The 72,089-nt window shown below is 36.7% G+C and overlaps 5 protein-coding genes across 5 annotated transcripts; 1 reads left to right on the top strand and 4 right to left on the bottom strand.

Moving 5' to 3' along the window:
* Window positions 1-28,085: 28,085 nt before the first annotated feature.
* Window positions 28,086-29,033, top strand: LOC310650061 (olfactory receptor 13H1-like; the record flags this gene model as incomplete). Its single annotated transcript, XM_083378898.1, has 1 exon — window positions 28,086-29,033. One exon carries the CDS (start codon window positions 28,086-28,088, stop codon window positions 29,031-29,033), a length of 948 nt encoding a protein of 315 aa, XP_083235024.1.
* Window positions 29,034-40,663: 11,630 nt separating this feature from the next.
* Window positions 40,664-41,488, bottom strand: LOC310650060 (olfactory receptor 6B1-like; the record flags this gene model as incomplete). The annotated part of the gene is made up of 1 exon (XM_083378897.1): window positions 40,664-41,488. The coding sequence occupies one exon, from the start codon at window positions 41,486-41,488 to the stop codon at window positions 40,664-40,666; it is 825 nt and encodes a 274-aa protein (XP_083235023.1).
* Window positions 41,489-48,630: 7,142 nt separating this feature from the next.
* LOC310650059 (olfactory receptor 6C74-like) lies at window positions 48,631-49,569 on the bottom strand (the record flags this gene model as incomplete). Its single annotated transcript, XM_083378896.1, has 1 exon — window positions 48,631-49,569. One exon carries the CDS (start codon window positions 49,567-49,569, stop codon window positions 48,631-48,633), a length of 939 nt encoding a protein of 312 aa, XP_083235022.1.
* A 3,010-nt stretch (window positions 49,570-52,579) lies between these two features.
* On the bottom strand, window positions 52,580-56,930 carry LOC310650058 (olfactory receptor 6C75-like; the record flags this gene model as incomplete). The annotated part of the gene is made up of 2 exons (XM_083378895.1): window positions 52,580-53,545; window positions 56,577-56,930. 2 exons carry the CDS (start codon window positions 56,928-56,930, stop codon window positions 52,580-52,582), a joined length of 1,320 nt encoding a protein of 439 aa, XP_083235021.1.
* A 4,248-nt stretch (window positions 56,931-61,178) lies between these two features.
* On the bottom strand, window positions 61,179-62,117 carry LOC310650057 (olfactory receptor 2AP1-like; the record flags this gene model as incomplete). The annotated part of the gene is made up of 1 exon (XM_083378894.1): window positions 61,179-62,117. One exon carries the CDS (start codon window positions 62,115-62,117, stop codon window positions 61,179-61,181), a length of 939 nt encoding a protein of 312 aa, XP_083235020.1.
* Between the last annotated feature and the right edge of the window lie 9,972 nt (window positions 62,118-72,089).

The raw sequence follows: 72,089 nt of genomic DNA, 5'->3' as shown, positions 1-72,089 counted from the left end.
CCACTGTAAAACAGTGCCACCCACTCCCAACCCCATGAGGTGCTGCAGTAAGATACCATGGTCGATGGTAGCAAAAGCTGCTGAGAGGTCTAATAGGACTAGGACAGAGGAGAAACCCCTGTCCTGAGCCCACCAGAGATCATTCACCAGCATGACCAATGCCATCTCTGTGCTGTACTCGGGCCTAAAACCCGATTGGTACAGGTCCAGATAGTCAGCTTCCTCCAGGAACAGAGGGAGCTGAGGCACCACCACGCTCTCAACAACCTTCGCAAGGAAGTGAAGGTTGGAGACCGGATGATAGTTGTTCAAAATAGCCAGGTCCAGGGCAGGCTTCTTGAGGAGGGGCCTCACCACTGCCTCCTTCAAGGCGGCAGGGAAGCTACCCTCTCTCAACGAAGCAGTTATTACTGGAGCCAGCCTCGTGTCCCCTCCTGAGCTGCATACACCAGCCAGGAGGGGCACGGGACCAATAGACACGTGGTGGAACTCAGCCTCGCCATGATCCTGTCCACCTCTTCAGGAGTCACAGGGTTGAATTCTTCCCAGATAACATTCCCAAGAACGCTCGTCTTCCCCCCATCAGACTCCGCCCAGTCGGAGTCCAAACAGGCCCAAATCTGAGCAATTTTGTCCGCCAGATGCTGACTAATCTCCTTGGCACAACCCTGCAAGGGCTCCTCCCTCACCTCCTGATTAAGGAGGAAGTGAGTCACCCTAAACAGGGCAGCCGGGCGATTATTTATAATTCAAAATATTCTTCTATCATCATGTCTCCCCTTTAGAGGGGAGTTGATAAAATATTTGTTCCCCTTTGTGCAATGTCTAAGCTTTTTGAGAGAGAGAGAGAGAGAGAGAGAGAGAGAGAGAGAGAGAGAGAGAGAGAGAGATTAAAAAATGAATACACACACATATACAGATTAAATTATTTACCTGCCATGGTTGAACATTCATATGCTTGCCTTGGAATTTGCTATAAATGGTTCTTTGTTTCAGTAGGTATACTGCATGTAAAGCATATGCTATAGCATAAACAGTGTTGTAGACAGTGTAGCTCTCACTAGACATATCCATCTCAAATAAATATGCAGGGAGCTGCTCCAGTTTCTCTTCTCTTCCACATATTTCACATGCATAGGATGCAGCTTCCCAGAAAGTGCAGAAGAACTCACGAAGTGCTTCATTTGGATTCATATTCTCAAGGAACTCCTTAAATCCTGGCACTGGACTTGTTTGAACTGAGAAAGAAAAGGAACCATGGAAAATATTTCTGCCAAGCAGTTCCTTTTCAGGTGTTACACTGAAATACCATTGGACTGGCATGATCCAAACTTTTCCTAAATGTTCTTTGAACATTATTCCAATGTCTTCTAAATAGCATGTTAAAATATCAATTAATTCAGAGCCCATGCTGAGAATAACTATACTGGCATCTGATGAGTAAAGTGTTCTCATTGATTTTATAGTATTTTCGCTATATGTGTAACTGGCAGCAAGATATTTGTTTGTTGTTTGTCTTTTCAGGAAGGCAATGCATATGTTATTTTGGGCCAGTATGGGTGTCAGTTTCTGCACAAAGTTTTCTCCATCTTCATCATCAGAAACAATAAGGCTAATCCATTTCCAGTGGAAGTTCAAGAGTAAATGGGTTATCCCTCTATATAAAATAGATTCTCTGGGCACCATCCAATGTAAAGATGGAAAATCAATTTTACTGATTGATTCAGGCTGATATTCACCATAAGTCAGCTATTGGAGGGAAATAAAATATATTTTGAAGTGGGTGAAATGTTTTCAAATAATATGGTGTTTTGTTTTTGTTTTGTTTTTTGAATATACAGTGCAGAATATAACACCATGTATATTTCTAAGTAAGGTAAAAAAATACTTCCTACAAATGTTGTATTTATTGTCAATCAAACAGAAAAAGCAAACTATTCCTTTAGGCTTCTCTTCTTTTTTAAGTAATGTCAATGTGTTCAGTAAAAATTATAATTGCTATAGTAAAATAAATGCAAACTAAAAAAGAGATAAAAATAGAAAAAGTAAAATTACATTTTATAGAAATAAATGCCAGAATTCATTTAAGTATATTTTAGACTTACTATTAAACAACTGGATAGGGTTGTAGATTCCATTATTTAAGCATTACAACCAGGAAACATACAAAAACAGTTAAAGCCAAAACTACCAAAGCAGGCATTGGCCAAACCTAAATCTCTTAGTGTTTCCATTTATTCATTTAAACAAATGAGAAGTGGATGTATAAAACTTTCCCCATGCAAAATATATTCCAGAAAAAGGAAATCCTATATTTACATTGTGTCTGACTTCTTCACATTGATAAGTGAAAATGATTATAATAACATTACAGTTACCTCTGCATTAAGAGAATTTAGAATAAAATATAGTTGAACAGAATATAGTTAGGAACAAGAGAATCTGTCATAAAAGAGAACAAATGTTAAGATTCCATGTTGTTACTGCAGACACAAACACACACCTGTGGAATCTTGTAGATACTTAATATGGTGGCCATTTGGATGCTGTTTTCAACTATAAAACATCCAATAACAGATAATACATGTTTCCTATCACATTTATAATTGGATGTTGTCCTTTTTGTTGGGAACAATAGGTCCAGAATGGTCTCATATGTTGTCTTTGACAAAAATAGATTGTCATATATATGAAAACCCAAAGTGATATTGGACAGGAGTTCTGAATTCTTATTAATTTCATCAGTTGCAAAAATCAGGGCAAGGACATGTTGATAATGTTTCATCTTCATGCTGTAAAAACATCATCACAGAATCAGAAACTGACATCAGAAAGAATATTTCATTGTTTCTAACTCACAAAAAAGGCTGCATTTTCCCCCAAGGAAAGAGAGATGTTCACAGTTCTGCTTGCTTGAATTAATAAACTTTGTAATAATTTATATGGCACCAACCCAACATCTTTAACCTCAAAATGCAGAATTCTTAGCCACATCACAGTGTTGTTTATAAATTTCAGAAGCTGCAATCTTCATAAACTGGAAAATAATCAGAGAGTAGTTCTACTGACTAGGAGAGATAAACATTGTTTAATTTCAAATAATATTTATGCTGAGTTTATGCTTGATTTTACTTGGAGATTTGAAATTACATATCATTGCTTTATACTGTTTTCACTGTGGGTGTTTTTATCCATTTGCTGAAAGATATGTTTACAGGATGTTGAAAAATAATGACATAATTAAGAAAATAATAGATGTGAAACATTCGAGGATGATTTATTTTATAAGAATTATTATAAATATAAACACTTCTTTTAGCTAAGGAGTCTACTGTATCTGTTTTCCAGATGTGGATAAATTAATATTGTAGGATAATTCAGAGATATATAGCATATGCACCATATGAAAAACTAGAGCCCTTTTTTGAATTAACATTATAGGAAGGCTCCAGAAACTAAGCTACATATTCTTGAATTCTGACATGCTATGCTACGCGAGCAATGATATTGTAGCAGTTGCTATGTTATATAAATACACACATAGACAAATGCACAAAATAGGGCTTACAGCTTTCCAGAAGAAAAATATATAAGCCCTGGAAAAATGCCAACTCAGTTTCTATAGTGGCTCTTTTAGAGAATTTATAGGAGAATAAAAGGAAAGAGATAAAACTGATGGGCTGCTTCACAGTGGTCATTTTTTTACTTAAAAAAATAACTCAATTAAAAAGAGAAAGTTCTTTTGTACAGAAATTGAAAAACAAAAGTCCTTTAGCACAACAACATACACTGGCACTGAAAAAAAATGAGAATGAGTTATTCATTGATGCATCACTAATAAAGCTATTTGGAAGTCCTCAGATTTTTAAACGAGTGGGGTAGTTGCTGTGTAACCTTAATTCAAGTGTCTTTACTTAAGGTGTTGCTATAGAAGAAACTGTTCCAAATTTAGTAGTTTAATCTATGATTCAGAAATATGTATGTATGTATGTATGTCATGATAATTTGGGTCATACATAGTCAATGTATTATGTATTATATCAGGTTATTACATCTGGTGGTACCCAGAAGAAGAGCTTTCTCTCTGGTGACTCCTTCTCCTTGAAACATCATACTTGTGGAGAGTAGACTGGCCTCCATTTTAACACTCTTTCTGAAGGCTCTGAATATATATTTTGCCAATGGGTCTGGGGAAACTAGAGTTTAATGAAACCTATCAAATAGTGTATCTAATGGATTGCTGACATTGGGTTGGGGAGTGGAAGCTTTTATTGTTTGTATATTGACTTTTTATTTTTGTAAGCCATCCAAAGTCACTGAGAGTGAGTGGACAGCCACATATATATTTTTCTTAAATAAATAAAAAGAAACAAATAAATTAGTTTAAATTTATTATAATAGTTTTAATGCAAAGAGTAGTTGAAGCGAAAACTTACTTTGAAATGCGATATATTCTGTTTGGAATGTCAGTAAAATTATGGAAATAAAGTGCAGGATAGACTAGAGAAAAGATACCTCCGATTATTGCTTTTCCTGGTCTATACAGGTTGTCCTGGATACTTGTAGAAAGACTACATTTTTTCCTTACTTCTTCACTTGTAGGAGGAGGGAGCAGCTGAAATAGCAGTAATAGACATTGGAAGCGCTTAAAGGTGTCACAGTTACACAAGCTCATCTTTAGTCACATAAAATGCTATAATCTTCTTCATGCACGGCCACCAAGTTACTCAGAAACCTCCATTGTCCATAACTCTGAATGTCAAATTATAGTTTCAGCACAAGGGGAAACAGAATTCATCTCTTATTATTTTTAGCCAAAATTGTTTTTTTCCTGCAAATAATTGAATACCAGTGATTTCATTGATTACAGAGTAGATAAACACCTCTCAGATGGCAAAAACAAAACAAAACAAAACAAAAAAACCTTCCATATGGGTACTTGGGGAAGAAAAGAAAACACATTTTATACCTCAAGTTCATTAGCCATTTCCTTCTCAGTGGAATACTCCCTGAGAAGCTGATTCAAATAAATGATTGTCAAACAGGTTTTTGTTGTTGTTGTTTTTTAAAAATACTCTTAACTCACTTTTATTATTCATTTTTTAATAAATAACTCAAGGTGCAAACATAGTTAATACTGCTTCCTCTTCTATTTTCTTCACAACAACACAGTAAAATGGGTTGAGCTAAGAGTGTTACTGGCTCAGGGTCCCCTGCATTTTGTTTAAAATAGTTACTATAATTGTTGAGAGTTCACTCAGTGGCAGAGAGGTAACAACATTCAAAGCATGCTCACCAAAGCATAGTCTTTGACGTACAATTGCCTAGAAGTTTGCCTTTTACTTGATTAATTGAAACTATTAGCTTTTTAAAACTCAACATGACAAGAAATATGAACCGTTCAAAATTTTTATTCCAATTCCATAGGACACTTTTGCATTAACTCACAGTTTCTTTTTCTCTCTTACACCACACAATGATACCTTAGGTAAGCTATAGGTTATGCAGAGTCTTCAATTCCTTAAACTCCACACACACAAAATCTTTTCTGAGGAAAGCTATAGCTGCTACAGATTCTTAAGATTAAACATTTGGAAAATGAGCACCCATCAATAATTAGTTATTGATGGGTTATGAGTTATGAGCACCATTTTGTGTTCAGAGATGAACGGCTATATAGACTAACTAAGTCACAAAGTGGGCAGACTGAAACCAACAAGAAAAACATATTGTTGAGTGGCTGGCTGTGACAATGCTCTGTTTCCCGTGCCCGAATTCTACCTGCTGGGTTAGAAGCGACGGGCCAAAGGGTGAATCCTTGTATATTGCAGGTCGGCGATAGTGACCTGCTTGATCTAAGGAAGCCCCTTGGACTGGAAGGAAGAAAGGCTGACCAAACTCATGCTGCCAGCCAGAAGCTGCTGTCCAGTGAGAGAAATGACTACAACCAAGCAACAGCAAAACAGCTGATCTGGGTGAGATTATCTTCCTTATCTTTCTACAATTGAAAAACCTGTCCTGGAAAAAGTTCCTGAAAGCAAGAAAGCCCCAAAGCTAAAGGGAGGGGGAGATTTTTTTTTACTCCTCCCTCCTGAATAAAAGCAGCAGTTTAAGCCTCTGCAGGAAAATAAAGTAACTTACAATACTATTGTGGAGATAATTGAGTGGGACAGAAGAAGAATATTTTGGGGAGTTTTAATATTCATAAACTTTTCTTTTTACTTTTTTATTGGAAAGCATTGGACTATAAGTTTGTAAACTTTGTAAAGCTTGGTTGGAAAAATACAAAATGGACATTTAATGAGATCTAGTGGCAAAACTAAGAACTACACTTAGCCTTGCTTCCTAACCTTATCTAGATATTGTGACTGGAGTGTCAGAACTTGACTAGACACCCAGACACAGCTTACAGACTAAACTCTTTGATGTCCCTGAAATCTACAGTCCTGGAGATTGTGGCTGAAAAAAGAGAAAAATCTCTTTGGGTTGCTTTTCTCTGTAGGATGGATTACAATTAAAAGTACAAATTGTTTTGAACTCATCTGACTTCCTTGGATTATAAATACAACTTGTCTTGGAATTTTACAAGCTGTTTTGAGACAGAGTGAATGGCAAGAAATTACTACTAGCAAGATATTTTGGATTATAATTTTGGCAGATTGATAACACACTTCTACACTTTTTCTTTCCTTCTTCTTCTTCTTCTTTCTCCCCTCCCCCTTTTTTTACCTCTCCTATTTGTTTGGAGCTCATTGGATTACAATTTTTAAATTTCAAATTGGAAAGGGACTATCAACTTTAAACTACTTGGTGGATGGTGATTAAAAGATTTGAGGGGAAGGAACAAAATGAGTGTCCCAAATTTAACTAAAGTTGGCAAAAAAGTACCCTCTTCCCCTTCCTCTGCTTCTGCAAGTCCAATCTATCGGAGATCAACTGATACTATGAACCGATCAGAAATTAACTTTGGAGTGAGGCTCAATACATATCATACTTCAAGGACTAATACATTGTTTCCTTGTGTTTGTTCCATACAATATGAGAATGCAAAAGAAACTGAATGATTGAATTAAAAAAAACACATCACATCTTCATATTTATTTCTTATTTCTATTATCAAGTTTCTTCCATTTTCTTCTATAACATGGATTGATATTTCATAAATTTCCTATAACAGGAAGAACTTTTTGTCCAAGATTAAATTCTAGGAACTGGTAAAATTGTATAATCATTTTTTAATAAATTGTGTCTATCAAATTCATTTACTAGCTAACATGAATTTACAGATCCTAAGTTAAATAAAAGAACATATGAAAAAGAAAGAAATGTACTGAAGTTTTCCATTGTGGTTTAACTGATCCTTTCTTCAGTGAACTTTTTTGGTATTGAGATCAGGCCTGAAAATAATGATGTAACATTTGGGGAAGAAGATGCAGGTCAAAAGACCAGTATTGGAAGCCAAGATAGCAAAAATCTCCACAATCACAATCTTCTTCCCTGTGATGCTCAGATAAACTGGAATAAAGGAGATCCAAACACTGCAAAAGACCAGCATGCTAAAGGTGATAAACTTGGCTTCATTGAAAGTGTCTGGTAAATTGCGGGCTAGGAAAGCTACAATAAAGCTGATGATGGCCAAAAAGGCTAAATAGCCCAGAACATAATAGAACATGTTGATGGAACCTTCACTGCATTCTATTTCCATTTGCCCAGTTGGTGAATCCAAGTTAAGATGTGGAAATGGAGGGGAGATCAGCCACCTAGCAGTACAAATTGCTACTTCAATGAAGGAGCAAGAAATGACAATGGCATTTGCCACTTTTTGTCCTAGCCATTTTGCTATCCTGTTTCCTGGTTTTGTAGCCATGAAAGCCAGAATAACAATGATTGTTTTTGCCAACACACAAGAAACTGCAATAGAAAAAATTATGCCAAAAGCTGTTATCTGAAGGAGGCAGGACACTTTAGTAGGTTTGCCAATAAAAAGCAAGGAACAAAGGTAAGATAGAAGTAAGCAGACAAGAAGAACCCAACTGAGATTCCGATTGTTAGCTCGAACAATGGGTGTGTTCCAATTCTTTATAAAAACTAATATCACAAAGCATGTGATAAAGGCAAAAGATATGGCAAAAGAAATCAAAATAGTCCCAATTGGTTCATGATAAGAAAGGAAAGTTAAAATTTTTGGGATACACCGATCTTGATTGCTGTTTGGATACTGATCCTGGGGGCATGGAATACAATGAGCAGCATCTAAAAAGAAGGGAAAAATATATCTGAGTCAGAAATGTCAATGCCTTTTTAAAAAGTAATGATTAATTTTATGAACTAATTATCAAAAGAAAATGGTCAAAACAAAATTGATGGGGGAAAAAATAAAACAGGAAAAATTATTTTCCACTTATTTTCACCCACTTACCCCTGTCCCCTACCACTGATGACATTAAAATTAAAGAATAATTTCTATCATCATCACCATCAGCCATTCAGTCATGTCCAATCCTTGGCCATTCTATGGGTCAGCACTCTCCATGCTCCTCTATTTCATATTACCTCCTTCACATCCGTCATGGTCATCCCCATATCCAGCTTATGGGATCTTGGATCTCACCTTCTCCTTTTTCCACACATCACTCCTAGCATGACAGACTTTTTGAGTGAATTAGGATAGTAGTAGAACCTAATTCTCAGGCATGGCTAACATTTTATCTACCATTTTAGTTCTTGTAAAAGGCCCGGGTTTATATTCAGTAGTCCTAGTTCCTGAAAGTTGCTTGACCACTCCTGCTATCTCAATTATTATTGTTGTTTGTGGGCAAGGGGAGTGTGGGCAGGATTCTCCTGAAACTGCTTTATTGGCATTCCTTCCATCAGCTTGAGGATATGGTTGGTAGATACAGGGCTGACTTGCATCTCCATACAGTGAAATGTCACCTCTCTCTCCTTTAGATTCAAGTGTTGCATTTTAAGTATATAATTATATATAATGTGAAATAAAACTTAAAAATTGCATAGCTTGGCTCAAAGGGAAACAGAGAGAAGTTGGCTGGGAGGACAGGAGGGAGAATCAACAACAGATTATGAATAACAAAAGAATAAAAAATAAATAGTACCTCTGAAAAGTTAAGTTGAGGATGTACATAAATATAGTAGGCATCTATACTCTTTTCTGACATATTAAATGCATTGTACAGCCCAGCAATTTATATCGGTTCGCAGAACAGACCCATTATCTTTTATTTATCACTTCAGATTTATTACATGTTAATCATCTTGATTTAGATGGTATATATTTTACTCTTGCACAGGTAATTAATACATTATAGCAGTGTATATTAATCTTTATTATGGAAAGATTTTACTTATATAATGAATATTTTGAAATGTTGCTGGTCAATGTTTGAATAAGCAGTATTTTATTTGTCTGAAATAGTATAGGATCTCATGCTTGAGCAGGGATTTAATTAGAAGGCATCCAAGGCCTCTTCCAACTCTTTTTTTTTCCTCATTGCTTTTTATTGTTATGATGTGAACCACATCATTATGTGTCTTTACATTTCCTGGAGAAAAGCTAGGAGATTAATATTTTCCTTTTCATCCTTTTTCTCCTCAGAGTATATTGCTGACCACAAATTACATTTTATCCTATAAAAGCAATGTGTTTATATACAGTAAATACAGAACTATCATGAGACAAATGAACCTCTGACTGATATCTCACATACATGTTCAAACATAATTAGTATACAATACTAAGTAGTAATATAGTAAATTAGATAGCAAGCTGTCACTTACCCATCTGGTTGGAAATCATATCTTTTGAACATGAAACACAGTCATAGCAACATATTGGTTTTCCTTCCTGAATTATCTTGCTTTGTCCAACATGGCAACTTTCAACACAGAGTGAATGGGGAGGTACCTAGTTGTTTAAAAGAGTCATGGATCAGAAGGTCGGCAGTTTGGCAGGTCGAATCCTGAGTGCCGCGTAACAGAGTCAGCGCCTGTTACTCGTCCCAGCTTCTGCCAACCTAGCAGTTCGAAAGCACATAAAAATGCAAGTAGAAAAATAGGGACCACTACGGTGGGAAGGTAACAGCGTTCCGTGTGCCTTTGGCATATAGTCATGCCGGCCACATGACCACGGAGATGTCCTCGGACAACCCCTGGCTCTTTGGCTTTGAAACGGAGATGAGCACCGGCCCCTAGAGTTGAAAACGACTAGCACGCATGTGTGGGGGAACCTTTACCTTTACATATACATATGTATATGTATATGTATATGTGTGTGTGTATATATATATATATATATATATATGTGTGTGTGTGTGTGTGTGTGTGTGTGTGTGTATGCCTTGGTGGAGCAGTGGGCTAATGCCTCCTTAAGTAACACCAGCTGCCTGCAATTAGTGCAGGTTCGCATCCCACCAGGCTCAAGGTTGACTCAGCCTTCCATCCTTCCGAGGTAGGCAAAATGAGGACCCATATTGTTGGGGGCAATTAAGCTGACTTTGTAATAATGCCGCTTGGGGTGTGTGTGAAAGCCCTAATAAGCAGGCATATACATAGAATGAAGGCTACTGCTAAGCTTGTAAGCCACCCTGAGTCTTCAGAGAAGGGCGGGATATAAATGGAATTAAAATAAAAAATAAAATAAAAAAATTATATATATATATATATATATATATATATATATATATATATATATATATATATATATATATATATATATATATATACATATATAATGTGTATATATATACACATATACATATACATATACATATACATATACATATACATATATATATATATGACAAATGCTTGTTAACTATTTTTTTTAGATTACCTTGCTAGGCCCCAAACATGGGACAAATCTTTATTTCCTGTGTCAGCCTATCCTGAAGGCCATCGACAGGCAGTAGTCACACTGGTGACAGCTCATATTTGTGTAAATTTTAAATTGCTAACAAAGAATTAAGGGAGACTGATATGCATTTCAATCTTATTAGTTTTCATCAGTCAGCCATACCCTTCCGAGATTCGAACCTGGGCTGATTACACATAAGGCAGTTGTTTTTACCTCTAAGCCACAGGATCTCTCTCGCTTTGTTAGCAGAGAAGCAAGGGGAGATATATGACAAATGCTTGTTAACTATTTTTTTAGATTACCTTGCTAGGCCCCAAACATGGGACAAATCTTTATTTCTTGTGTCAGCCTATCCTGAAGGACATCGACAGGCAGTAGTCACACCGGTGACAGCTCATATTTGTGTAAATTTTAAATTTTAAATTTTACAATATATAAATATTCAAAGCTATTCGGCTTTGAAACGGAGATGAGCACTGGCCCCTAGAGTCGGAAATGACTAGCACGCATGTGCGGGGGAACCTTTACCTTTATATATATATATATACAGTCATGGCCGAAATTGTTGGCACCCCAGAATTTTTTCAAGAAAATCAAGTATTTCTCACTTAAAAGTATTGCAGGAACACATGTTTTGCTATACACAGGTTTATTCCCTTTGTGTGTATTGGAACACAACAAAAAAAGGGAGGAAAAAAAGCAAATTGGACATAATGTCAAACAAAACTCCAAAAATGGGCCGGACAAAATTATTGGCACCCTTAACTTAATATTTGGTTGCACACCCTTTGGGAAAAATAACTGAAATCAGTCGCTTCCTATAACCATCAATAAGCTTCTTACACCTCTCACCCAGAATTTTGAACCACTCTTCCTTTGCAAACTGCTCAGGTCTCTCTTATTGGAAGGGCGCCTTTTCCCAACAGCAATTTGAAGATCTCTCTACAGGTGTTCAATGGGATTCAGATCTGGACTCATTGCTGGCCACTTCAGAACTCTCCAGCGCTTTCTTGCCATCCATTTCTGAGTGCTTTTTGACGTATGTTTGGGGTCATTGTCCTGCTGGAAGACCCAAGATCTCGGACGCAAACCCAGCTTTCTGACACTGGGCTCTACAGTGCGACCCAAAATCCTTTGGTAATCCTCAGATTTCATGATGCCTTGCACACATTCAAGGCACCCAGTGCCAGAGGCAGCAAAACAACCCCAAAACATCATTGAACCTCCACCATATTTCACTGTAGGTACTGTGTTCTTTTCTTTGTAGGCCTCATTTTGTTTTCGGTAAACAGTAGAATGATGTGCTTTACCAAAAAGCTCTATCTTGGTCTCATCTGTCCACAAGACATTTTCCCAGAAGGATTTTGGCTTACTCAAGTACATTTTGGCAAACTGTAATCTTGCTTTTTTATGTCTCTGTGTCAGCAGTGGGGTCCTCCTGGGTCTCCTGCAATAAGCATTTCATTTCATTTAAATGTCGACGGATAGTTCGTGCTGACATTGATGCTCCCTGAGCCTGCAGGACAGCTTGCATTCCTTTGGAACTTGTTTGGGGCTGCTTATCCACCATCCGGACTATCCTGCGTTGCAACCTTTCATCAATTTTTCTCTTCTGTCCACGACCAGGGAGATTCGCTACAGTGCCATGGGTTGCAAACTTCTTGATAATGTTGTGCACTGTGGACAAAGGCAAATCTAGATCTCTGGAGATGGACTTGTAACCTTGAGATTGTTGATATTTGTCCACAATTTTGGTTCTCAAAATCCTCAGACAGTTCTCTTCTCCTCTTTCTGTTGTCCATGCTTCGTGTGGCACACACAGACACACAATGCAAAGACTAAGTGAACTTCTCTCCTTTTTATCTGCTTTCAGGTGTGATTTTTATATTGCCCACACCTTTTACTTGCCCCAGGTGAGTTTAAAGGAGCATCACATGCTTGAAGCAATCTTATTTATCCACAATTTTGAAAGGGTGCCAATAATTTTGTCCAGCCCGTTTTTGGAGTTTTGTTTGACATTATGTCCAATTTGCTTTTTTTCCTCCCTTTTTTTGTTGTGTTCCAATACACACAAAGGGATTAAACCTGTGTATAGCAAAACATGTGTTCCTGCAATACTTTTCTGTGAGAAATACTTGATTTTCTGGAAAAATTTCTGGGGTGCCAACAATTTTGGCCATGACTGTATATTGTACAATACAATACTATACCAGAAGGCATGTGGAATTTGCTCCATGCTCAAATACCAAGATCAATCACAGCATAACAATACCCACCCATCAATGACATTTAAAAGGATTGTTTATTTTTTTACCTGCTTTAATCTGGTATTCCATTGAATAGTATTTTCAGAGATAGTGAATTTTTGTGTTGATGAAAGCTTTCCCACTCTGACTTTAGAGTATGTTTGATTAGGGAAAGTGATCCAGTTGATGAGATCCAAGTTAGCAAAGAATTCCCCATGGACAAATGAGATTTCATGACCAGCGCTATTGTTGAATTTGATATTTCTCAGGAAACTTTGAAGCTAAAATAGTAGGAAAATAAGTGAATAAAATCCTTTATTCTAACATAATTGTGTAATGGTTTCTTAACTTCCCTGGGGAATTGCTAATGTGACAAGTTAACATCTCTCTGAATTAATTGTTGATGATCACTTCCAGAATACGAACATTCTAGAATATATATATCATTTCAAATAAGTTTGAAATGATCATATCGGTCTCCCTTTATTCTTTGTTAGCAAGCTATATATATATAGGGGGTGGGGGTGGGTGTGTTTGTGGGTGTGGGTGTGTGGGTGTGTGTGCAGGTGAAGGCCTTTTCCACATATTTTCCAACCAATACAGACTTGAGTTTTTTGTTTGTTTGTTTTCCAATTGGGCCTGCAATACATGCTGATATCATTGATCCATCTTGTCTCTTTTGGGGACACGTTTTATCAAGAAGAATCCATTCTATAACTGCCCTAGTCCAACTGCCCTAGTCCATCAATTCTTCTTGCTATGCAACCAGCTCATTTCCATTTCAATTATTTTACTCTCTTGATGATATTGTATACTATTGTTTCTTTTCTAATCCATGTTCAGGTCTTTCTATCTTGTAATGCTGAGGATTTATCTTTCCATAACTCTTTGCACCACTCATAATTTTTCTACTGATTGTGAAATTCATGTCCATGTTTCACTGGTATATGTTAGAGCAGGTAGCACAAATTGTTTGAAAACTTTTCTCTTCAGGCATAGGGGAAGGTTATTCTTGAAAATTACACTTAGTTTGCCAAATGCCTGCCCACCATATTTAACATACCAATCAATTTCTTTTATTGTATCATCTTCCATTGAGATCTGTTGGCCAAGGTACATATAGTGGTGTACTATGTATATTTCTTCTCCAGATATATTTTTCTTTCTTTCTTTGGTGAATTTATTAAACATAACCTGGCTCTTTTTTAGGTTTATCTTTAAGCCAAATGGTTATCCTGTTTTGTGTAGCTCTTGTATGTGCATCACTTATAATTCTTCTGGGTCTTATGAGAATACAACAATGTCATCTGCAAATCATAAGTGATTTAAATAGGCACCATTGATTTTTATTTCATCTTTTGCCCAATCTAGTTTGTGAAATACTTCTTCAAGGCAGGTTGAGAAAAGGATAGGTAATAACAACAACAACAACAACAACAACAACAACAATAATAATAATAATAATAATAATAATAATAATAATAATAATAATAATAATAATAATAATGTTGGAAGGGACCTTGAAGGTCATCTAGTCCAACCTCCTGTTCAGGCAGGAAACCCTACACCATTTCAGACAAATGGCTGTCCAGTCTCTTCTTAAAAATTTCCAGTGTTGGAGCATTCACCACTTCTAGAGGTAGGTTGTTCCACTTGTTAATTGTTCTAATAGTCAGGAAGTTTCTCCTTAGTTTTAGGTTGCTTCTCTTCTTGGTTAGTTTCCATCCATTGCTTCTTGTCCTGCCTTCAGATACTTTGGAAAATAGCTTGACTCCCTTTTCCTTGTGGCAGCCCCTGAGATATTGGAACACTGCTATCATGTCCCCCCTCATCCTTCTCTTTGTTAAACAAGACATACACAATTCCAGCAACCGTTCCTCATATGTTTTAGACTCCAGACCTCTAATCATCTTTGTTGCTCTTGTCTGCACTCTTTCTAGAGTCTCAACATCCTTTTTTTGGTATCACCTTGTCATACACCTCATTTTATGTTGTTTTCTACTTTAAAATCATTAAGGCAAATTGTTGCCATTGGTTTTTTTTCATATATATTGATTGTAGTAAGTTTATGTAAGCAGTTTTCTGCAGCTTGGATAATTAGTGTATTTATTATTGCTTGCTAGAATACTGAGTCATATACCTTTTTGTAGTCAATGGAAGCCATGCTCAGAGGCATTGCATACTCATTGTGTCTTTGCTGAACAACCTGTAACCACTTCTGCACCCTGCCTGTTCCTTTGGCTGTGAATTATTTAATGTTCTCAATACTCTTTTTGCTATTATGTTGGTGAAAACCTTATACATGACTGAAAAAAGGCTTATTGGGCGATAGTTCTTTTAAAAAAATGTTGTTGTTGTTAGTTGTGAAGTCATGTCCGATCCATCACGACCCTATGGACAATGTTCCTCCAGGCCTTCCTGTCCTCTACCATCTTCTGGAGTCCATTTAAGCTCACGCCTACTGCTTCAGTGACTCCATCCAGCCACCTCATTCTCTGTCGTAGTTCTTTAAATATGTATATATATATATATATATATATATGCATTAAATGCATATTACTATCTTACTATCATCTTATTATCAAAAAAATTCTGGGTGTTTTTTAAGTAACAGAAGATGATCTTATTCTAGGAAAGTGTGGTTTTATTCCATTTATCAATTAAATAAAACCCTCGGCTACCATCATAATTACTGATTATCCAAAATCCCAAATCTCATCATTAGTCATGTATATAAATGCAACATAAATTTGTCACTGGATGCTCTATATCACTGAGATATTTTTTCTTTCCTACCGTGAATGAAAGTATGTGTATTTTTTTTTATCCTAGGACCAGTCATCTGTAGGAGCAATTTCCATTGCTATATCCACTAACTTTGCTTGCTCTTGAATAACTTTTTGAAGAAAAACTCTGGAAGAATTTCCAGACAGAGGATATTATGTTAAGAATCAGAATATCTGCTCTGTACTGCATTCATTCTGATATACCAAGTCAAGTTACATTTATTGAATAGTTTGAAGCAGTTTCTTCTACACTATGGCTGACTTGGGTGGGGGGGTGAATAGCCTCAACTCACCAGTCCTACAGAGCGATCCAGACAAGTTTTCAATCTTTTGGGAATGCCCTCATTTTCCTAACTGCTCAAAACAATTGTACAGCTTCGCTCTACATGTCTCTCTCCCTTCCTCTCTCTGTCTCTTTCTGAAATGTTTGAGAAAACGTTTAGACTGTCTCTCATACCTTAAGGTCATATGCTTTAAAAAAATTGAATACATGCACAAATATTTTCACACTTTACCTGCCATGGCTGAACATCCAAATGCTTGCATTGAAATTTACAATAGAAGGTTCTTTGTCTGGAAAGATATATAGCATGTAAAGCATGTGCAATACCATAAACAGTGTTGTAGATAGTGTAGCTTTCACTGGCCATATCTATGTCAAATACATATGTAAGGAGCTGTTCCAATATCTCTTTTTCTGCACTCTTTTCACATGTATCAAAAACATATTTCAGGGTGATACAGAAGAAAGGATGTAGGGTCTCATCTGGATTCATGTTCTCAAGGAAGTTCTTAAATCCAGGCACTGTGTTTGTTTGAAGTGAGAAAGAGAAGGAACCATGGAAAATATTTCTGCCATGCAATTCATTTTTAGATCCGATAGTGAAATACCAATGGATTGGCATGATCCAAAGTCTTCCTAAAAGTATTTTCAATATTACTTCAATTTTTTCTAAGTGGTCTGTTAAGATATTTATCAAATCTGTGCCCATGCTAAGAATAATTATCCTGGCATCTGTTGAGTAAATTGTTGTCATTAATTCTAAATCTTTTTCAATTATGTCAAAATCATGAAGATCCTTTTTTGTTCTAAATCTTTTCAGGAAGGCAACACATATATTATTAAAAGCCAGCATGGGTGTCAGTTTTTGCACAAAGTTTTCTCCATCTTCATCATCAGAAACAATAAGGCTAATCCATTTCCATTGGAAATGTAGAAGTAACTGGATTATCCCTCTAAACAAAATAGATTCTCTAGGTACCATCCAGTATAAAGATGTGAAATCTGTTTTACTGCTTGATTCAGGCTGATATTCACCATAAGTAACCTAATGGAGAAAAGAAACTCCTATTTTGAGCTGAGAGATTATAATGTTTCTCAAGATATATGCCCTTGCAGCATGCAATGGTACCAAACTCTATTGTAGTTAAATGTGAATTTTGAAATATTTGTTTATTAAAAACCTTTCCATCAGCTGTTGCACAAGATAGGTTATAATATAAAATAAAATACAACAAATAGTAAATCACAGTCCAATATAGAATAGCATAAAGCAGCATATATAATTCAAAATAAATTTCATGTGCTTCATATATTCATTGTTGTCTAAATAAAATACAGCAACTTTATGAAAGAAATATTCTTTTTTTAAAGTAATTTCTTAGCTACATTATGTTTTATACTTACAATAGTAAAAACTAATGCAAACTAAAACAGATAAAACACAGAAAATTGTGTAAAAGGGGAAAAAGATAAAGATAAATTGAGCAAAAACAAGAACAAGAAAAATAAGAATACAGTCAAGGGAAAAAAACTAAGTCAAACATTAGAAATGAACTTTCTGTTAAAATTCAACTTTTGTTTTTCAAATGATTTCAGTATACATTGTAAATAAAGTAATTAAGTGATTGGATAGACAAATTATTCCTGTTCTTATTTTTATTATAATTTAATTGAAATAATTACTTAGTTCAATGTTTTGTAGGATTTCAGAGAGCAAGGTAGAAGCAGTTCCAAATTTTAAACTGTACTACTGTGTTAATTGTTTAATATGAATCTTAGAATGAATTAGATTTTCTTGTGGTTCAGTTACTTCTGTGGAAACTACAAAACTTCCAGATTGGTATAAAAATATAAGGCTCGATTTTAAAACATAATAAAATATAAAATTAAAATTATAAACTTAAATAAGAATAGATGTAATATATATCAACATAAAATCAATATTATCAGATAATGTTAGAGTAAAATATGTCAAAAAAGACTCATATATACATATTTATCCAGAAATAAATGCCAGAGAACAATGAAAATTACTCTTAAATAATTGTGGAGGATTGCAGTTTCAATTATTCTAAGAATTAAAATCCCGGAAACATGCAAAAACATGTAGCCAAATATCTTCCAAATTTCACATTAAAAATATCTAAGCAGAAAGGACATTCTAGATTATAATACCAGTAGTGAGACTTCTGATCCATCAGTATAAAAGTATATAAAAGACCCCATCAAGAATACACTTTATTCATAAAATAGTTGAAATGTCTCTCAGCCACAAAATAGTATTTGTATTTAGTCTTTTAAAGAGTTGAGCAATTCAAAAATAAAATCTAATTTAATGAAGGAAAATGTAATTATATTATGACTGGCTTGTCCATTTTTATAAATGACATTATTCCAGACATACACCTGTGGAATCTTGTAGATACTTAATATGGTGGCCATCTGGATTGTTTTTTCAATAGTGAAGCCCCCAATAGCAGATAATAGATGTTTCCTGTCACATTTGTAATTGGGTGAATTCTTTTTATTTGAGAATAATAGGTTCAAAATGGTCTCATAAGTTGTCTTTGAGTCAAAGAAGTTGTCATAAATATGAACACCCAGAGTGGTATTGGGCAAGAGCTTTGGGTTCTTATTGATTTCATCAATTGCAAAAATCATGGCAAGGATATGTTGATAATGTTTCATCTTTATACTGAAAAAAAAACATTGATATCGAGAATCAAAAAAATGACAGTTGGTTAAATATATAATTGTTTCTAACTTACAGATGGAATTATTGCATTTCCTTCCAGGAAAAGAGAGATATTCACAGTTCTGCTTGCTGGAATAGAGTTGCTTTACTCCTTGATACTTTATCTGGCAACCATCTGAATTTTTCAACCCATAACTCCCAGAATTCCTAGCAACATACCATTGTTCTTTGGGGAACCACAATCCTTAAATCCTGGGAAAGTATCACAGAGCAGAAATCTATTCCAATGAATAGGAGAAACTATATTCAGAGAAGTCTAGCACTACATGAAAACTAGAGCTTTGAAGAAGATGCTCATATGAATGCTGGAAAAATGCCAAATCATTTTCAATAGTGAACCTTGTAATGAATTTGTAAGAGGAAAGAAAGACAAAGTTGTTGGGCTGCATCACAGTGCCTGGCTTCCAGTCACTTTCTTAATTTATTTAAGAAATAACTTATATAATAATTTGTGTGTGTGTATGTAAAATACTTAATTAAAAAGAGAAAGATGTTTATGAAGGGAAGTTAAAAAATATCCTGAAGTATCACAGCTGCATGTATTGGGCTAGGAACAATTGAGAGTGAGTTATCCCTAGGCATATCATTGATAAAGTTTTGGGGAACCTCAGATTTTTAAAGCAGCTGGATACTTGCTGCATAACCTTAATTCACATGCAAGCCTAGTAACTTTATTATTATTTAAATTTTTAACATAGTTTTATGGCTAATGCAATTTAAAAGATAATTTACCTAACAATATCATATATCCTGTTTGGAACTTCGGTAAAGTTGTGGAAGTAAACAGCATTCTGGACTAGAGAGAGAATGCCCCCAATTATCACTTCTCCTGGTTGGTACAAGTTGTCTTGGAGACTACATTTTTTTCTTACATTTTCATGTGTAAGAGGAGGCAGCAGCAGTTGCAACAGCAGCAGTAGCAGCCACTGAAATTTATCATGCTTAAAGACGCCACAGTTATACAGCCTCATCTTTAGTCACACAAAATGCTGCAATGTTGTCCACACCAGCTTCAAAATTGGTTATAAACTTCTATTGCCCACAACTCTGAATTTCTCATTGTAACTTCAGCATTAGTGGGTAGAGAGTTTATCTGTTTGTATTTTCAACTTGATTTTTTACTGGCTGCAAGAAAATAAATAAATACCAGTGATTTCATTAATTACAGAGTAGATAAATAGCTCTCAGATGGCTAAGATCTTCCATATGGGTTCTTGGGGAAAACAAAACAAATTTCCATCTCACTTTAATTGACCATATTCTTCTTGATGGAATACCTTGTTGAAGTTGTTTCAAATAAATGATTCCTATTTTTTTCCAGATTTTTAAAAAATCTCATATTTATTTTTTTTATAAAAAACTGAAGTTAGCAAATATACACAATACTCCTTCCTTAATTTTCCCACAACAACAAATCTGTGAAGTTACTTGGCTAACAGAAAGTGACTGTTTAAGGTCACCCAGCTGGCTTTCATGTCTAAGACAGGTTCTCACAATGTTCTGGTTTCTATTGCCCCACTCTAAGGCCTTAACTCCCATCCATGAGCAACCTGCATCAAAATATCCCCAGACAAGTGGCTTTTTAAGCTGGGTTTTATAAAACCTTTCTGCTTTAGGCCTCCGCTGCCATGTGCAAAAAAAAAAAAAGTTAAATCATTCAATTTCAACTTCTCGTGAGAAAAAAATATCTCACAAAGTTGGAATTGATTGACTGAATATAATTTTTAGTCTTACACAGCAGTGGAAAAAGTGATGCATCAGACCTGGAAAGAAGGTGCCTCATGGGGGTGGGAGGAGCAGTGGGAGCAGGTCAATCCATTCAAGAGGTGGGGCGGGGCCTGTGCATGGTGTAGAGAAGCAACGAGGCAGCGCTAGCATGGTCGTAGACCAGTTGCTTCCCTCCCCCTGACAGACACCTGCCAAAGCCACGCAGGGTAAAGTTGCCAGGCCCACCCCCACCCAGACACCTTGCCTCCCCCAAACATTTTTCTTTACTAACCTGCCTTTCAGTTGCATTCTGTTTCTCCATTCACTTCTCAGCCTTCACCATGTGTTTGTGGGACTATTGGAGATCTCAAGAAGTTAGAAAGTTTGATGGAACTTTTTTTTTAACCCATAGTCCCACTAACATGCAGTGAAGGCTGAGAAGTGAACAGAGAAACAGAATGCAGATGAAAGGCAGGTTAGTAAAAAAAAAATCACTTGGTGGAGGTGAGGTCATCTGGGTGGGGGCGGGTGTGGCAACCTTGCCCTGTATGGTAGTGGGAGCTTGGGGCATGTGCCCTTCCCATGCCAGGCCATTCTCTGCAGCCCTGGGGCAGCCATGCTACATGGTGGTGGGCAGGGCATTGAGATGAGGGCCAGCAGGCAGACCAGAGCAGCAGGTGGAACGCTGGAGGCTCAGGAAGGGAGAGCACTGAAGTGGCCAGTTGGGCCATTGGCAAGAGCAACGTGGATGAGCAGAAAGCAGCCTTAGAACAAGTTGGGCAGGTAAGGAAAGAAATCCTCACTCCTCCCAGAAACTGCCTTTCTTTTCTTAACTGACTTACAGCCCCATGCCATTTCTCCTTCACAATCCACTGCCACCACTGCATGCAAGGAAACAAAGAAAGTTTTTTCGGGGGGGGGGGAAAGGTCAATCAATCAATTCCAACTTCTTGTGAAAGATTGCAATATACTTTAACTCTTTCATCTGTCTGTTTTGTTTTTTAATGTTAAATAGCATTTCCTTGAAATATGTTGTGCATTTACTATCAAGTCATATTATAAATCTGTGGCAAAAGTGTGCAGACCTAGTTTCCATTTCACTTTATTAACTGAAGCTGTGGCAGTGTGGTTATTGTTACTGCTTTCACAAGAATCCTTACCTGATGCTGCAACCTGCTGAATAACACTATGGACTTCGAATAATCCTTGAGAATATTTTTTTTCAGACTGAATTATGTATTCAGCTGCTGCTGGGACTCAGACATTGTATGAACAATGTTGTACAATTTTTATTAGTAACTCAGAAAGAAATACATGATTTTTAGAGCACAGAGCGTAGTTAAACATTTTGGCAATTATTTATTTATTTTATTTATTTATTTGTTTGTTTTTATAAACCGCCCTTCTCCCGAGGGACTCGGGGCGGTGTACAGAGTAAGGTAGGTAATACAGACTGAACAATAAAAACAATAGTAAAAATAAACTGGGACCCCAATTAAAGCTATCAGGCCAGGCCGGACTGCTGGAACAGGAAGGTTTTTAAGTCGCGCCGGAAGGTGCGGAGGTCGGGGGCCATCCGGATTTCGGTTGGCAAGCAGTTCCAGAGGGCTGGCGCACCCACTGAGAATGCCCTCCCCCTGGGGGCCACCAGCCGACATTCCTTGAGCGGTGGCACCCTGAGGAGGCCCTCTCTGTGGGAGCGCACAGGACGGTGGGGTGCTGACATTGGCAGAAGGTGCTCCCGTAGGTAACAGCTAAGAATATTCCATTTACACTTAAAAAGAAAGAAAAAGCAAAATCACATGTTGTTATTCATTGACTGGGGCATCTTTACAATTTAGAAAGAAAAGAAAAATATGCAAACATACATACACATATACAGAATGGGATTTGAAGTTTCAATGTGTGCTATAGCTATAGAAAACCATTCTATGATTATAAAGGTTCTGTTCTCTGCCAACAGGCTCAGAATTTAATACAATATCTCTGCAATGATATATAGCCTCACTTAATTATTTAATTTTAATTTATTAAGAATTTTACATAGAATAAAACATTAATTAAAATTTTAAAAAGGAAGAAAAGCAAAAGAGAAAAAAGTGCAAGAAACAATAACAGAGAAAAATATTTAGAAATATACGAACCATTCCAACTTTCTTATAAACACCTAACTGCAATCTTATCACCCTTCTCCCTCTTAGATATTATAAAATTTCCTTTATCCCTTCATTTAATCCAGGCCTTACTGAATCAAAAATCATCATTTTGTTCCTTTATTCTTTCAATAAATATTCCATATGTTTCCCAGTCTTTCATAAAAGTTTGTTGTTGTTTTCGCTGACCAAAGAGTTTGCCATTTCTATGGAATCTAACATTTAAATAATCAATTAGTCCTCTGTGGAAATTTTATTGTTTTACTGTTCATGCAATAATATTGCTACACTTTCCATACACAAAATTAATTTACCATGAGTCTTTTCTAATTTGTTGTCCATGTATCCTAATAAAAATAGTTATAGAATCTTGTTTTACATTTTTGATTTTTGTGAACGCCCCTCTGTGAGTCATGATCATTTAAGCCACAGCTGTGGCCTCATCAAGCAACAATTGCTGATAGGCCTATGCTAAATCAAGTTTAGCAAAAATGGTTGCCCCTTGCAAGGAGGCTAAAATATGCTTGACTACAGGAACCCGGTAAGCTTGTTGCTTGAGGGCCTTATTTAATGTGCATTTATAATCAGCGCAAATGTGAACTTCCCCATTGGACTTCAGTGAGGTGACAATAGGAGTTTCCCACTCCCCCCATCAACAGGCTGTAACACCCCCTGTTCTACAAGCTTATCGATTTTGGAATCAATTTTGTGCTTTAAGGCAAAGGGGACCCTGCGAGGTTTAACTCTAATTGGAATAACATTAGGATCTAACTTAAAAGAAATAGGCGGCCCTGTGTATGTCCCCAGGGTTGAATCAAAAACATCCGTGTATTCTTTGCATACTGCCATGAGGTCTGCAGTAATCTGAATAACTAAGGCATCAAACCAATCAAGTCCAATAAGACTCGTTCTTTGGCCCCCTAGTACTATTACATCCAGGTGCCCCAAAAACCCTTTAAATTTTACCAATAACGTGGCTTCACCCTTAACTTTAACATGAGCATTCTGAAAATCAGTTAAAATGATATCTGAGGGTCTTAGTTTAGCCCAATTGTTACTGCGCCTACACACAAAGTCAAATGTGTCTTGTGAAATTATTGAGACTGCAGAGCTGGAGTCCAATTCCATCTTATATGGAACTCCTTGTAGCTCTACCAAGAGCTTAAGTTTGGGTTTGAGAGAAAAATGGGAAACAGATTCCTATAGCATTTTACTCAAGGACTTTGTCCTCTGCTGAGCGCAACTATGCCAGATTGACAAAGAGGCCCTGGCCATAGTTGCTGGAATTAAAAAAAAAATCATGATTACTTATATGGCAGGGATTTCACTGTCTACACTGATCACAAACCTCTGTTGGGACTCTTCACAACAGACAAACAAACCCCCCACATACTGTCTCCAAGAATGTTGAGATGGTCTATTTTTCTGTCTGCATATAATTTTAAACTAATTCACAAACCAGGGAAGGAAATGGGATGACAGGGAGATAAATCAAAACCTCCCTATCAGAGGGTGATGAACTGTGGTTCATTTGATGCATGATGAACATCAGGTAAAAATAAAGAAACCCGAAGCATATATTCAACTACAAAAAACTTTATTCAGAAAGCAATGAAAAACTCCTAACTGACGACATGCTCTCTCTCACAGACAGCACAAAGAGGAAAAAAAAGTAAGACAAAGTAAACTTTTGTGGCTGGACATGTGCACATCATAGTAGTTCTAGGCATGAAACCATAACATGGCTGGACATGTGACGATCACCTTGGTTACAATGATAAGATTATAATACAGCTGGCAGAAAAGCAGAGTGAGACATGCTGAACTAACAAAACAGAAAAAGTGACATCCCCTTCTTTTGTCAGTAAAGCAGAACTCAGATAAGACACATCTTCTGACGCAGATACTCATGCTGGGCTGCAGGAAGTGGCTTGTTCAGCATATCAGCAATCTGATGTGTAGGCACATACTGCAATTTTACAAAACCTTGTTTGACTACTTGTCTTATATTTCGATAACGGATGTCAATGTGTCTAGACCTAGAACCTGTGAAGCGTGTTTCAAATAAGCAAACCACAGGTTCATTGTCCTCCATCACAGTGATCGGGAGGCACTTAATTACTAAACTGGACAGGTTGCATCCAGACAGAGTGGCAGCAGAAGCCTCTCGACCAAAGCCTCCAAGAGGGCTGCACATGGGCGATTGGGTTTGGGCCAGGAACTATGGTCATGGGAATTTATGGGTTCCTGGTCAAATAACCAAGGCATCCAGACTCCTATCTTATGAAATGGGTTTGGAGGGAGGGCGAGTTGTCAGAAGGCATATTGATCAACTCAGGAAAAGGTTTCCAGAATGGCCACTAAGTGAGGACTGCATCATAAGTCCCTCCCAGGGTCCTCAAACTTGCGGCCAAGCCAGCCCTCACTGAAACCACCAGGGTTTTTCCTTCTCAGCGGAGATGGAATCTGAGGAAGAACCAGGGAGCACGGGAGTGCAACATTGAATCCCTGACCAAGTGAGCCAGCCAAACCTCAGCAACCACTGTGCCTACTCCCGCAGAACAGACTGACTCTAGTTTGGGCCAACCTGGTGAGGCCAGCCAGAGTGTTTTGATTCCCCTTGACACTGGAGAACAAAGGGACATGGGTCTACCCAGCCCATTGGGTAAGCTGGTAGACCACAAGGTGATGGGAACTCCAAGACATTCCTCTAGGCCACACAAGTCTCCTGCATACCTCACAGATTACATTGTAAAATAAAGTGATCTATAGTGTTGTAAAACTTGTACCACTAACTACAGAAACTTGTGCATTGTGAAACTGCCATTACTGCAGTGTAAGTCTGTTCATTAGACACTGTTTAATCTCATTGTAGCCACAGTGAATTTCTTATTTCTTATTTTTATTATTATCACTACAGTTGTATGTGAGTTGATTAATAAGTCTTGACAGCTGCCAAGATTAAATTGTGGTTGTCATAGTCTGAACTAAGGGGGGAGGGGTGTTATGTATTGGGCTTGTGATGTTACACCATGTGCATTGCTGGAGCAGCTACAGCTCTCCAGGAACCCCAACAAGCTGTCTCAGGTCCTTTAATTGGTTAGCCCCAGGAAGCAAGAGTGGGTTCAAACCTATTGGCTGCCACCTAGGGGCTAGACTATATATTGTGGCTGGTTGCAGCCCAAGTTCCAGTACAGTTCTAGCAAGAATAAAGCATGTGTTATCTTGTACTCAGCCTCGTGTCTTCCTTCCAGCACCCAAGAGCCCACAACTTAACATCTTCCTTATCTCTCTCTCTTAACTTTTAATTTTCATGGAATGATGGTCCATCAAAATGGTATTATGTTCTCTTGTCCATTTAAAATCTATATTAGCTGTAAATTCTTTTCACTCTTCCACCAAATTGCTTTAATGTAGATTTAATTAGCCAAGTGTCATTCAATGGCATCCATCTAAGATTTTGTGCTTGGGGTTGTCTTTTATGGATCCTTGCACTATACTCAACGTTGGCTGATAGTTTGCCCTTGGATTTTGCTATTTTTTTCTGAAGAAATAGCTCTGTGGATGACAGACAGTCAATCTCTTGCCTTCCTCCTTGGCCAGGAAAGCTCCATTCAATAAGGTATAAAGACTGGCTACCAGCATTATTGCCTCCTCTGCTATTCGAAATAGGTGTGTTACTCTGACAATGTTCTACCTGGAAGCTTCTCACATGCACATTTATCTCCGTGGATATATCTCTATGTCCACACACATTGTGTGTCATTTTTTAAACAAGTATATCACCAATTAAAATTGTATATATGTTTTCAGCTGTTGAAAAGTAAGAATTATATCATCATTATGTTAATAACACACACACACACACACACATATAATAAAACCATGCTTGGTCTATGATAATGTGTTGCTCCATGTAATCACAAAATCTATTTTCCATTTTCAAGTATATTCTATGAACTCATGTAAAATATTTTTTTCTCAATTTCATATATATACATTCAGCGCAACTCACTATTTCAAAGTTTTAGAGGTGACATAACTTTAATAGCTAATGAGGCATTGGGGAATATGCCTAAAGAGAACAAAGTATGTGATTATATTTTCGTATATACAACCAGTGTGATTTGACTGATTATAAAACAAGTATATTTAAAATGAAAGAAGAGTTGCTTTCGACTGATTTATGAACAGAATCTGATCCTTCCTTAATAGTCATTAAAAGAATTTTCAGTGTTAATTTTTCTAGCAAAACATAAAGTAATCCTTCAAGTTCCAGTTACTAAGAGGTATCTAAAATATTTTGTGTTCACTTAAACACTTATTTTGGCATAATTAAAATATGTTTCTTATTGAAAAAATAGATATATATATTAACGTTTCATTATTAAATAAGAAAACTTGGTAGAACATAGAATCCAGTATCAGCCATCTACATTCGAAGAAATTAATGCATTTATTTTTGTTATAAATTCCATCACATTATTTGCAGTAATGCTAAATTTGTTTTTATAATTTACAATAATGTATGTCGTATAGAGCAAAATCAGAATATTGCTGACTCCACAATCATAAAATTATAATGCTAACATTCTTAAATTGCTATTATATCTTACATAAGAAAGTGGCATTAGAAGAAACTGACTTTCTCAAGTTATTCAATACATGAACAATTTTAATTAGCAATGCATATTTCTTTCATAAAATGGCTTAATTTACAAAAGATATAGAAATAAGTGAAATCATATGCATATAGAATATTTATTTGAAAAGAAGGCAAAATATCCATTTCTGAAATTCTGAATAGGACTGCTGTTTCTTTTTTTATTGCTAGGAAACTACATCTTACAACATTTTTCTTTAAGTATCTCAAAGAGAATTTTAAAGATTTATAAAAGTTTGTTGTTTTAATATTTCCCTACTAATTTCTTCAAAATTAAAGATTCCTTGTTTCTGAATAAATATTTAGTGGAGATTCTAAAAAGAAATTAATCCCATGTCAAATTTAATAACTTATGACAACCTTCTAGGTAGCCGGTATAGAAAGTGAATATTAATTTTAGTTTCCTTTCCTATAAAATAGAATATTCTGATATTCTGACTTAGCTGGAAATTGACAATATTCCCTGTTTCTTAATCATTTATTGAAAAAAATAATTCACACACATAGGCAAGGATCACTTTAGATATTAAACATTCAAAGGTTGATTATATCTTTTGATATATTGCAAATGCAAAAGATATATTTATGTTTTTTTCTTCTTCTCTTATCCAGATCAACCCTAATGCAGGAAGTAAGAGAAAATGACACTGTGGTGACTGAATTTATTCTCATAGGTTGGTCCAGTAGACCCAGGTCAAGGATGATTTTAATACAAGTTTATATTGTTTCCTATTTTGCAGCAATTGTTGGAAATGGCCTCATTGTCTTAGTAGTCATATGTGATCCACAGCTCCACAATCCCATGTACTTTTTCCTATGTAACCTCTCTTTTATTGACCTTGGATTCACAACATCTACAATCCCACAGTCAATTGCCAATTGCTTAGTGGAAAGGCCTGTGATGTCTTCTGCTAGATGCTTTACCCAAATGTATGCTATTCTCTTATTTGGGACAACAGAATGCTTCTTCCTGGCTGTCATGGCTTATGACCGTCTCATTGCCATCTCCAGACCATTGCACTATACTTTCATCATGAGCAGGACAGTTTGCATTTTCTTGGCTGCTGTTTCATGGTTTATAGCCTTTACACTTACAGTAGTCCCTTGCCTTGCAAAGCCAGCGAGATTTTGTGGAAACAATGAAATTGACCATATAGGTTGTGAATTTAAATCGATGTTTAACCTCATTTGCACAGATACCTCTTTGAGCCAAATAAGCATATACTTTAGTAGCATTCTGACACTCCTGCTTCCCCTTGGTTTTATACTTTTTTCCTATGTGCGCATTCTTCAGGCAATCTTAAGGATGTCATCAGAAGGAGGCAGAATGAAGGCTTTTTCAACATGTGGTTCCCACTTGTCTGTAGTGATTATGTATTATGGTGTTTACATATTTATCTATCTTCTTCCTCCAAACAAGGAGATGCATGAGATTGAAAAAACACTATCTGTATTTAATAATGTGCTAACTCCTGTCTTTAATCCTTTAGTGTATACCCTCCGAAATCAAGAGGTTCTGGGGGCACTAGGAAGAATAGTAGTGAAGAACAAGCTTGGCATGCAACGTTGAATATCAGTATAACTCTTTTAGCCTGTTGGTTTTCTTTGTAATTTTGAACAGTTATTCCCTGATATATCTGGTTTTTTTTTATTGAAAAATTTTACAGTACATTTTTGAATACAAAACCCCTCCCCTCCCCCTCCCCTCTCCCCAAACCTCCCCAACTCTCCCCTACCCTCCCCGACTTCCCAGAGCTAAATACAGGGTATAAAAATACAAACAAACATAATCTAAAATATGCAAACAACAATAAGATATTAAATTCTATCGCACTTTAACTCTTAATAGAATAACTACAAGCTAATTATACATCATATAAATCCGCTACTTATTCAAATGCTAAGTGAAACTTTTTAGTCCCATATTTATTCTGAATATAATCTATCCATCTCTTCCACTCCACAGTATATCTCTGTTGCGATTGATCTTTCAAATACGCTGAAATCTTTGCCATCTCCGCCAAGTTGGAAACTTTTAAAGTCCATTCTTCTATAGTCGGCAGTTCTTCCTTCTTCCAATATTGTGCTACTAAAAGTCTCGCTGCCGTAATTAAATTCAACATCAATTTAATATCTACAACGGTGGTATCTGTGATAATACCCTATAAAAACAATTGCAGAGAAAACTTTATCCTTTTCTTGAATATCTTTTCCATATTCCACCAAATTTTAATCCAAAAAGCTTTAACCTTTTTACAAGTCCACCATATATGAAAATACGTTGCATCCTCACAACCACACCTCCAACATTTGGGCTGGCAGTTCGGATACATACTTGCTAATTTTTTAGGATCTAAATGCCACCTATAAAACATTTTGTAAAAGTTCTCTCTTAAATTTTGGGCCTGAGTACATTTTACATTTCTCACCCAAATCTTTTCCCAAGTGTCCATTGTAATAACTTCTTGAAAATTCTGAGCCCACTTTATCATGCAGTCTTTGACAAGTTCCATCTCTGAATCAATTTCTATCAATGCCAGATATATCCTTTTTATATGTCATTCCCTGATATATCTGTTGTTCATTTTCTGTTGAAACTGTGAAATCTTTTCACTTCACTAACTGAAGCTGCTTGTGATTATTGCTAGTGCTTTCCTTGGCATCGTCACCAAATGCTGCAAGCTGGTGAATAGCATACTGGATTTATAACACTTTATGAATAATCCTTGAGAATATAAAATATTTTGAATTGAATACATGTTCAGGTACCGTGCTTCAGAGAAAGAAATCATTATTATATTATATTGTACAATTTTATTAGTAATTAAAAATAAGATTATTATTTTTTTAATCCCATTTATATCCCGCCCTTCTCCGAAGACTCAGGGCGGCTTACAATCTAAGTACAAATCAAATGTGCTTAGCAATAGCCTTCATTCTATGTATATGCCTGCTGATTAGGGCTTTCGCCCACCCCCAAGCAGCATTATTACAAAGTCAGCTTATTGCCGCCAACAATCTGGGTCCTTTACACAGCAAAGTATAGATTTTCAGCATAAAGCAGTAGCTAAGAATCCACCCTATATATTTAAAAGAAGATAGAGACTAGCACAATCACGTGCCAATATTCTTTGACTGAAGCAGCTATAAAATTTAGAAAAAAAGCAATATACACATAAAGACAAACACACACAAACATACATATAAACACACTGGGGAGAGAGGTAGAAAAAGATGAGGCAAATAGGATTTTAATATTAATTTCCAAGAGAAAATGCAATGTTAATGTGCATTATAGTCATAGAAAGCTGATTAAAGGGGTACACTTGTAGCAAACAACCTTAGTTTAGGAATCATCTACAGCAGGGGTGTCAAACTCAATTTCATTGAGGGCCGCATCAGCATTGCGGTTGCCCTCAGGGGGCCGGGTGGGTATGGCCAGGGTGGGCATGGCCTACTGGGTGGGCATGGCTAAAGTGTGTATGGCCTACTGAGTGGGCGTGGCCAGCTCCACATCATTCACATCAAGGGTGCCTATGGGGGCCTGGGCAGGAGTGGGACAGACCTGAGAGTCTCTGGCAGGAGGAGGGTCTCTGGGCCAGGGCCAAGGCAGTGGGGGCCGTTCCCTCACTGTTTCCAGGATGGCTTTGTGAGCCACATGAAACCACTTCGCGGGCCGGATTTGGCCCCCGGGCCTTGTGTTTGACACGTCTGATCTACAGCATACAGTGTAATGACTACAATAGCCATTACGTAGGATAAACAGGAAGATTAGCAGAAGGCATTCATGAACATCAACAAGCAGTCAGAAGATATGATGAGAAATCTTTAATTTCACAACTTATGGACAGACTTAATCACAGTTCCAAATGGTAAAGTGTGACTATCCTAGACCAAGCCAAGTCTAAAAATTCTACCGAATTTCTACAACCGTGGAATTCTGACAAATTAGACATCAATAGAAAGGTATAAACAATATGTACATACTGCACAAAACTGGTAATTGACTGTAGAGATAGAGGTCATATAAAGGTTGCGTAGGGACCATGTGTAGCAAACTGCCATGCTTTCAGTACCTGTTTACCTCATGTCTATGAGCTCACCCTAATTAGCACCACCAGGCACTGCCAGGAACCATCAAGATATGTGAGACTCTACCCTGGCTGGGATGTTCTTAAAGACTGATAAGAAGAATACACCAGTAAGGATGCTGTTGCTTTATGCTTTTTGCTACTTGTTAAAACTGTATAAAAGTAATAAACTCTGCATAAGCGGAAAGACATTTTTGGACACCCTACTATAACTGGTTTTTGAATCCATCATCTGGTGCCCGAACAGGGACAACCCTCTGGGGGAAGCAACAGCCACCATACTTACTTTTGTCTGGAATAGACCCCAAGGTGCACCTTCGTCCTCTGGGACCCCTCAGAGGTAAGTATGGGTTGCAATCTATCTCAACAACAGCAACAGCATGTACAGGAACTTCGATTCCTGTTACAAAAGTCAGGGCTTACAGCCCCTGAGGCAGACATAAGGAAGCTGGTTGGAGAGATAGGGAAACATTGTCCCTGGTATCCGGAATGTGGGACACTCCGTTTAAAGGACTGGGCAAAGATAGGGCATACTTCACATCTTGAACCCCGGGCTCCAGTTCAGATATTACATCTACAGTTTCAATGCCGTCAAGCAGTGGAAAAATTTGGCTCTGATGCTTTGGCAGGACAAAAATTGACCACAAAACCTCCACCTGATTACGATCAAATAAAAAAATTTCCCTCCGAAATCATCAATTGAACCTTCAGCTCCTCATGAAGAGGTTATTTTTTCTGCTTCTTCACGGCCATTGTATATCCCCATGAGGAAAATTTTAGAGGAACAATTAGCAAAAGTGGGGGGAATGTAGAAGAAATTGCTGATATGTTGTCTGTTTGTCCAGTACACGCTACGGGACAAGTAGATCAGAATGGAGCTCAAATAGTAGAATATTGTCCTCTGTTGTATGCAATTTTAATGGAACTGAGAAAAGGTATTAGAGATATGGGGTTGGGTAGTACCTATGTGCAGGGAATGCTGGAAGCCACTATGAGAAATCATATTTTGGTACCTGAAGATTGGAAAACTACCTTTCGCATGTTGCTTACTCCAGCACAATATGTGGCTTGGGACAGTGAATTTAAACACCAATGTGCTGTGTGTGCTCTTCAATGGGGGGGGGATCTTCATTCCTGATCAATTGTACGGGTCTGGTCCCTTTGCTCCAGTTGATGCTCAGATTGTTTTACCAGCTGCCACTTTACAGTTTTCTTCTGAATGCACTTACCGAGCATTTGGAAAAGTGCCTGTTTCTGGCAAGCCTCACCAAGCCTTCTCTAACATCAGGCAAAAGGCTACTGAGCCATATCCTGATTTTATTAACAGATTACAGGATGCTTTACGGCGGCAGATAGACAATCCTGAAGCTCAGCAGGAGTTGTTGATGAAGTTGGCAAAGGACAATGCCACTTCTGAATGTTGAAGGGCAATTATCGGTCTTGGGAACAATCCTGATTTGGCAGAAATGATTAAAGCATGTCAAGATATAGGAACAGCCTCTTATCAAACTAATTTATTGGTGGCTGCTTTATCGCAAGGCAGCAAGCCTCAAGGAAAGTATTATAACTGTGGAAAACCTGGTCATTTTAAAAGGGAATGTCAAAATCCAGGTCAGCGGGGCACGTCTGCAGCATCTCACAGCCCTTTCTATCAGAGGTTGAAACCAAAAGCAAAATGCCCAAAGTGTCAGAAGGGTTATTATTGGGCAAGAGAGTGTCAGCTGGGAAATGGCCGATCGGGCTGGTCTCTGGCCCCGGTCCAAACACAGACAACAAACCAACAATAGAAAATACTCCTGCAGCTACTAGAGGTAGTGCCGGCATTGATTTGATATTGCAGGAGGAAGTGAAATTTAAATATCCTGGGGAGGTTTAAGTAGTTAATTATCAGGGCCTCAATTATCAGTCCCCCTACCAAAAAAATTATGTAGGGCTTATCCTTGTGGGGTCAAGCATGGGTAAAAAGGGGATTTTTGTTATTCCTGGAGTGATAGATTCAGACTATACTGGCATTATTTATGTTCAATTGTGGACCAATTTGCCCCAAATTTTGCACATTTACACTAGTCCTGCTCAACTCCAGCATTTGCCTTATTTTGTCCTGGCAGGGGGAGAGCCAAAGGACAGAGGGGAAGGAAGCCGGTTCTACTAACTCAGCCACTTCCGTCATAGCTACTGTAACTACCCTGATCACATTTCAATGGCCCTGTCAGATCATTGTGCTGCAAGGTAAACCCTTTGAAGGAATTTTGGACACTGGAGTGGATGTTTCAGTGATCTCTGCCAAGCAGTGGCCTGTCACCTGGCCAACTGAGCCTTAATGGGAAGTTGTTGTTTTATCCCACTATATCCAATTTCCAAATTCCAGTTCTATGGTAGATGGACTATAAATCCTTTAGCCTTATTGTAGATTAGTATGACCTATCATATTTCAGACTAATTAATGTTTGCATTAATTAGAGATAAAAGGAGAATTTTCTTTAATTGAGAAGAACCATATCACTTAAATATAACTGCCTTCTTCTAAATATAAATCCAGGTTTCTATAGAGCAAAGCAAAGAAATAATAAGAATTGTAATCTTCATATTTATTCAGTGATTTCATCGTAGAAGAGGATAGTTTTTTAATTTATTTTTATGATTGTTTATTCCAGTCAAATGTCTTCTCAATTATTAAATTGGAGACCCCTAAGTAGATAAGAATGAAGGATTCAATTCTTTGGTCAAATACAAAGTGAGTTAAATTATTATTTTTAAATGTCAAAAATTTCCTTCCTTCCTTCCTTCCTTCCTTCCTTCCTTCCTTCCTTCCTTCCTTCCTTCCTTCCTTCCTTCCTTCCTTCCTCCCACTGAAAGTGTTTCATTGTCTTCAATTATACCATTTTAATTCCTTCTTTATATGTTTCTCTCTGTCTTCATATTTATTTATTTTTCTGTTAGTTTTTAAAATAGTATTTCCTAGTACATAATTTAATGTGAATTTTCTTAAAATGAAAGATTGCATTTAAATATTAACTAAATGTTGAAGAAAGGGGGGGATTAAAGGTAATAAAACATGAATGGAAGCTTCACTGTGAATCTCTTTATACATATTTTCTGGTGTGTGAATCTTTCACTGTTTCTAATTATTATCAGGGAAAAGTTACCAAGTATATAAAAAGGTTTCTGAAAGATTAATGAAGGATCAATATCTCCCTACTAATTGCAGGAACAATTTCTTCAGATGTAGTGATGTCTTGTTTCTGGCAACAGGTGGAGATTTAAAAAAACAGAATATTATTCCCATGCCATTGTTAACAATTTCTCACCTCCATCTACTTAACCAGTATAGAAAGAGAATATTAATTTTCATTTCCTTTTTCCTGAAAATGAATCTTCTGATGACACTTATCTGGAAACTGATAATGTTTCTTGATTGCTTTCTGATCATTTATTGCAACCATATTTCAAGCACATAGACAAGGGTTACTTCAGTGATTAAATTATATCCAAAAGCTGATTATATCAAAAGAACACTCAGGTGCATTTGCAAATGCTGAGACCCCATAACTGGAAGATGGATCTTCTTTTGGATAAATATACTAATTTCTGAAAGTTATTACAAGGTTTTCTGCATTGAAGAAGCTCCTGCTTGAGCAGGGGCTGGACTAGAAGACCTCCAAGGCCCCTTGCAGATTCTATTCTATTCTATTCTATTCTATTCTATTCTATTCTATTCTATTCTATTCTATTCTATTCTATTCTATTCTATTCTATTCTATTCTATTCTAGTATTTGTTAGTTCTCTGCAGAGTGATTGTTTTAGACAGAAGAATTAAATCAAAGAGTAGAGAGCCATGCAGTCAAAGTTATGTTTTGTCTCCACGAGTTTTCCAATAAGTATTTATAGAATGATGATGATGCCAAAATTATCTGGGCTTATTTAAAGATTTCCAGATATATTTGGGTCATTTTTTCCTCTTCTTTCCAGATCAACCCTAATGCAGGAAGTAGGGGAAAATGAAACTGAAGTGACTGAATTTATCCTCATTGGTTGGTCTGGTAGACCCAGATCAAGAGAGTCATGCAGTCAAAGTTATGTTTTATCTCCACGACTAGATGTTCTGTGCAAATGTATGCTATTCTCTTATTTGGGACAACAGAATGCTTCCTTCTGGTGGTCATGGCTTATGACCATTTCATAGCCATCTCCAGACCATTGCACTATACTTTCATCATGAGCAGTACAGTTTGCATTGTGTTGGCTGCTGTTTCATGGTTTCTAGCTTTTCTACTTAGTTATTCCTTGCCTTGTAAAGCCAGCGAGATTTTGTGGAAACAATGAAATTGACCATATTGGATGTGAACTGAAATCTATCATAAAACTGATTTGTACTGATACCTCTTCAAGCCAGATACAGATGACTTCCTCTGGCATATTTATTCTCCTTCTTCCCCTTGCCTTTATCTTTTTTAATTACATGCATATTCTTCAATCCATCCTAAGAATGCGAGCAGAAGGGAGCAGAATAAAGGCTTTTTCAACATGTGGGTCCCATCTGTCTGTAGTGACTATGTATTATGGTGTTGCCATTTTTACCTATCTTCATCCTCCAAATCAGAATATGCATGAGGCTGAAAAAATACTTTCTATTTTTAATGCTGTACTAATCCTTGTGTTCAACCCCTTAGTTTATACACTCCGAAATCAAGAGGTTCCGGGGGCACTAGGAAGAACAAGACAGGCATGTAATATTGAACTCTAATGTAGCTCTCTAAATTAGAGTAGCTGTATGTTGAACAATCTTTTACTTACTTACTGTATCTGTTGTTTACTTTCTGCATGAGAAATATTACAAATCAATGGTGGAAATATTTGAAATCAGTTTCCATTTCACTTTATTAACTGAAACTTTCAAGTTTCCCAAAGTTGCTTTTTTTAAAGGCAACTGGACTTTGTTTTCCTTGAAGATATTTGTTTCTGATCCAAGAAAATTCTTCAGGTTTTGGATGAAAAGCAAAACATCTTCAAGGAATAACAAAGTCCAGTTGCCTTTTGAAAAAGCACTTTTGAGACAACCATGACCTGAATGACTGAAAAACTTCACTGACCACCTTTTAAGTGGTTATTACTATTATTTTTTTGCCAGCATTGCGACCAAATGCTGCAGCTTGCTAAATAGCTTAATGGATACTAAGCACTGGCTGAAAATTTTCCATTTAGAGATTTGTTTTTTTAAACTCACAAGAAAGTACCATCATATACTATTATTTACTGATTGGAGCATCTTTAGGAATGCACCACCCTCAATATGGTTTTCCACCAGAAATTGTGCTGTCTGTGTGTGCTATCACTTCTGTTTACAGAAGTTCTTTTGCATGCAGAATAGCTCAGAATCTAACACAATATCTCTATAATGAACTAATTTTGTTCATTACTATTCTCATTCTTTAACATTATAAGGAGCACACTGAGATATATTCTAACTCCAGAAGCACATAGTGATACTGCTATGCACTGCTACGCATAGTGACACTGCTATACTTCTAAAGTGATTTGAATGACTTAGAAAATGAAATGTTTCACTTGTTTAAGACATGATCAGCTTTAGTTCCCATCATGTATTTCTTTCAAAAAGCGTTGTTAAAAATTACAAAGTTAACAAAAAATGTGAATGTTGTTGTTAGCTGCGAAGTTGTGGCCGACCCATCGCGACCCTGTGGACAACATTCCTCCAGGCCTTCCTGTCCTCTACCATCTTCTGGAGTCCATTTCATGAATTATCAATTATAGAATATTTGACTGATTTTTTTCCACTTGTAGTTTCATATTGAATGTTAGTCCTTTTTTTTCTTTCACTGCTAGAAATGATATCTCATAGCAATATTTATATTTTAGTATTTCTTGGAAAACGTCTCCTAAATTATGGGAAATAATACAAACATGAGAAAACAGCACAGTAACTGTAAACTACAAAATAAATTCTTAAAGCTGAAAGGAAAAAAAAAAGAGTCATTTAGCAATGTCCCTAAAGGGAATAAGTAGTATATTTTTACATTTATAAAAATACACTATTATTAAGTTAATGAGAAAGCATGCTGACATTGAAAATACTTTTTTATTAGCCATTAGTGCTAGAATTAAAAATAAGGTGACCTAACGTAGAAACCAAGAAGTCATTAGTAAAGCTATGAATAACAGAACTACTTTAATGCATTTTTTAAAAAATAAAGATTTGCTGTAATTTGTTCATTACTTTTTTCCTTTATCTTTTAATGTTTTTGACTTTTAATATGCAAGTCGCTAACATTGAGACAAGTGACATTTATTTATTTATTAAATTTATATGCTATTAATCCATTATATGAAGTGACTTTTCTACTGTATCTACTGTATCTCTAAAAAAACAGTAAGAAAAGTTTTAGATTTTCTATGTGTAAGGAATACATTTAATTCTTCTTCCCATGCATGGCTTATTTAATTTTTACAGGAAAACGGAATGATTTATAATGGAAGAAAAATCCCCTTCATCTCATACATATAAAAATTCATGCACATACACCACCAAAGCAGCAACATCTTAAAAAGTGACAAATGTAGAAACAAAAAACACATTACTAAAGCAATGGATAGCAGAATTATTTCAAGATTTTGTTTTTGTTTTGATACTTGAATACCAAGTATATTCATTAAAATACAATACAATTTCGCTTTCATCAATCCTCTGTTGTCATCGTCAGAGTTGGTAATTGGTGGTTAGAGAAAACTGCTTATATAGCTAGATGGCTGTTTAACTGTCAAGCCATGAAGTTCGTGGGCATTTCATCTGCCCTCTTCCCCTCCCCATCACAGATGGCCATCATATTTCTAATTGTGTCATATTGGCTGGTGCTTGCCTCAATCTTAACATACCCCTTCCCCCGCCCGTCCCGCTCACCGGCTGCATTCTTCCTGCCGCACGTGGCTGCTCAGCATTGTTGTTGGATCTTTCCTCCTCCCCCCCCACCCCCGGTGTCTCCTCTGGCACTCTCGTGAGATTGCTGTGCACTCATGTCTGGTAGAGATCCTCACGTCAGGTAGAGATTGGGTTTTTTTTGTAATGTTTCTGATTTTAAATATGTAAGCCAGTAAAGCTGTTTGGATTCAGGAGACCTCTAAATAAATAAATAAATAAAAAACTAAAGTATAACTATTGTAATGTTTAGAGCGTTTTTCTTTTGATAAATTAGCAATGTTTCATTACACAACTGACGTGTGTGTGTGTGTGTGTGTGTGTGTGTGTGCAGTGATTGACTATGTGAGAAAGGTAAATAATTTATTTATTTTAAAAACTCGGTGAATTAAAAATCTTTTTTATATATATATTTTAGTGTAAAAGTATGACCCCAACAAGATGTGAGTTCTGGCACCTTTTTTCTTACAAAACAAGCACTGTTTAGGAGTAATTCCCATTTATGTGATGCTAGTAGACTTTTGTGTGAATAATGTGATTGATCATTTTTTCTGTGAACTCAAAGCCATTTTCAAGCTTATATGCTCAGATACTTCCTTGAATCAGGTAAATATGCCACTCACAGGAATTCTCACATTTCTTGGCCCCTTTGTCTTTATTCTTTTCTCTTATTTGCAGATTGTTGTGGCAATTCTGGAAATTCACTCTGCATGTGGAAGATTAAAATCTTTCTCTACATGTGTATCACATTTGAAGGTAGTATCAATTTTCTATAGCACAACTATGTTCTCATAGCTTCAACCTCAAGATAAGAACATACAAGAGACATACAAAATAGTTTCTATTTTTCTATGGAATACTTACTCCCATGTTAAACCCATTGATCTGTTCACTCAGAAATAAAGAAGTAATAGGAGCTTTACAAAAACTTACTAGTCAAAAACTATGATCTTATGGTTGGAGACATATTTCATATTCATGTTGATGTTGTTGGTCTTCAGTAAAGCTTTTTTCCCATTTGCAAGTGTTTTCTTGATTTATGCATACGATTTTTTATTATTCCTGTTTTCCAAATAAATCATTCATGCTATGCCATTACTTCATCAGCACATATACAAGGGTTAAATATTTAATTTTAATATTTACACTTACCATAACAGAATATACTAAGGACTAGGGGGTCACATGATAGCTATGTTCCAATTTCTAAGGGGCTGCCACAAAAAAGAGAGGGTCAAACACCTGAATACAGGACATAAAGCAATGGATGGAAACTAAACAATCTAGAAGCAACCTAGAACTAAGGAGAACTTTCCTGAAAGTTAGAATGATTAGTCACTGGAGCATCTTGCCTCCAGAAATATTGAAGAAACATATAACAGAAACAGAATTTTGTAACTTCTTCTTTCATATACTTTTTTCTGCATATTTCTCTGCTTATTCATGTAGTACAAATTAACAGTTTGGGGAAATGAGATACATACAAAATTCTAATATGTAGAATATGTAATCACCATTTTTCTGTTTATGTTTGGGTTCCCATAAACTGCCAAAGCGTGATAGTACCAGCAAAGTTTCATTGCAGCAATATTCTATTTCCCATTGGCCAGGCAAACAGTAGTAATGGGCTTGATTTGAATGCTGCAGGTAATCAGGTGCTTTTAGTAAACTTCCAGCTGTTAATCTTTCATACTGAGTTTTTCTTTTTTTTAAAGAAACATTCTTTTTAAACACCTGTGGTTTACAGTTCCAATTTCTTTCCTGAGCACATTATTAAGAAAAGCTAGAATGGTTTCCTAAGTTTGGTATTTGCAGAAGACAACTGGCTAGGGCAATAGCTAGGTAACCCAATAAATATTATTTATTTAGAATGCCTCTTTGTAGTTATGTCTGGATATGAAGTAATTCTAACTTACAATACATTGGGAAACCTTGTTAACAAAAGAATTGTAAACAAACTTGTTGGCTAAAAACTGTTTCAATTATGAAGATATATGTGAAACACATTAAAACATTTTCTCAAACTATAATCATTTTTGTTCTTGAGAATGAGCCCTATTCAAGAGAGTTGCATTTAACCTGACATGGAAACATAAAGTGATCTCTGTATTATTTAACATTTTAAAGATCTCATTGTAAGGTCAGTAAAACCATTTTTTGGCTTTATACCTAAAATGTCAGTGACTTTTAGGAAACATAGTGAATAATTTCTTCACTGCTCCCTTTACTTCTTTGTTCCTTAAGCTATAGACAATGGGATTGACCAAAGGAGTGAGTAGAGTGTAGAACAGGGAGAACAGTTTCTTTGGGTTGTTCAATGAATTTAAGTTTGGTAAGACATAAACAATTATTAGGGAGCCATAGAAGCAACCTACAACTGTGAGATGAGAGGAACAAGTTGAGAATGCCTTTTGCTTTCCTTTTATGGATGGGATTCTCAAAATGTTCTTAATGATGCAAACATAAGAGGTCAAAGTTATAATAAATGGAGCCAGAGTTCCTATGAAGGAGATAATGAAAGCTGTAATTTCCACCAAAGTGATATCATCACATGAGAGCCTTATCAATGGGATCAAATCACAGAAAAAATGATTAATTTTGTTGGGTCCACAGAAACTCAGTTTAGATACAAGGTATATGATAAAACTGATAAACAATGAACCACTTATCCATGACCCAGTAATAAGCAGGATGCAAGTTTTGCTATTCATAAGCATTGCATAGTGCAATGGTTTGCATATTGCTAAATAACGGTCATAAGACATTACTGCCAGAAAATAGCATTCTGTAGTTGCAAGATACCCAAAGAAATAAAGTTGTGTGAAGCATCCTCTAATATAAATAGTGCTATCTCCATTCAGAAACCTGACCACAATCCTTGGCATGATGGTGCAACTGTAGCAAGTCTCTAGGAAGGACAGGTTTCCCAGAAAAAAATACATAGGTGTGTGAAGTTTTTGGTCGATTATCACTAGAAGGACAATAAGAATATTTCCAGTCATAGTTATAAGGTAGATGAGTAGAAAGAATATAGAAAATAAAGTCTGAAATTCCCCAGTGTTGAAATCCAGAAGAATAAACATCATGGGGATTGTTTGATTTTCTCCAGCTGGATTGCTTTTCACAGTCATCTAAATAAAAACAAACAGCAATAACAAATTTAAAGGAATTATTTTAAATAATCATTTTTCTAAGATTTTTGCTTGAAAGTATGCAAAATTAAGTTGGAAGTAGTCAATAGTGATGCAGTTCACTGTATTCTTATTTTAATAAATTCCAACTTATACACACACACACACATACAATTATTTAATTTTCTCACTTTTGACATGGGTATAATGAGAATAAAACAGTTCTCTAAGGAGCTCCTGTATGTAGCATATAACTGAGGACAATGCCAAAGAAAGAATGAATATATTGTATACTTAGCACAATCACTGGATCGAAGAATCACAGACTGATTTTTAATTTGAAGACAAATATTGCTCTCCAAAATTTCACTTTACCATTTTCTGACTATTTCATAATAAAATATTTAGAGATAATCAGACAATTTTCTTTACAAATATGGATATCAACATCTCCACTCATTTTAATTATATGGCATACTTGAAAACATATGAAACACTTAATGGACATTTTTTCTGTATTCTGTATTCATGCTAACATTCTGTATCCATGCTAGCATTATACATGCTAACGCAATAACGAGAATTAAAAAAAAACAAACACAAACAAATATGGTTTAAAATGGATATATGGATTTAATTCCCATAATTCCTAACAATGACCATGCTCACTAGAAAATCTTTGAAGCTGAATGTTCCTGGAGAGCACATATCCTAAATAAATAGATGATCGTTTTCACTACATATTTTTTAGAAGAATCATTAGGATCAGTACAATGGATAGGACATAATAAGAAATAATATTTCTGCACAGGACTATGTGGGAGACAAAATGATAAATTTTGAAAGAATTATAAATTAGACAAGATTATGACAAGAATAATTATTCTATAATTTAAAAAAAAATCTGCTGACAAAATTTAGAGATATATACCACTGTAATAAAAATTCTTTTTTTACCTCTTGATAACGCCTCCAGTTGTTGAGATGGAAGTCTTAGAGAGACAAACTTGATTTTTTAAATAATTAAGTAAGTAAATAAATAAGTAAATAAATAAATAAATTTAAGTGTTTTAAATTAAACAAATAACTCAAGAAATTACTGTCTGTGTATGTGTGTATGCATGCAAGTATGTGTACAATTACTTAAAATCAGTATATCCTAGAAGGTTGCTAACTTACTTTTTTCCAACCACAAAATATTAAGATCATAAAGAGAACTGAAAAATAATTGTATAACGTTTTCAATGTATAGCTGATCACTATGGATGCTGTTGGAAACCATTCTGTATTGAATGCTTCAGAACATCTATCAAGAAGATTCTTTGAAAATGTGTATTTTTTATGAGAAGGTAGATGAGGGTATTCAGTTTCTGTTACTCAGTTTCTGTGAACTGAATAACTTTCTTTTATGTTTTATTTCAACATGCATATCTATTAATCTTAAAAAAAAATAACAGGAACTTTCCATATCATTAGTGTTAAGTCCCAATGGTTTCATTAAATCAAAAGTCATAAAATGCCTGTCTAAAAATAAATGGTTCATCCATTTATCAAGAGTCTATTTTTGCTAGCTGTTTTATTTCCTTTTCTTTGTATTTCCCCAGATATCTCTCTCCATAGGAACATGTTATCCAGGTGCCCTGAAATAAACTGAAACTCATTCATGTGTAAGAAGGGAGTCCATTTTTATCTTCCTATCTCCCTCTCTGTATCCTTAGCATTGTTGGGCCTTTTCTAATAAATGTGATATTCAAAAGAACATACAGTATATGCTTACAAACATATTATTTCCATTATTCATTTGCTGGGTAGGAAAAATGTCTAAGTACTTTTGGAGCAGAAAAAAACTGAATAAGGTCTCAAACTCATAACTGTATTATATAAAATTTCAAAGATTACTTATTTTTGTATATACAAATCTTCCCTATACTAAAGGCTCAAAATAAAAGCATAATTTATTAAAAATCAATATTGAAACTGAAATTGTATAGAGCCATGATTGCAGAGTAATTAGAATGCAATATTGCAGGCTAACTCAGTTCATTGACAGGCATCAAGGTTGATTCAGTCTTCCATTCTTTCAAGGTCAGTAAAATGAAGACCCAGAATTTGGGGGGCAAAAATCCTGACTCTGTAAACAGCTTAGAGAGGGCTATAAAGCACTATGAAGCAGTATATAACTCTAAGTGCTATTGTTATTGCTATATGCATTTATTCTATTTTAGCTACAATTAGTCCCTGACATAAAAACATAATGAAGTCTACCCTTTATGATCATATATAGTGATGATTGTAAAATAAATTGGTCACATTACTGACTCAATTTCATGATTTATTTTTTCAGGCACTTTAGCAAGCACAGTGGTCATAAAACAAATGCCATATACATTAAGCCAATATCATTATCATTAAGTAGACTAACAATTCACTACATGTATGATATTGCCAAAAAAAATCGAAGTAAATGCCCTTTTTGCCTTTGGCATCTAGTCATGCCGGCAGCACTGGCGCTCTCTCTCTCTCTCAATATATATATATATATATATATATATATATATATATATATATATATATATATATATATATATATATATATATATATATATATATATATATATATATATATATATATATATATATATGGTAAAGGTTCCCCCGCAGGTTCCCCTGCACATGTGTGCTAGTCGTTTCTGACTCTAGGGGCTGGTGCTCATCTCCATTTCACCGAAGAGCTGGTGCTTGTCCGAGGACATCTCCGTGCTCATGTATCTGGCATGACCAGATGCCAAAGGCGCACAGAACGCTGTTACCTTCCCACCATAGTGGTCCCTATTTTTCTACTTGCATTTTTACATGCTTTCGAACTGCTAGGTTGGCAGAAGCCAGGACGAGTAACAGGCGCTCGCTGCTATGCGGCACTCGGGATTCAACCCGCCAAACTGCTGACCTTCTGATCGACAAGCTCAGCATCCTAACCCACTGTATGTATATGTATATATGTATACACACACACATATACATAGACACACACACAGACACACACACAAACACACACACAGTAACCCTTCATGGATTACTGCCTTGTCGTGGTGAAGGGGCTTGCATAATTCAATGAAGCTATGAACTATGCCGTGCAGAGCCATCCAAGATGGACAGGTCATAGAAGAGAGTTCTGATAAAATGTGATCTACTGGAGAATCCACTCCAGTATCATTGCCATGAAAGCCCTATGGACAGTACCAAAACACAAAACAATATGATGCTGGAAGATGAGCCCCTCAGGTTGGAAGGCATCCAATATGCTACTGGGGAAGAGCAGAGGGCTAGTACTACTAGCGCCAGAAAGAATGAAGCGACTGGGCCAAAGCCAAAAGGACGCTCAGCTGTGGATGTGTCTGGTGGTGAAAGGAAAGTCCGATGCTGTAAAGACTTTTTCTCCATAGGAACCTGGAATGTAAGATGCATGAATCAAGGCAAGCTGGACGTGGTCAAACAAGAGATGACAAGACTGAACATCAACATCTTAAGAATCAACAAACTAAAATGGACAGGGAATGGGTGCATTTAATTCAGATGACCATCAGGTATACTACTGTGGGCAAAGAAATGAAGTAGCCTTCATAGTCAATAAAGAGTAGGAAAAGCAATACTGGGATACAATCCCCAAAATAACAGAATGATCTCAGTTCAAATCCAAGGCAAACCATTCAATATCACAGTAGTCCAAGTCTATGCCCCAACCACCAGTACTGAAGAGGATGAAATTGACTGGTTCTATGAAGCCCTACAGCACCTTATAGAATTAACACTAAAAAATGATGTCCTTATCATCATGGGGGATTGGAATGCTAAAGTAGGAAGCCAAAAGATAACTGGATAACAGGCAAGTTTGGCCTTGGAGTACAAAATGAAGCAGGACACAGGCTGACAGAATTTTGTTAAGACAATACACTGGTCATAGCAAACATTCTTTTCCAACAACCCAAGAGACAGCTCTACACATGAACATCACCAGACTGTCAGCACATAAATCAGATTGACTATGTACTCTGCAACCAAAGATGGAGAAGAACTATGCACAGAGGTTTGCAACATTGTACAAGAGGTAGCAACTAAAACCATCCCAAAGAAAAAGAAATACAAGAAAGCAAAATGGGTGTCTGAGGAGCTTTGCAAATAGCTGAGAAAAGGAGGGAAGCAAAAGGCAAAAGAGAAAAAAAAGATATGCCAAACTGAATGCAGAATTCCAGAGAATAGCTAGAAGAGATAAGAATGCCTTCTTAAATGAACAGTACAAACAAAGAGAAGAAAACAATAGAATAGGGAGGACCAGAGATCTCTTCAGGACAATTGGAGAGATGAAGGGAACGTTTCATGCAAAAATGGGCATGATAAATGACCAAAGTGGCAGGGACCTAATAGAGGCAGAAGAGATTAAGAAGAGGTGGCAAAATTACACAGAAGAACTATACAAGAATGAGCTTAACATCCCTGATAACAACAATGAGGTGGTCACTGACCGTGAGCCAGACATCCTAAAATGTGAAGTAAAGTGGGCCTTAGGAAAACTGAGCAACACCAGAGCTAGTGGATATGACAGTACTCCACCTGAGCTATTCAAAATCTTAAAAGACGATACAGTAACAGAGCTACACTCAATTTACCAGCAAATTTGGAAAACTCAACAGTGGCCACAGGATTGGAAAAGATCAGTTTACATTCCAATTCCAAAGAAAGGCAGTGCCAAAGAATGTTCAAAATATCGCACCATTGCACTCATTTCTCATGCTAGTAAAGTTATGCTTAAAATTCTACAAGCTAGACTCCAGCAGTATGTGAATCGAGAACTACCAGAAGTACAGGGAGGATTTCGAAGAGGCAGAGGAACTACAGATCAAATTGCCAACATACGCTGGATCATGAAGAAAGCTAGAGAGTTACAGAAAAACATCTACTTCTGCTTCATTGACTATGCCAAAGCCTTTGATTGTGTGGATCACAAGAAAGTGGCAAGTTCTTAAAGACATGGGGGTACCAGACCCTCTTATTTGTCTCTTGAGAAACCTATATGTGGGTCAAGAAGTAACAGTGAGAACTGGACAAGGAACCACTGATTGATTGAAAATTGGGAAAGGAGTCCGGCAAGGCTGTATACTGTCGCCCTGCCTATTTAACTCTATGCAGAGGACATCATGAGAAAGGCAGGGCTAGATGAATCAAAAGTTGGAATTAAGATTGCACGGAGAAATATCAACAACCTAAGATATGCATTCTAATGGTAGAAAGTGAAAAAGAACTAAAGAGCCTCTTATTGCGGGTGAAGAAGGAGAGTGCAAAAGTTGGGTTGAAACTAAGCATTAAGAAAACCAAGATCATGGCATCCGGCCTTCTCAATTCCTGGCAAATAGATGGAGAAGAAATGGATGTTGTGACAGATGCTATTTTCCTGGGCTCCAAGATCACTGCAGATGGGGACTGTAGCCAAGAAATTAAAAGACGCTTGCTCTTGGGGAGGAAAGCAATGGCAAATCTAGACAGCATACTAAAAAGCAGAGACATCACCCTGCCAACAAAAGTGCGTATAGTCAAGGCTATGGTCTTCCCAGTTGCAATGTATGGCTGTGAAATTTGGCGTATAAGAAACGCTGGGCACCAAAGAATTGAGGCCTTTGAACTATGATGCTGGAGAAGACTCCTGTGAGTCCCTTGGACTGGAAGGCTATCAAACCGGTCAGTCCTAGAGGAGATCAACCCTGATTGCTCTTTAGAAGGGCAGATCCTGAAGTTGAAACTCAAATACTTTGGCCTCTAAATGAGAAGGAAGGACTCACTAGAGAAGAGCCTCATTCTGGGAAAGGTTGAGGGCAAGTGAAGAATCAGATGACAGAGAATGAGGTGGCTGGATGGAGTCACTCAATCAATAGGTGTGAACTTAAATGGATTTCAGAAGATGGTAAAGGACAGGAAGGCCTGGAGGAACATTGTCTATGGGGTCATGATGGGTCGGACACGACTTCGCAGCTAACAACAACAACTGGAACTATTTGAAGGGCTGGAGGGAAGACACAGATGCTGAGGAGAGTTCTTTGAACTCTCCAAGTTCACCAAAAATAGTTTTGTGAGATAAGAGGATCAAAATTTTCTTTGCCAAGAGAGCAGAAGTGGAGAGTTATAGCTGTAGATCCTCATCACTTGTCCAGCAATTGACGAGTTGGCAATTGCAGCTGTAGTTGTAATGAATAAATATCACAGCTAAAGATCTGAGAAAAACAAATCATGTATTGGTTGCATTTATCTACTGTTGTATAAAAATGCATCCCAATTTCTAGTTTATCTGGCTTATATTTTTACATAAATACCATATTTTGAATAGCTATGAGTATTAGTGGGGCCAAGATATGCTTATTTACACTTTACCACCATGGAAACTATTCTGATATTGATTTTACAATAATCCCAGTCAAATATTGGCAAAGATGATAGAATTCATGTACTGCTTCATTTCTACAATTCAATCATTACCTTTCAACCTTCCCTTTTTTCAAAAAAGTCAAGACTTTTATATAATATTTTCATAGATACAAATGTATATGCATTATGTTTTAATATAATTTAAATACAATTCAACATGTATACTTTGAAATCTCTTAAAACATTGTATGAGAACTAGAAAAGGTATTTTCAAATTATAAACTAAGTGATACCTCTGATAAATATTCAATCTATCAGCAGTGGGGAAAAAAGAGAAAGAGAAAACTGTAGGAAAAGAAGTAATAGAAACCCACTGAATCCACTAAATTCATTTAATCATAGAATTGAAATAATACTGTAGCTATAAGTGTAACGATATTTATACGATATAAATATTCAGTGAGAGTTATTTTGCTGATGTAATTAAAAATTGAGAGATCAGAAGTCATAGTTCTGTAGCTACCAGGAATCAAGATTGACTAAAAGACAAATATGCAAATATCCACACACATCACGAACTAAAAATCTAAAAATCTCTGAAATTAGCACAGAGTATTTCTAATGATTACCTTTACCTCTTTGTTTCTCAAACTGTAAATAAAAGGATTGGCCATGGGAGTAAGAATAGAATAGAGGAAAGAGAAGCTCTTATTCAGATTTTTGAATGTGTCAGTTGTTGGTATAATGTAGACAAGCATTAAGGAGCCATAGAAAATGGAGACTACAGTGAGATGGGAAGAACAAGTGGAAAATGCTTTTTGTCTCCCATTAACAGACTGGATTTTCATAATTGCTTGGATGATAAAAGCATAAGATGTGACAGTTATAAAAAATGTAGGTAGAATTCCTAAACATGATGTTACCAAAGCAACACTTTCAATCAACCAAGTGTCACTGCAAGAAAGACGTATTAAGGGTGTGAAATCACAAAAGAAATGATCAATTTTGTACTTATTACAGAACATGAGTTGTGTCAATAAGGATGTCAAAACACTGATAAGCACAAATCCTATTATCCATGACATTAAAACTAGCAAAACACATGTTTTGCAATTCATAAGTGTGACATAATGCAAGGGTCTACAAATGGCTAGATAACGGTCATATGACATTGCTGCCAAGAGGTAACATTCTGTAGCTGCCAGAGTGCAGAAAATGTGCATTTGTAAAATACAACCCCAAAGAGATATTGTCTTGTTTCCTGTAAGAAAATTGGCAATCATTTTGGGTAATATAGTTGTGGTGTAGCAGATCTCCAAGAAGGATAGATTTGAAAGAAAGAAGTACATGGGAGTGTGGAGATGCTTCTCTGCCATAACCAGTGTGATGATGAGAATGTTTCCAGATACTGTTGCAATATAAATGATCAGAAATAGCAAAAAGAGGGGAGTATTCAGGTTCTTTGTGTTCCCAAATCCAAGAAGGATGAACTCTCCAATGACTGTTGCATTCTGCTGCTCTGAAGGTTTCACAAGCTTCATCTAACAATTCACACATCAGATGTTGAGGAACACAGAATTTAGTGACTGTATGTCTTCATGTTTCTTGCTCTATTATATGAAATCAAATACTTTTTTCAAAATAATCATACATTGCTGGATATATGAGTAGATTATAATGATGGTGCATAATAGATAAAGAGGCAGACAAGCAGATAAACCATCATTAAATCATATTTGTTCAAGGCCCATCAAATCTTATAAAACTCATAGTCATAACTTTTTTTTCTAAATCTAATTGTACAAATTATAAAGTGCACCTAATATATTTTAATTTGAAAAATTATAGTCTAATACACTTCAAACCTTCCCTAAAGAGATTATATTACAATTTCAAGTTTTGATTTAGTAATTAGGAGCCAAATTCAGATTAATTACATGCTATTAATAATCTTACTTTTTAAAAAAAATATCTGAGTTTACTTATTTATTTGTTCAAAATTTAATGTCACATATTTCACCTAAAAGACTCTGGGTGATTTACAAACAATACCATAAAATAATATAAGAACATGATAGTTTAAAAACAAAAACAAGAAACTATTTTTCTATCTTATAAAGTGTAAACAGAATACCTATGTTTAATGTTCTAAAATTCCAGTTGCAGCACTCAAGATAACACAAAAAGAAAGTCTTGCAAGGTTGTGAAATTTAAAAAGAAACAATCAATATTTAATTGGCTATAGATAAATATTATTTATATCACTTTGTATTCTCAATGGAATAAAATATAGATCAAAACAACAGAATAGCCCCAAGAGAAAGAGGAGGATAATTGGCCTAGCAAAAAGGAAGGTTTGAAAGATGAAGGGAATGGATGGGTGGGACAGAAGAGGATTTTCCCTTTATCTCTCTACTCCTCTTTCTTTTTCATTTTTTTTTCAGTTTGTGCTACTTAGAGAGGATATTTCTTTATCAATGGATTTGACATTGCTAGAGAAGCTGACTCAAAGAGAATGTTACAGAATTCTCCTGTTTAGAAATTCTGAGAATGATTTTTTTTAAAAAAAAATATTTTTATCTTCCTTTGAATTTCACTATTCATACTTTGTTTTACATTTTAAAATGCAACACATGACAATAATACAATATAAAATATAAGGATTGTACAGAGTGATGATAATCTAGTTAAGAAGAGAAAATGACTATTAACATCCACAACTTGTACACTGAGATTTTTTTTCTTTGGGAATGCATAGATGCTTCTCTGCCACAACCAGTGTGATGATGGAAAAAAAATATAAATTTATATCACAATGAAATCTACTGTACTTTTTTCATTTAGACCCAATGATTTCATTGGCTTATATCCCCAAACATTTCTGAATAAATCTGAATAATATAATATGAACAAATTTCATATAATAGCTACAGTATAATACACCTCCCCACAAATATGTTCTTCTTCCAGTTAATCAGCTTCAGAATTTTATCAATATCCTAAAAGGTGGCACACAGAACTGGATGGTATAATTTATGTGTGGTATACCAACTCACAATAGAGAAAATAATTAACAGCTCTTGATCATGATACTCTATTTTTGTCAATGCAAACTGAAATGGCTTTTTTGTTTGTTTATTTATTTATTTATTTTTGCAGCTGTGACTCATCATTGGCTCATACAGCTTACAAAGCACTAAAGTACTCAGGTCCTTTTCACATGCGATGCTGTGTAATGTGGTTCTTTATCACGAACCTGCACTCTTGGATTTTATTATCTTCTTACCTGTGTAAAAACTCTTCATTTGTCCCTGTTGAAGTTAATCTTTTTGGGTTTTGGCTATTAATATAGCTTGTCAGGGACCCCTTGTTGGTATCTAAGGTGCTTGCTACCCTCCAGCAGTGGTGGAATTCAGTCCGTTCGCACCGCTTTGGCAGAACCAGTAGCTATTTTTTTGTTGCTCAGGCCCAGAATGGACTCCTAGAAGTAGCATCCACACAGAGAACCAGTTTTTCGCATATTGGAATCCCACCACTGCCTCCAGCTCTTTGTAATCTGCACTTGAATTATCATTTTTATCATATTGCTGTTCCAGGGTTGTGCCACATATCAAAAGTAACAGCCTGTGATTGCAGGTCCATGTGCTCCAGGTTGACCTCCACAAACTTCTTAACAGCTCTTAAATATCACTTGTCTAATTCAACAGATGAAAAATAATAAAAATAAAATAATACATGGAAAAAAAGATAAACCGTAACCATGTTTTTATTGAATTTTGATTGCCACTTTTTTTCCTTCTCTCAATTGTTCCACTCATTATGTTCTTTTTATAGAAAGCAAAGCAGCTGTCAGTTGAAAATTAAGAGAGGCCAGCAGGAGGTAAATTATTCAAAGTAGGTCTTTGATAGTCAGCACCTTGGACTGAAAACTGGCAAATCATTGCTGTCATATCTCAATCTAGCAGAATTTTCTTAAAACACATTAGAATCCAATTCTAAAGCTTTAAGAGCAAAAGAAAGAAAGAAAGAAAGAAAGAAAGAAAGAAAGAAAGAAAGAAAGAAAGAAAGAAAAGAAAGGAAAGAAAGAAAGAAAGAAAGAAAGAAAGAAAGAAAGAAAGAAAGAAAGAAAGAAAGAAAGAAAGAAAGAAAGAAAGAAACCCACAGGGAAGAAATAATAGTATCCTTAAATACCCAATAATGTTATAAAGAGACTAGTATTACTATGATATCAAGTACAATAGATGCAGTTTTCTGTGATATATAATCAATGAAGGTTGAACCTGTTACTCATTAATACTTCATAATGCAGTGGTTTGAAATTAACAGGTGACAAATTGCAAAAATGTTATTGTTAAAAAGCAATATCCCATGAACCAAAGGAACCAAAAGAGGTACAACTGGATTGAATAGAAATTTACTGAATATTTATTTATACAATAGTAAATAAATCAATATATTTATGCCTAAGAGAAAAACTGTTTATAGAAATCATTTTAAATAGAATGATTAAATATGTACAATGGAAATGTTTTCAAACTGTATCTCTTGATATTAATGAAATTCAGAAAATTTCCCATATTTGAAGAATTCTTTTCTAAGGATTTCTTTTATGTCTTTATTTCGTAGAGTGTAAATGAAGGGATTGACAATGGGGGTAAGAACAGTATATACAAAGGAAAAGCCCTTTTTCATATCTTCAAATTTTCCATTGGTTGGCAAAATGTAAACAAACATTAAGGATCCATAAAAAATAGAAACTACAGTCAGATGGGAAGAACAAGTGGAAAATGCCTTTTTTCTCCCATCCACAGATGGTATTTTCAGAATTGCTCCAATAATAAGTGCATAGGATGAAACAGTTATGAAAAATGTAGATAGAAGTCCTACAGATGATGTTATCAAAGCAACACTTTCAATCATCCAAGTGTCACTGCAAGAAAGTCTTACCAGGGGTGTGAAATCACAAAAGAAATGGTCAATTATATATTGACTACAGAATGTGAGTTGTGTCAGCAAGGATGTTAAAATTGTGATAAGAAATGAACCATTTATCCAAGATATAGTAACTAGCAAGATACATGTTTTGTTGTTCATAATAAGGACATAATGCAAGGGTCTACATATGGCTAAATAACGATCATATGACATTGCTGCCAAGAGGTAACACTCTGTAGCTCCCAGAGTGCAAAATAAATGCATCTGTAAAATACAGCCCCAAAGAGAAATTGTTTTCTTTCCAGAAAGAAAAGTGGCCAGCATTTTAGGTATTATAACTGAGGTGTAGCATATCTCCAAATAGGAAAGATTAGCAAGGAAGAAGTACATAGGGGTGTGGAGATGCTTTTCCATCACAACCAATGTAATTATGAGAAGGTTCCCAGATAATGTTACAGTATAAATTATTAGAAATAATATGAAGAGGAGAGGATTAAAATTTTTAGTGTTTCCAAATCCAAGAAGGATGAACTCTTTTATCCTTGATGTATTCTGCCATTCTGAAGATTTTTCAAGCTGCATCTATTAATAAGACATCAGGCATTAATTATCTGGAAGCATATGGACCATATAAGCATACTGAAATATCTATCAGTTTTGTATAAAGTCAGAACTTGTTGAATTTTGTGAAACTATTTTTGTACATATATTCACTTTTCATGAATTATAGCAAAAATTTCATAGATTCCACACAAAAAATGTAGAACATTCAGATAAGACCAACTAAAGTTATGACAAACTGTTAGTCAGGACTACGTTGATTTCTTTGTTTGGAAATATTTCCCCCAAATGGAATTAATGGACCAGATTATTTACAAATTGCATATGTGTTGGATTTAAAGCGAGCGGGGGCGGGGAAGTATTCCTATTGCAATATATGCTAGTAAGATATTAACATTAATAATATATAATATACAAAAAATATGCTAATAAAATATTAACAATTAAGAAACATGAAAATTATTAATTTCATTGTAAATTTTGCTATTTTAAAAATTCTGAGCTTAAATACTTAAATAACAAGAAATGTTTTCCAAGTATTATTTCTGCTTACAGGAAATATTAATAATGAAATAAAAACAAATATATGAAGAATACTTACGGTTCTTGTTTTCAAATGTAGTTCCACTGTCCAGTTATGTTTAACTAATTAACTAACTTATCTTTATCCTTATCCTTAGTTTTTCAGGATGTGACATTTCAAAAGAAACAGACAATGTTTTACTAAATCTTGGCAGGCTATCTTTTAGTTCACCTCTGTTGCATCCTACTTTTGTTCACAGTGATATGAAGCTATACTAAGTGCAAAATAACAAGAATGGTCCCAAGAGGGTAAAAAATGCTTCTAGAACATTATTGACCTCATGGAAATGAAGGTTTGGGGGAGGGAGGTGAAAGGAGGAAAACAAAAACATAACTCACAGAGTAAAGAGTTCTGCTGAGACTTGACTAATTGCTGACAATATGCAGACTTCCCTGCTAGGTTTTAGAACCTGGTCTTCTGCAGCACATAAAACTCAAAACAAAAAGCAGGCCACAGGAGAGTTTCCTCTAAGCCAGGCATGACAAACTGCTGGCCCATGGGCCAGATGCATCATACTGAAACCGTGCCCACCCCATTGCCGGCAATGGGGAAAAAGTCATGATAAATCATGTGATGTCACGTGACGTTGTGAGTTTGACATGCCTGCTCTAAGTATAAGGAAAGACTTAGGTTAGCAGGGTCTAATTATAAAAGTATAAAAGTAATGAACTATAGTGAAAATTTAGTCACTAATTCAGTCTTTAAAATTCTGTGAATCATCTTAAATAATGTTGTCCCAAATTTGATTTTACCATTTCTTATTATTTCACAATACAATATACCAAATTAAAGTTCATAAAAAATAATTTTAAAACATGTGCATGTCAATCTCTCTATTCATTTTAATTATATGCCATACTTGACAACATGTGAAACCCTCTGCGGGTGTATGTTGTTGTACTTATGTTAACAATACAATAATAAGAATTAAACAAACAAACAAATATGGTTTGAAATGGATATGTGGAGTTTAATTCCCATAATTCCTACCAATGGCCATGCTCAGTGGAGAATCTTTGGAGCCGAATTTCATGTTACTGGACAGCACATATCCTGAATAAATAGATGAGTGTTTTTACTACACATTGTTTAGAAGAAACAGTAGGAACACTACAATGCATTGGACATAATAAGAAATATTTAGGCAGAGGATGATTTGAGAAAATTTCTAAAAGAATTTGCAACAAGTTGCCTTACAGAGTTGCTAGGTGAATGGATTCAGGTAATTGTGATAAAAATGCTAGTTTTATAATAAAAAAGTATGTTGGCAAACTTTGTACAGTAGATATATGTGCCACTCTAATGAAATTTCTTCTTACACTTTTTGATAATGCCTCCAATTATTGAGATGTGACCCTAGTAGAAACATTATATTCCTTAAATAAGTGAATAAATAGTTTAATTTAAAAAATAATATCTCAAGGATTAGTAAATATTAAAAAAAGATTTTTTTTTAGTGTTCTACTTAGACTCTCTGACGGCCATTAGCTTTATGCTAAAGAGTTATTACCATGAAATCAGTATGTCCTAAAAGTTTGTTCACTTGCTTTTTCTTTACCACAGGATATTCAAATTGTGGTGTTCGCAGCAGGTTCCCAGTAAGAAAGCAGGACAGCTGGCTTAACACAACAGTTGTTTTATTTGCCTCACAGGAACGAACAAGTAGGGGACAATCTCCCCTTATATAGGGATGCCAGCGGGTGGCTAGCCAATCCCTGTCCTAGAACACTTCCCGCCATTTTGGCTCCTTCCAATCCGCGTGGACCATGTGTGCAGCTGTCAAACTCAGCTGTCAATTGTAGCTGCGTGTGGAGCTGTCAACGGAAACCACGTGTGCAGCTGTCAGCTGTCAAAGGGAGCTGACACGCGATTCTTATTTTGAACAGTGTTGATAATTGCATACAATACATCCCTCCCACAAGTAACAGTTTAACTATTTACATTATAATGGCTGTGTGCAGACGTTCATTCGGCCTGACCTAGGGGTTTCAGCCAAACGTAGTCTCGCAAGTATGCTGGCGGTTTCCTTGCTCTGCTGGAGCGTCGGAGGGGTTGGTCCGAAGCTTTCTCCCTAGGGAGGGAGATAGTCTCTGCAGGTTCGGGATTGTCTGGATGGTTGGGAGCGGTAGCAGGGCTTGCTGGGGAGATTGGCGTTTCCTCGGGATCTGGGTGGGTCCTGTTACCTTCGAGCGATGTCAATTCTGCGGTTTTGGGGGTGATGTGAACAGGGTCTGCTGCAACTGGGTCTGCTTCAGGTCCAGGGTTGCTTAGTCCTCTTTTCCTTAGCTGGTCAAGGTGTCACCTCATCTGTCGTCCCCCTTCCCCCTCAACTAGATAAGAAATGGGTCCTGTGCACAGAATAATGGTCTCTGGCAGCCATTTCTCCCCTTGCCCGAAATTCCTGGCCCAGACAAGATCCCCAGAGTTAAATTGTTGTGGCAGGGGTGGTAGCTCGGGTGCAGTAGTTACCCTATCAGGGTGCAGTCTGTCCAGCCTGGTTGTTAATCGACGCCCCCAACGTAATTCTGCCAGGCTTTTGCCAGTAGCTGTGCAAGGGGTTGAGTGCTGTGCAAGCAGGAATTGTGCAAGCCGCTGGTGCCAGTCGCCGGAGATGATACCCCGCAAAGAGTCTTTGGTAGTCCGTACCATAATTTCTGCCAGGCCATTAGTAGATGGCCGGAAGGGAGCCGTGGTGACGTGTTTAATTAAGTTGGCCTTGATGAAAATCTGGAAAGTAGCAGAAGTGAATTGCGGTCCGTTGTCTGATACTATAACATCTGGGAGACCGTGCGAAGCGAAGAGCCCCCTAAGCACTTGTATCATGCTGGTTTTGGTGAGACTCCTAATGGGGATGACCTCTAGCCACCTTGAATAGCTGTCCACTACTATGAGGAACAGCTGCTCTTGGAAGGGTCTGGCATAATCTATATGTATCCTTGCCCAGGGTCTCTGCGAGGGCTCCCACTTGTGTAGTGGTGCGTGGGGGTGTCCTGGTCTGGATTGCTGGCATGGGTAGCAGCCTGCAACATAATTTTCAATGTTTCTGTCTATGCCTGGCCACCACAAATAGCTTCTGGCTAAGGCTTTCATTTTCACTATGCCAGGATGACCTTCATGCAAACTTAAGAGAGTTTAGGTCCTGTGTTTTTCGGGAATTACTACCCTGCTTCCCCATAACACACATCCCTGATGTGTTGATAATTCATTTCTCCTATTGTAAAATGCTTTGAATTAAGTGCCTGGGCAGTGGTTTTGCCAGCCCGAAGTTTCCCATGCTAAAACTCTGCTCAGAAGTTTGTCAGAGGCTGTTGCTGATGCTATGTCTTTAACCTGAAGAGGGCAATCTGGAAATTTGTTGATGGCCAGGATTTGTCCCCCCAGAACAGGGTCTGGGTTGCATTCTGTAATGGGGAGTCTACTTAGTCCGTCTGCATGACACATTTTCCTACCCGCCTTGTATATTAATTTGAAGGTATAAGCTGACAGGAATGTGGACCAGCGCAGGACTCTTGGGGACAGTATCTGGGGGGTTTGTTTGTTAACTGTAAAGAGTCCTAATAGAGGCTTGTGGTAGGTGAAAATCGTAAATTGCCATACTTGACAACATGTGAAACCCTCTGCGGGTGTATGTTGTTGTTTTACTTATGTTAACAATACAATAACAAGAATTAAACAAACAAACAAACATGGTTTGAAATGGATATGTGGAGTTTAATTCCCATAATTCCTACCAATGGCCATGCTCAGTGGAGAATCTTTGGAGCTGAATTTCATGTTACTGGACAGCACATATCCTGAATAAATGGATGAGTGTTTTTACTATACATTGTTTAGAAGAAGCAGTAGGATCACTACAATGCATTGGACATAGTAAGAAATATTTAGGCAGAAGGATGATTTGAGAAAACTTCTAAAAGAATTAGCAACAAGTTGCCTTACAAATTGTTATAGACTTTAGCCTCCAGTTGTCTAGTCCTCTTTATTGTTCTTCTCTGCACTCTTTCAACATCTTTTTATATTGTGGATGCAATATTCCAAGTATGGTCTTAACAAGACCACATTTGGAATATGTCTTACCAAGACATTATAAAGTGTGCCAACACTTCACATGAACTTGATTCTATTCCTCTGTTACTGCAGCCTTTGCTTTTTGGCAGCTGCAGCACATTGCTGGCTTATATTCAAGTGATTGTGGGCTAGGGCTCCAAGATCATTAAACAGTTACCACTACTGAGCTATTCCACTGGTTAATTGTCCTCACTGTCAGGAGGTTTTTCCTTAATTCCAGGTTGCTTCTCTCTTTGATCAGTTTCCAACCATTGTTCTTCTCCTGCCCTCTGGTGCTTTGGTGAATAACATGAACCCTCTTCTTTGTGGCAGTAGCAGATTGTAGTCTACTTTATCAAATACCTTGCTGAAATCCAAGTAAATTAGGTCCATTTTGCTGATCCACTAACTTAGTCACCTTGTCAAAGAATACACTAAGATTTGTCTAGAATGATCTGTTTTTGACAAGTCATGTTGACTTCTGATTAAAACTTTGTTTTCCTCTAGATGTTCACAGATGTTCAACTATCTTTTTCAGAATCTTCCCAGATACTATATGAGGCTGATAGGTCTGTAGTGGATCCATTTTTCCCTCCTTTTTTGAAGATGGAAACTACATCAGTTCTTTCCAGTGCTCTGGTATTTCCCTGGTGCTCCAAGACCTTTAAAATATATGGTTCAGTGGTTAGGATCATATCTGCTAGTTCTTTCAGAGTCCTGGTATGTAATCCATCTGCACCTGGCTTGATTTGTATTCCTAATCTGCTTTTTATGATACTACTTTTGATAGGTCGGGCTACTTTTTTTTTTTGGCATAAAGACAGTTGCAAAGAATGAGGTTCCTTTTTCTCCCTAATGCCCATCACTTCCTTGCCATCTTATCCCATTAGGGGACCAACTGTTTCCTTGGCTTTGTTTGTTTGTTTGTTTTTAACATGTTGAAATAAACTCTTTTTAAATTAATTCTGACATTTGAGGAAAATCTTACTTCCTTCTGAGCCTTAGCTTTCCTGACCACAGTTTTGAAGATTCAGGCTGTATTCTGGTATTCTACCTTAGTTATGTGTCCCTCTTTCCATTTTTTATATGTGTCCTTTTTGTCTTTCAGTTTATCAGCAAATTGTTTATGCAACCATAAAACCAATTCTTCAATTTCTTATTTATTTTTATTTGTTTGTTTGCAATATTGTGGAGGACTGGATTTTTATAATTACATTTTTCAGATTTTCCTAAGGTTTTTGAGTTGTTTTCCCCTTTAAGATTTCAACTATCGAATCCTTTCCAAGCTCTAAGTGTGTTAAAATCACTTCTATTAAAGTCTAAGACACTAGTTTGATTTTATGCTATTGATTATGTCTTTATTATTCTAAATTCCAATATGACACATGGATATATCTTTCCAATAAATTGAATAACATTTGTTTACATTTTAGTTAAACAAACATAACTATTATGGTTTGAAATATTAAACCTGGGAGATAATGACTTCCATATTACTAATGTTAATTCCCAATGGTTTCATTAAATCAAAAGACACTAAATGCCTGTCTCAAAATAAATAGTTCATCTATTTATTTTAAAGATAAAGAATCTGTATTTGCTAGCAAAAAACATGCATTTCTGTATGTTCTGTTCTGTTTACTAAAGACATACGATAATAACATTATTGAACCCATAGTGAAACTGCAGTTGTTATGTATGTACCCTATTTTTATTAATAGATCTTAACTATCTATAACTATAATGAAATCTTATTCAATCTTGTTTCTGTCTGTATCTTTTTCCTGTTCTCAGTCATTATTCTTGATTAATTGGTAGGCGTGACACTTACAATCAGTTTCCTAAAAGATAATAGTTTATATAGTTTAAATCAATAGACAAAGTCATTTCTGTACCTCGTGAACTCTTCAAACTGAACATGAGAAGTTGTATTTTTTAAAAAAAATAGAATTTTCAAATTCATACACATTTCTTAATATTTGCAAAGTTTGTACATAATATAATAATCCATTCTGTTTCTGTAACTTTTTTGTATTGTACATAATGCCTCACTTGATATCTGCTTGAAGGTTCATTAAGAAAAAAAATCTTACTGAGCTTACTGACATGAAAGTTATGAATACTGAATCTTTTGCAGCTAATGAAAGAATTACTCAGTATTTAATTTTACAATATCAAGGAAAGAAACTTCTAAGAAACCTATTTACCATATGTGTAATGGTATGTGACACCATGTGACTGTTCAATTTCATTTGGAATTCTCAGATGCTTTAATATTCAAATGAAGATTCACCAACAAACATAAAATCATTAATTATGTTTATTTTATATTGCATTTGACTTGTTTTTTTAATAAAAGATATTTTACAAACTTTAAGAAACCAAAAAATAAAGAAACATTTTTTCCATTTTATTTCCTTTCTGTAAAAGTTATCTACAAAAGAGACAGCAAAAAAAACCCTCTATATAAAAGTAGATTAAGTGCCTATTTAGGATTGTATTAGTGTGTGAAAAGCTCCAATTTCAATGTCAACAGGGCAGGGAAATAGTTTCCTCTATTTATGTCTCTCCAGTGAAAGGAGAAATTACATTTTTATTACCTGTGTTTCTGTACCTATTTGATAGTGAAGAATGTTATACTAATTCTGAAATAGAAATGAATAGGAAAGAGTGTTAACTCAGAATCATAAAACCCTCTCATCATGAAAATAAGCCCATTCTAGTAATTTAAATTGCTAAAGGCAAGAAGGTATCCCAAATGCTGGTGATCCAATTCATTGTAAATAAAAATCATTTATCCATACAACTGAATCCAACTATAATTGGAAGGATATTTACTGTATGTTATATATCAATATTTATTGAGAGGTATTTTGGGGATAAGGTTAAAGATTGGGAAACCATTATTTCTAGTCCTATAGTTACCAGGAGTCAAGATTGACTCAAAGAAAAATAAACACACACAGACACACAAATTTGTGGGAACACAAACACACATACATAATTATTTCCCAAAAAACCTTCTTAGCACAGAATGTTTCTAATGATTATCTTTATGTCTCTGTTTCTCAAACTGTAAATAAAGGGATTGACCATAGGGGTTAGAATGGAATATAGAAAAGAGAAGCTCTTATTCATATCTCTGAATTTGCCAGTTGTTGGCATAATGTAGACAAGCATTAAGGAGCCATAGAAAATGGAGACTACAGTGAGATGGGAAGAACAGGTGGAAAATGCCTTTTGTCTCCCATTCACAGATTGGATTTTCATAATTGCTTGGATGATAAAAGCGTAAGATGAGACAGTTATGAAAAATGTAGGTATAATTCCTAAAAATGATGTTATCAAAGCAACTCTTTCAATCATCCAAGTGTCACTGCAAGAAAGTCTTACCAGGGGTGTGAAATCACAAAAGAAATGGTCAATTATATATTGACTACAGAATGTGAGTTGTGTCAGCAAGGATGTTAAAATTGTGATAAGAAATGAACCATTTATCCAAGATATTGTAACTAGCAAGATACATGTTTTGTTGTTCATAATAAGGACATAATGCAAGGGTCTACATATGGCTAGATAACGATCGTAAGACATTGCTGCCAAAAGGTAACATTCAGTAGCTCCCAAAGTGGAAAAGAAATGCATCTGTAAAATACAGCCCCAAAGAGAAATTGTTTTCTTTCCAGAGAGAAAAATGGCCAGCATTTTCGGTATTATTGTTGAGGTGTAGCAGATTTCCAAACAAGCTAGATTAGAAAGGAAAAAGTACATAGGAGTATGAAGATGCTTCTCCATCATAACCAATATAATTATGAGAAGGTTTCCAGACAGTGTTACAGTATAAAATATCAAAAATAATAAGAAGAAAATAGTGTCCAAGTTCTCAGTATTCCCAAATCCAAGAAGTATGAACTCTTTTATCCTTGTTGTGTTCTGCCATTCTGAACGGTTTTCAAACTTCATCTATTAGCAAAATGTCAAATGTTGCTGATTTTGTAATTTATGGTGCATGTAGGTTCCTATATAACTTACTGTAATGCATGAAAAGAAACATTTAAATATATATTCATTTTCCACGGGATGCAGCAAAATTTGCATTTAATTCCAGAAAAAACATAGAGCTTCCTCCACATCAAGTCACATTCACTTAAGGCCCACAGAAATTATGAAGAACTGATAGCCAGGACTATGTTGATTTCTTTTATTGTAAATATTTCCTGCAAATGGAATTAATATACTCAATTATTTACAAATTGCACATGTGTCGTGCAGTTAAACACCATAATTGAAAATTATGCATTTCATTGAAAATATTACTTTTAAAAACTTTCTGAGCTTAAATCTTGAAATAATAAAAAATACCTTTCTAGTTTATTTCTGTTGATCGAAAAGGTAAAAATATAATAATAGTGATTTTTTTTAAAAAAAAAGATACATAAGGAGAATACCTATGATTCTTGATTTAAAAGCTAAAGTTCTAATGTTCCAGTTGTCATAAGAAATAATTCTTCCAAGAATGTGCCATTTAAAAGAAACAGACATTGTTTTATTAGCTATTGGTAGTAAATATCATCATTCAACTCAGTTGTAGCCTTCTTTTGTTCTCAATGGTATGAACCTACACTAAGGATAAAATAATCACAATAGTCCCAAGAGGGAAAAAAAAATATTTCCAGAAGATAATTTGCCTGGTGGAAATGAAAATTCAGAGGAGGTAAGAGAAAGGAGCAAGCAGGGAATAAAGGGCTCTTTTTTATCTTCTCACTCATCTCTATCTACTTTTTTTCTTAATATTTCCAGCAAAACCTGGAAATGTTAAGAATTTTTTTTAGAAAAATAATATTTTCAATGAAACACATAATTTTCAACTATGTTTTTTTTAATTGTATGAACCACATGCAATTTATAATTAATCCTCTAGTCCACAGGTCTGCAACCCGCGGCTCTGGAGCCGCATGCGGCTCTTTCAGCCGTCTCCTGCGGCTCCCAGTCCTCTGCCATGTGCAGTCCCCCCCAAAAAAAAGTGGGACTAAAAAAGTTCAACCAATCAATTCAAATATGCAGGGTAGGTGCATATCTCGCCTTGGCTCCACTCTCCAGTCAAACCCTGTTCTGTGCATGTGCGCATGTACGTGCATGCGCACACATTTTTTGCGGCTCCCAGTTTATACTTTTGTGAGGGAACCGGTTCCGAGTGGCTCTTTCACTGTTTCAGGTTGCTGACCCCTGGGCTAGTCCATTAATTCCATTTGGAGAAAATATTTACAATAAAAGAAAGTATAATATGATGGTGTCACTGAAGCAGTAGGTGTGAGCTTAAATGAACTCCAGAAGATGGTAGAGGACAGGAAGGCCTGGAGGAACATTGTCCATAGGGTTTCGATGGGTCGGACAGGACTTCGCAGCTAACAACAACAACAACAATAATATAAAAAACCATAAAATATTTTTTTTCAACCTGTCATCAGAAGAAAGTCTGTAAAATGTTGTCAGAACTTTGCAGGTAAATGTATGCAACGTTGATCAAATAAACCAATTTTATATTCCTCCCTTTTTATTTTAATAGTTTTAATAGTTAGCTCATTCAAATATAGTAGGATTTTATTTCTCTTCAGTTCTTTTTTATTCCACTTCACAGGCTTCTTCAAGGTTTCAACAGGCACTTTTGGAGATCCAAAACAAGATACTGGATGGGAGTGGATGCCTTGATGTAAGGGTCCTAATAACATTCCCTCAATATTGAAGAATAGCAAGTGGGGTCTTTCTGCCTATAGTGCTCTTTTCAAATGCCTTACCATATGTCCCTGCCTGACCATACAAAGAATATCAACAGTGTCAAAGAGTTTGGTTCAGCAACAGCAAGGGCAAGGATCTGGCACTTGTGGATACAGAGGAGGGCTGGATTCATATCCATGATCATAACCAGGGCCGAAACTATTGGACATAGAGCCAGAGCTAGAGATGGAATTGACTGCTATTCTGTTGAGCCTCATGGGTTCCACGTTGAGAATAATGACAGTGGTAATGACAGTGGCTGTGGCAACAGTGGAAACTAGGGTAGAGATGGAAAAATCCAAAGCTGGACCATAACATCAGCTATAGGCAAAGGTGCAGCTGCAGGGCTGGTGTACAGAGGAGAGTCAGAACTGATGGTTGGACACCAGACCTGGAGGCTGCAGCTGGCCCTTAGGAGAGGCCTGGAAACAATCCCAAGGAGGCGATTCTGGAAATTCAGTAGAGGACTTGGTAGTGAGCATCAGTGCTGGAGGAAGGTAGTGCCCCACGATGACTGGGAAGTCTGCTTCTAGGATGGAAGCTTGGGTGAACCTGTACATTTGGAGGTGAATGGTTGCATGCAATTGAGAGGGAGTATCAGTTGGAGGGGATTAGTGAGTATATTCTGTCCCCTGTTGCCCAGTGAGAAATCAGTGAAGAGCCCTGGTAGAATGCAGTATTGCAAACTAAATCTGTCTACAGTCTGGAGTTCAATCTTGACAGAGCTCAATCCTGGAGTTCAAGCCTTCTATCCTTCCAAGGTTGATAAAATGTGGACACAGCTTGTTGAGAGCAATATGCTGATATTGTAAATCACTCAGAGAATGCTGTAAAGCACTATGGAGCAGTATATATGTCTATGGCTATGGCTATGGCTATTGCTATTACTATCAGTTTAGTGGAAGGATAGTTGTATCTGGAGAACTAAGAGGGTGGATCTTTCTACTTAAGTCTACCAATTCAGCATTGAAATGTTAGACTTTTTCTTTTTAATCTAGCTTCAAAGTATTCATTTGTCTTATTGAGGAACTTAGGTGACATCCATGATTTTTTTAAAAAAAACAACAAAGTGATAAATTATTATATTAATGATTTTTTAGAAAGTAAAATCTGTAGCTGAAATAAATAAAGTCATTGCTTTTAAACAAATAAACAGTTTTGCTTTTTAAGATAGTGATGTTTTATGATACCCTGAATGTAGGAAACCTGTCATATTTCCACCTTAGGCTCACATAAAATGGCGCAGGTCTGGCTCAGGGCGGAGATAAGTTTCGTTTCTGTTCATAAGTTGTGTTTTACCAAAAATCAGATGACCTTGCTACGTGCAGACGGACACCCGTTGGAACACGTACAAGAAAGTAACACATACAAGATAGTTAGAAGAACAAAGACATTCCATACAGATATGTAGCTGATTTATAACCCTAAAATAATTGCTTAGTGCATGGCTGAGATGTAACCATTCGCAACCTTAAGATAACGGTTTCATGGATAGCTGAATGCTTAGATAATTGTTTGTTGCTAATTGCTTTTGGCTGATGTGTTGCTGGTATCTCAATAAAAGAGAGCTTGGGACTTCGGTCTGGGCCCTCATCCCGAGAAAGCTCAGACACGTGTCTTCATTCATCGGCAAGTTCATGAGGAGCCTGCAGGGTGCGAAAAAACCCACAACTGGTGACCCCGACGTGATTCTGCGGAATACGTCTTCAGCCGTCCATCCTCATTCACCCGATGGTGGCCGTGCTCAACCTGGCTGTTCACTAGCAGCAGGTTCCCAGCAACAGGTTCCCAGCAACCCGGCTGCTTCAAGCAACGGGTTCCCAGCATCCCGACGTGAACTGCTGCAAGTGGATACATCTCTGACAGTCTCCATACTCATCGCCTGGAATAGGCTGTGCACACGATCTCGCCTCGTGAAGACGACGATCCATTCATGAGTATGGGGAACAAATTTTCTAAGCAACAGGCAGCGCACCTGAAAGAGCTTGAGGAAATAGTCAGAACTTCTAATATTTTACTTAAAAGTAGTGGCAAACAATTACCAGCAGTTTCAAAAAAGGAGTTGATTGCTTTAATGGAATATATTTGGGAAAAGACTCCGGCTTATCTGGAAAAGGGCTCGTTGAAAACAGGGACTTGGAGAAAAATTGGAGAATGGCTCCACGAACCTCCTCGAGCACCTCCAAAAATGTTAACAGCCTGGCGAGTCTTAATGGAAAGTTTGTGGATTCACGAAAAGGGACTTAAAGAAGCCTTTTCTGTTTCTCCGGCTCCCCCTCCTTATGAGGAACCTACTCAGCCGGGAGAAACTAAGCAGGGCACCTCAGCTGCGGCTCCCAGTGCCCCTCAGGCTCAGCCAGAAGCAATTAACAATTATCCTAAGAAGGAATGGTGGCAAATTCTGTTAGACAAGCCGCCTGATCAGGACAGCTAACATTGGGAGATTTGTCTTGCTATCCAGTAAACATCTAACCAGCTCCGGCAGCTGGAGGAACTGGAAGTCCATTGCACACATGTTACTGACACCTTCACAATATGTAGTTTGGGAATCTGAGTATAAAAAAGAAATAGAGAAAAAAAATTCTTGCTGGATTACCTCAAGGGGTAGATAGGGATCAATTATTTGGCACAGGACAATTCGTTACAAATGACCAAAAGGCTCAAAGCCCAAGGGAGGCTTTTAATTTGATACAGGAAGGGGCTTTAGCTGCTTTCCGCAAGATAGATGATCTTCACGGAAAAGCTAAAATGTCTTTTGCAAAGGTTTATCAAGGTCCCAATCAGGCTTATTCAGACTTTGTGGATAGACTGCAGGAAGAAATAACAAGGCAAATAGACAATGAATATGCCCGAAATGAACTCCTGTTAAAATTGGCTTATGTGGGGCTTGAAAGAGCCTCTTGGGGCGAGCTGTTCTCGGTAAAGTCCAGGGGCGCGCCTGTTGATTTCAATTGCCTGGAGTTGTCTGAGATCTAGCTTCCCATTAAATTGATAATTTTGGTCTACCAGATCAAAGAATAGGAAAGTAGTTGTTGTTGTAAACCTAAAGAAAAGAAAAATCAAAGAAATAAAATCAAGTTTTTCTTCTATCTTTTTCTTTTAATCTAGCTCTTTGGATTATTGTTTTGGCCTAAAACCCCAAATTGATAAGTGTGTTTTGTTTTGTTTTGTTTTATGTGTATGTATATATATATGGACATTTGGAACATTAAGCTTGGACTTGGAATGGTGAGAAAAATAGGAGATGGTTAAAGGGCCCTATAGAAACCATGTTCGGTTGGAATCAACTCATGATTTTTCTCACCTCTCGTAGGACAAGCCATATGTCTAAATAAATGTTGTTTTAATAGTATCTGTGTATATATGTCTGTCTGTGTTGTTCTGTGTTCTTTCCAAGACTTGTAAGACGGTCAAAATCCTCTCTGATAACACCAAACAAAAAGGCCTTATTTAACAATGTATGGTTTGTCTGGAGAAAGTATGAAATGGAATTTTTGTATGTGAAATTGTTTATGCAAGCAGTCAGAATGGAAGTGAATGAGTTAATTTGCTGATATGTAAATGTGTGTGTTAGTCTTCAAATATCACTCACCCCCACCAGTCCCTGGTGTGAAAGGAATAGTAAATTGCAGAAAGTAATTGGAAAAAAAAAAAACAATGAGACAAGTTTCATGGACAATGTGTGTGAGAATTTATGGAAAATGCATGTAAAGGAGAGCAAACTATTTTTATTTTTTATTTTTTTTTTAGTGGTGAGATTTTTGTAAAGTTTCTTTTACACCCCCCCAACCCCGCTCTGTTACTTTAAGAGTGTGAAAGGGAAAGACAGCCAGAAAGGGGGGGGGGTGGCTGGTCCTTTTAACCATTTTTTTTCTCTGCTTAGAATTCCAGTCTGAGAAAGGGGGGTGGATGTGAAACTTGATGCCCACTCTTGCAGTTTCAGCTTGCAATTTTTTTTTACTCGAAAGAGGAGAGATTCTTTGTCGGACAAGTTTTTGGAATTCTTTGAGTTTTAGTTAAACATCACCCAAAAGAAATTACTCTGATCTTTTTGTGGAGTTGTTTTTTGTTTTTGTTTTTTTGTTTTTGATGTTTTTATGTCTGTGTGCAGGACACACTGATAGAAAATAATACCTAAGAGAAATTGAACAGTGTAAAAAGGACATTGAAAATTTTCCCTTTGATAAACATCCAAATATATCAGCCTTCCCCTTAAGGGAGGTGCAAAATGGGGTAGATGGGAACAATGTCCCAAGGATACATTTTGTCCAAGAGCCGTTAAAGGCATATGAAGTAAGGACATTTAAAAAAGAATTGAGAAATCTAATTGAGGACCCGCTGGGGCTGCTGAACAGTTGGACAATTTATTAGGACCAAACATTTATACCTGGGATGAACTGACGGCTATTTTAAATTCTTTATTTTCGGCTGAAGAAAGACAATTAATTCCAACTGCAGCAGCAGCAATTTGGACTAGGGAACATCCAAATGGTGGGGTAGTGGCAGATGTAAAGCTTCCTCTTGCCAGACTGGGATAACAATGATTTGGCTGGAAGACAAAATATGGAAGATATGAGAAATCTTATAATTAGAGGAATGAAAGAAGCAATACCAAAGGCTCAAAATATGACCAAGGCATTGCAGATAGAACAAGAGAAGGACGAATCCCCAGCTGCCTTTTTGCAAAGACTAAAAGATGGTATGGATCCAGATGATGATGCCAATGTACCACTGGTCAGAGTTCAATTTGTTACTAAATCCTGGCCTGATATAAATAAGAAGCTACAGAAATTGGATGATTGGACAGCCAAACCAATCAATGATTTATTGAAAGAGGCTCAGAAGTGTATGTTCAGAGGGATACAGAGAAAGTAAGGCAGAATAGTAAGATGATGGTAGCAACAGGTACAGCAAGTGATAAGCAGGAAAAACCTCCTCGAAGAGAGTTTGGGAACAAGCAGAGTTCCTTTGAGACAAGATATAGGAGGGGTGAAAGGAACCAGTATGTTAATGAGAGTAGAGGAAGAGGATTTGGAGGATTTTGGAGTGGATTCATTTATTCCACACGCCCAAAGTTTCTGTTGTAACCAGAGAAGCACAATTGGCTCAATTGATTTTTAAAATCCATCACCGAACGAAAGCCTTGATTGGGCTGGAGATAGACACTCTTTTTGTGCCTATGTCTTTGCAAATTTGGGACTCATTTTTTCAAACCTCGAGTGAAGTGCATTTTTCCTTAGCTGATTGGCATGGCAAGGTTTCTTGCCACCCACCACCCGATTATCGTTTGCAATGCAAATTGTTCGCACTAACCAAGCAAACAACACCCCAGCGGTCAGCTCAAAAAGCTGAACTGGCTGCTTCAATTTTGGCTTGTCAAATTTTTTCCTTTCAACCTTTGAATCTTATTGTGGATAGCTTTTATGTTTATCACACAATTCAAGTGATTTATGGATCTTATTTATCCCCCTCCATTCAACCAGATTTGTTACAACTTTTTTTTAACCTTACAAAATTTGCTTTTTGAACGCCAACATCCTATTTTTGTTGCTCACATTCGTAGTCATCAGCCTTTTCCAGGTTTTTTGCAAGAGGGAAACAATGTTGCAGATCAGGCTGCCTCCGGACCTTCAGCCTGTTCTTTGCAACCCCTCACCCCCTGGGAAAGTCATTCATATTTTCATCAAAATTCCAAAGCTTTGCAAAGCAGTTTGGCATCACCGCTGCAGAAGCTATTGCAATTCGCCAGCAGTGTCCAACCTGCAGTAAACAAGCCACTGCAATCCCTATGGGTGTCAATCCAAGGGGATTGGAGCCTTGCCAAATTTGGCAAATGGATGTCACACAACCTGCACCATTTGCCCCATGTAAGTATTTGCATGTTTCAATTGATACCTTTTCAGGATTCATCATGGCTACCCCCCAAAGGGGAGAAGCCACTAAACATGTAATTAATCATTGTATTTGGACCTTTGCAGTGCTGGGATGTCCAAAAGAACTCAAAACAGATAATGGCCCTGCTTATAGCAGTCAAGCCATGGCAGAATTTTGTCATCATTGGCAAATCACACACAAATTTGGAATTCCATATAATAGCCAAGGCCAAGCCTTGGTGGAAAGGGCTAACCAAACCTTGAAACATGCTTTAGATCGCTATAGAAATCAGAACGGGGGAAAACGAAACCCCAACCTCCCAGCAGTGCAAGAAATTCTTAACCTTTGCCTCTACACTCTGAACTTTTCAAACTTGACTGGCCATCCCTTAACCACAGCTGCAGAGCGGCATTTTTCTTCTTCTTCTTCTTCAGATCTCCCTAAGCCACAGGTTTGGTACTGACAACTTCCAGACCTGACTTGGCAAGGCCCCGCAGACCTTATCACCTGGGGCAGAGGCTATGCAGCTGTTCAACTGCCAGACAAAGTGCTGTGGATCCCCGGTCGTCATTTTCGCCCATATCATGCCTCCACAAAAACAACTATGGACCCCGCTAAAGACGACAATATGGTTTGTGACTCTTATCGGTTTTTCATTAACATTACCAACTCATATGACCACGGTGCTTCAGACTAAAGGACAATGTGAACTTTGCATGGCAACCACCAAACAAGGCACCCTCATAACTAGAACATTGATTTTTCACACTCACCTATCTTGCAAAACCAAACTTTCACATCAATGCACCTATAATGGTACATCATACTCCATCTGTACCAATGCTGGTAAGATTCAATGTTTCAATCCAAAGGGACCCACTCATCGATACACAATTAAAATTGAAGCAGGGTCAGCTCTCCTGGTTAGTCATGATTTTTATAACAAAGACGTTTGTCAATCTGTCATCTTTGATGCGTGCAGAGCCATGGACGAAGGGGCCAGTACATGCGGATCCTTAGAATGGCGGTGAACTTACTCCAACAATGAAAAGTATCTATGCGCCCGACAATCCGACTACCGTGACTCTTGCGGCAGAGGCACCTATTGTGGGGACTGGAAATGTGTGGATTTTCAGTCCCGAGGAATGACTGTCCATCCAGATACCATACCCAGGTATAATCAGCATAAAACACTTTATATTACCAGGTTGCCAGCAAACTCCTCCTGCCACCGGCATAATTGCAACCTAATAAATTTGACATTCCCGGTCCCACAAAATTGGTTGGGATCGCATTCCTGGAAGGGGTCAACAATCAATATGGGCTGGGTATCGACGGAACAGGCTCAGACCCCAGTGTAATCTTAACAATCCAGATTATTCAGCACAATTTAGATCCCCTTAGTCAGTCACTTTTTCATTCTTATTATCAAGAAAGCCAACAAATGGAGGGGTTGGTACTTCCCCCTAGAGCTCACAACATGTTTTTGGCCTTGGCAGAAACTATTGCAAAGGAGCTCACGGTACAAAATTGTTTTGTGTGTGGGGGCACTAACATGGGTGATCAATGGCCATGGGAAGCCCATGAACTCAATTACACTCAAATGTTAGAAAATCAGGCCAATTACACCTTTAATCAGAAAGGACAAGAAATTTGGGCTATAACTACCAAATTGGTAGGCAACATTTGTTACCAACGTAAAAAGACTGATTTTTGCCATAGTAACGTGGGCTCACTAAGATGCAAAGGGACTTGGGAGAACAATACTTGGTGGTCAGGTTCTTCGGACTCACAGCCCAACAACGCATTGGCACAAATGACAAACATGGCTTTCCTGTTAGATCCAGAAAACAACACCTTGCAATGGAAAGCTCCTACCGGCCTATATTGGATTTGTGGACGTTTTGCTTATAATTTTCTTCCCAAGGACTGGTATGGTTCTTGTGTTCTAGGAGCCATCAGGCCTAGCTTTTTCCTTTGGCCCCTCCAACAGCGACAAGTGTTGGGTGTTCCAGTTTATGAAGAAATTGGTAACATCCGTAGTGAAAGAGACACAAAAAACATTCATCGGGGTGTTTGGAAAGACAATGAATGCCCCCCCGACCGTATAATCCATTATTATGGACCTGCAACTTGGGCAGAAGATGGGACCTATGGCTATAGGACCCCAATTTACTTACTCAATCGTCTGATTCGGCTGCAAGCAGTTGTAGAAATTGTCACTAATGAAACAAGTTTCAAGTTTCAAGTTTTATTTAATTTGAATACCGCCCTTCTCCTTGGTAG

This window comes from Vipera ursinii, assembly GCF_947247035.1.
Source record: "Vipera ursinii genome assembly, chromosome: Z".
Lineage (NCBI taxonomy): Eukaryota > Metazoa > Chordata > Lepidosauria > Squamata > Viperidae > Vipera > Vipera ursinii.
This window is presented reverse-complemented; position numbering and strand designations above follow the sequence as displayed.